The sequence below is a fragment of the Ylistrum balloti genome, unplaced genomic scaffold, assembly GCF_031769215.1.
Source record: "Ylistrum balloti isolate Yb309-2 unplaced genomic scaffold, AGI_CSIRO_Ybal_v1 Utg369972, whole genome shotgun sequence".
Lineage (NCBI taxonomy): Eukaryota > Metazoa > Mollusca > Bivalvia > Pectinida > Pectinidae > Ylistrum > Ylistrum balloti.
The window spans coordinates 1203598-1275686 of NW_026782064.1; the positions used below are offsets into that span (position 1 = coordinate 1203598).

General features: G+C 35.7%; 4 protein-coding genes across 4 annotated transcripts; 3 read left to right on the forward strand and 1 right to left on the reverse strand.

Annotated features, from left to right (window-relative positions):
- The first annotated feature begins 5345 nt into the window (after window positions 1-5345).
- LOC132547698 (uncharacterized) lies at window positions 5346-31615 on the forward strand. The gene is made up of 3 exons (XM_060211499.1): window positions 5346-6164; window positions 18296-18475; window positions 31116-31615. The coding sequence occupies exons 1-3, from the start codon at window positions 6105-6107 to the stop codon at window positions 31284-31286; spliced, it is 411 nt and encodes a 136-aa protein (XP_060067482.1). The 5' UTR covers window positions 5346-6104; the 3' UTR covers window positions 31287-31615.
- An 891-nt stretch (window positions 31616-32506) lies between these two features.
- LOC132547729 (mucin-2-like) lies at window positions 32507-33988 on the forward strand. The gene has a single exon (XM_060211531.1). The coding sequence runs from the start codon at window positions 32507-32509 to the stop codon at window positions 33986-33988; it is 1482 nt and encodes a 493-aa protein (XP_060067514.1).
- A 1586-nt stretch (window positions 33989-35574) lies between these two features.
- LOC132547730 (pre-mRNA-splicing factor 38B-like) lies at window positions 35575-36669 on the forward strand. The gene has a single exon (XM_060211532.1). The coding sequence runs from the start codon at window positions 35575-35577 to the stop codon at window positions 36667-36669; it is 1095 nt and encodes a 364-aa protein (XP_060067515.1).
- Window positions 36670-47571: 10902 nt separating this feature from the next.
- On the reverse strand, window positions 47572-49828 carry LOC132547731 (carbohydrate sulfotransferase 11-like). Its single transcript, XM_060211533.1, has 2 exons — window positions 49631-49828; window positions 47572-48513 (listed from the first exon to the last, which is right to left on the reverse strand). The coding sequence occupies exons 1-2, from the start codon at window positions 49826-49828 to the stop codon at window positions 47572-47574; spliced, it is 1140 nt and encodes a 379-aa protein (XP_060067516.1).
- Between the last annotated feature and the right edge of the window lie 22261 nt (window positions 49829-72089).

Sequence of the window (72089 nt, forward strand, 5' to 3'; positions counted from 1 at the left end):
GTAATGTACGCAATCAAAACACAACACTGACTTGGATGGTTGAGCTGATGAACGTGTACTGACTATAAAAAGTAACTAGGACTGAAGAATGCAGAAAAATTCAGCTGAAACGATGTCGGTGAACAAGTCAGCAGCCTCGTTTAGACCTAATATGTGATACAAACGACCAAGCGTCAACGGTCAAGCAGACTTGGCTGTGATGATATCTACACTGTATATAATTGTTAGTGTACAAATGACAATGGTTGATGTAAAAAAAAAAGTTTCCATCACGGAGCCATGTTTATAGTTGCATCTGTAGACTTCAGTAAGTTATCAATAAACATACTCAACACGATCCCATTAGGATGAAAGAGAGAGACGAACCAGATTAGAAATGCCACAATATTCCACCGGGGTTGTCGCCCTTCCATTCTTTTACAAAATAGCACACATGGAAATCATGTTTCAGTGTAAACGACATCAAGATGGTATTTCGCATATTATGGAAGCAAAAAATATCAATAAAACAGAGAACTGTTTTAGTGAACTGATAAAGAGATCTGGTTCAGAGAATGTTGAATCCTTCATGAAAGGATGACAAAGACATGGTGAAAATCAAATGTTATTTACTTTTACTTTATTAAACATTTAGTTTTTGCGTTCTGTGTTTGATTTTCTGTATAGACAGTTTATAATTCTGGTTACAGTTGAATATGATTTTTTAAGGTGTTACAGAATTTGATACGACATATATAGTTTATATGAAAGTTGAGAGTAAACCAACATTTATATTTCCCCGTAAATATAGCCATAGATGTAGAAACTCTAACAGGGCCAATATTTCATCACCTCAGTTGTACATCTAAGAAATGAGCATTATAATTCAATACTGTCCGAAACTTGCTTCAGTTTAGAGAGTACAGAAATTATCAAAGGATTTAAGCATTTTATTGTTTATTGGAGACATTGGACTGTACTAAAATTTTATTAAACTGACATATAACAACTGATGGGGGACAGAATTTCGGTATGACCTACAAATATTATAGTTTCTGAAATGATCGTCTCTAATTAGTTTCCAGTTGCAGGTGTTTTTGTTTTTGACAGGTCGGATAGTGTGCGAGATGTACCTTTGTTTCTATACCTGACACGTTCATAGAAATCTACTTAGCAGTTCTCATTAGGTGACCTTGTTGTACCCATAGGAAATGGATTTGTCATGGATCAGGTATTAGTTTTTCTTTCAGGGAACTTAACATACACGTATCTCAATAAATTTAAATGTAAACCTGTTTGAAGCTTCACAACGACAATAACGCACTTTCCAATGCTTTTAGAGTAAGTTTAAGAAACCTTGTCGTGCCTGTCTTAGTGAAAGTTCCCGTGCGATCCTATTTCATCTAACGTAATAGTACATCTTATTGAAACGTCGAAAACATGCCATCATGAAACACTTCAACGACACCGCTTTAACTACATAGAGAACAGTATTACCTTTGATAACCATGTTTTCTACCTTGGTTTCAATTCCTTGTGAAGCAACTGTTTCAATCAATACGATAATGAACGTTATCAAGGTCGTGAAAGTCAACGCATTGTCCGCTTTACAGAGATGAAATACTGTTTTATTTTCTGCAAGTGTTTTTGTGAAACTTTGTTATTAGAAGAAATCGCACACACTAAATTGCATTTATAGAAAATCGAAAATAGAATTACTGAGTGATATATTTTAACAGTATATCTGCAAGAGAAATTTTATTTTTATACCATGACAAAGCTGCTCAAACTTTCCTCAAACCTCGTACGACTTACTAGATTAAACAGCCGTCTTTCTGGAGTGAAACCTGCTCGAAAGTATAAAGAGTAATCTGACGTAAAACGAATCGGCCACATTACTGATGGGATCTTAATTAGCACGAGGTGAAGAACAAATAATGGAAGGTTTCTTGAATGAACACACCCAAATAGAACTATATCGTTATATTGCTAATTGCTATTTATCCTTTTATTTTGTAGCTATTGCTAGATGTTTGAAAATAGGTTATCTTGGCATGTTTAAAAGCTGATTACATACTCCAAAATAGAAAGAATTCCTTGGAAAACTCGTCCCGCTTTATGGTACATTTTGTCACCACTGTCACGTTATCTGAAATGACTTAAATCTATACTTGGTTTTCCCAAGCATATTAAAGGCGGGTAATTATATTGAATTTAGCCAATGCTTCAAACAATCAAGCATAGCTTGTCTTTACTGCGTCAATAAAACCAGCGGTTGTTGAAAAAAACAAGTCTTAGTTACGATGGCTTATCAGCCGACTGTTTTGCCAATCTTCTTGATTAAATTTTTGAAATTGAATGCTGAAGAGAAAGCATGCATCAGTCGTTTTTAATTCCGTTTTAAGTCGTTCATGGTCTGCAGAGGTAACATAAAGGGAAGTCCACGCTTGCTTTTGTACAGGGTGTTATTTATCAGCTTAATTATACACAAAATCACCTGTCGTGTCTCTACCGTCAGGTACTCTGCCTTGCACGTAGATTACTTCTGGGGATCTCCTTTTTATGTGGAAGTAAACACACTCTAAAAATAGACTTTAAAATGAATTTATTCAAGTACTTTGAAAGTCGGCTTTGAGACAATCTTTATTGTTCTGTTGTAAATAAAGCGAACTTCCATGCCACTGTTAATCAACATCCACCGCACAATGTTTTCCTGTGACACAACCAACAGGGACAGCTTTTAACTAAAATAGGTATGTTGTTGTAAACTTTCCATCTCTCAATTGTAACCCCAGCTTCCCAAATCTACGCTGTTTACATGTGGCCGTATCTAAGATCTCCAAATGTTTGTTCCCAATATCACGATTTCTTATTACAAAATTCATAGAGACATTTAAGCATTGAACTGCTTTCAACTGGACAAAGGCAAATTTAATGAATGCCAATTGAAAGCAGTTCAGTGCTTATGTTTATCGCTTGTGATTTATGGTCCAATCACACCTAATTTACTTTAAAAAATCAAAATTTCCCGCCATTATTGTGTAGAGATCTGTCAGCAGACTTACCGTGTGCTTCCGCGCAAAAACATAGTGCGCTCGATAAAAGAATACACATCAGAAATATTCACTGTACTAACAAAGTTTGATACACATGAACAAACGGATAAAACATATTTCAATGTTAAATTCAATTGCCATCTACAAAAGGCAATATTACAATCTTTTAATTTTGTCAAATTCGCGGGGAGGCAACCTCAATTCGTTTCCAGTACTGTTAAATTCATACGCCAGTTGGCAGTAATGAAGTGATATTGCGCAACTACAGTTGTTAAGGTTATATAGTGGAAATACCATGGAGTGGTAAATATAGGTTGGAAACAATGACTACAGGAACACTGTATAGTCATTACCGTGACCTCAATGAAAACTACTTTCTTTTCTTGTGCGATGTCTTGAATGGTCGAAAGTGACATACTCACTTGGATAAACCAAGATATAAATGGTGGATGTCGCCAATGAAGCAGAAACCGTTAATTCTTTTGGACCACCTGGTCCTCTTTGGTTGTGCCTTTTCAATTATCAAACTGATGTAAATCACTCCCCTGTCCTTTTGTTCCGTCGTTTCATCGATCTGATTGTGTTGACATGTCTGTATGATGAGAGCGTGTTTTTGAGGTGTAATCTTTGTAAAGACACTGTAAATAGAAATGCTTAGATGGCAATGTACTTTTCGCGAATAGTCACTGACATTCATACGTAAGAGATCTCCATCCTAAGTGCCCCAGAAAGTAGACCATGCAGTATCTTACTTCTGAAAGTACTGTGTCTGCTATTTACCAAGACTTAGTAAATAGTTTCGATCTATTTAGTATAATATCAACTCGGCCGCGATTTGAATAATGAGGCACATCAGTGTCCCCTGATATTTCAAATATATTTCAATAATGATAGATCTTTAGATTGGTGAAACTAAGGCTATGCATCTTTATATAACAGTAGCAGTGGCTTTAAACTGGTAGTACATTACAAATAGTCTTATTTGGCAAACTTCTCTTTGTACGAAATGTGATGTTGAAACAGTCTTTTAAGAACAGTAGATAGATGGTAAAGCCTGTTATTTCTTAATCTATTCTTCAATCCTATATCTATTGTGTGATTTGGTACAAGGAAAAGTAGCCTTTATGGTCAATATTTAATTAGAGTTGTAATGACTGTAGACATATGATCGAAATTTCGACGTTCACTTGTTGAACTACTCGTGTCTGCATGAATCTGTGTGCCTGCAGGTACAGTACATTTATTATATTTTATTGTGTTTTTGATTCTACATCTCCGCTCTTCCGATCGATCAGGTGAAGCACTTACCTCCATTTCCCCCGTATATAGAAGCATTATTTAGAAATCTGTCATGAGACTGGTCTGTAGATTTGGAAGCTTCTCAACGGTAGTGGGGGAAAAACTAGGTTTTCCCTGTATAGTTCATTCCTCGGCGGTGTGTTCGCTTCATCATCACGCCATTTGTTAAAATCATGATAACTTAGCAGTGATTCGGATCATTTTATCTTACTTATATACAGCGTACATGTACGTATCTCTTCCTGTGGTGGTAAATTGTGAGGAATTTGAAAAAGGCACCTTTGCGGTTTTAACGTTTAAGAACATAATTTTTACATTTAACTCTACACAAAATAATGTAATTCGTTTTAAAAATAATTGTTCTCGCAGATCACACAACTACCTTTTACCAGCATATCATAAATATATTGTATGTATGAAAGTCCCCAAACTTCCGTGCAACAAAGCACGAGTAGCACCACAGTTTACTCAATACTGTTATCCATGGGTCACTACAACTATACATGACGTCGAGGTATTTTATCTTGACATCTACTCTCGGTTTTTATCAAAGTGTCGCCGTAACCATATCGTCAAAACAGCACCGGTGTCAGATAAGCATGTTCGATGTGTGATTGGAATTCTGAGCGATAAGTCTAATCGTTACATGACTAATGGTTTGAGATGTTCGCTGTTTTCGGTGTATAATGCTGTCATAGTGAACCTGGTTTTATCTATAGCATGCTGAAATTGCTTCATTAATCATTCGGTAGTTCCCGTAAGCTTGGTACCGTGGGCATGGTGTATACCTACAAAGTAGTAGAATTAATATCGGATCGTTCCCTCTGTATTGCAGCGAGCAGCTAGTATGTTTGTGCGTGTTCATCCCAATCAACGGTTAGCCAGATATTAAATCTGGCCCCGTCACATTTGGTGCCAAGTTCACAAGTATACAGGATGCGTATAAGTGCTCAATATCCCAGGGTATCGGAATCGACTTCTACATTAGCTGCATTCGTTGCCAGAGTTAAGGCGTATTGGGTGTTTCGAGTGTCACAGAGGCATTCGGAGTGACAGTACCTTCCGACTAAGTCTGTGCAGGAATTCATCAGTGCCTGTAAAAGCGGGGTGTCATAAATGTGTCTCACATGGGAAACGTATGAGACGAATCCGTGATATCCGGTACAATTCCTCTTTCGCCTCTGTCGAGTCCAGTATGCGCTCGTCCATTACTGTTCATCTGACCAATGTGCATCTGTGTAAAGACGGACACTCTCACTAATACTAACTCTTCCTGGCCATCGTTCACCATCAGCCGGCGGCTAAAAGCTTTTCTAATTGTTTTTGTGCCACACTGCTTTTGATATTCAATTTGACAATATTGGTTTGTCAATCAGTTCGGGCGCAGAAAGCCTCTATCGTCTGTAGACGCAAATTGAAAATTTAATACCGTTCCAACCATTTACCGAGAAGAAGGAATTATAAATATATCTAATGACTCATTTAGGCTTCATACACATTTGCCGTTTTCTCGCTACTGATTGAAAATCAGAAATCAATATAATGTGTTTTGCTTTACGGTGGATTTTTCTCCGAATTTCATAGCCTGTGACCGTAGGACGAACTGCGAGACTTGCCCTTACTTTCTCCGAACCCTAATCACAGGACCGCCGCACAGATTGCCAATCATACACAAGGCTGATTCCTGATGCCATACTGAGTATAATTCACTTCAACCATAACGCACCGGAAGTGCCAAAGAGTAACCAACGGATGTGAGATGTCCGCAACATGTGGTTTGGGGTATTTGTGATAACCTTGACCTCTCTCGTGGTCACAACATGTTCCGTGGTAAGTCAGACTTGTTTAACTGGGCAGCAGTATAGTTTAGTAGCTGTCATAGATAATTCATCTTTTAAATCTTCCTTTATCTTATAGGGATGACTGAGGATTTTTCACCCTATAATTACATCAACTCACAACTTCCTATAATCAAGTTGATAAGTCGATGATACTTTGTACCGCTACACTTTTAATGGTTATTATTGTTATTGAAAAAAAACCTTGAATGAAAGAAAAGGTGTTTTATTGAATACTCAAGCTAACAAGATCGTCATCTAAGATAAAACGGTTTTATTTTGTTTTTGCTTTTTTTCTCTTTTTTTTTTCTCTCTCCGTTTTTTTTGGGTTTTTTTTCAAGAATAAATCAACATTCACAAGGACTATCTAATTCTCTCCTCGAGTAGCTATTCAGTTTTAATATTGTTGTTTAAAGTGATCGTTGTAATTGCTTAATATCATTGTTTATAGTGATAATGTGTCGTGGTTGTTTACTGATGTTTATAGTGATAATGTGTCATGGTTTTAATACTGATGTTTATAGTGATAATGTGTCGTGGTTGTTTACTGATGTTTATAGTGATAATGTGTCGTGGTTTTTTACTGATGTTTATAGTGATAATGTGTCGTGGTTGTTTACTGATGTTTATAGTGATAATGTGTCGTGGTTTTCATTCTGATGTTTATAGTGATAATGTGTCGTGGTTGTTTACTGATGTTTATAGTGATAATGTGTCATGGTTTTCATACTGATGTTTATAGTGATAATGTGTCGTGGTTTTCATACTGATGTTTATAGTGATAATGTGTCGTGGTTGTTTACTGATGTTTATAGTGATAATGTGTCGTGGTTTTCATACTGATGTTTATAGTGATAATGTGTCGTGGTTGTTTACTGATGTTTATAGTGATAATGTGTCGTGGTTTTTTACTGATGTTTATAGTGATAATGTGTCGTGGTTGTTTACTGATGTTTATAGTGATAATGTGTCGTGGTTTTCATTCTGATGTTTATAGTGATAATGTGTCGTGGTTTTCATTCTGATGTTTATAGTGATAATGTGTCGTGGTTGTTTACTGATGTTTATAGTGATAATGTGTCGTGGTTGTTTACTGATGTTTATAGTGATAATGTGTCGTGGTTGTTTACTGATGTTTATAGTGATAATGTGTCGTGGTTTTCATACTGATGTTTATAGTGATAATGTGTCGTGGTTTTCATACTGATGTTTATAGTGATAATGTGTCGTGGTTGTTTACTGATGTTTATAGTGATAATGTGTCGTGGTCTTCATTCTGATGTTTATAGTGATAATGTGTCGTGGTTTTCATTCTGATGTTTATAGTGATAATGTGTCGTGGTTGTTTACTGATGTTTATAGTGATAATGTGTCGTGGTTGTTTACTGATGTTTATAGTGATAATGTGTCGTGGTTTTCATACTGATGTTTATAGTGATAATGTGTCGTGGTTTTCATACTGATGTTTATAGTGATAATGTGTCGTTTATAGTGATAATGTGTCGTGGTTGTTTACTGATGTTTATAGTGATAATGTGTCGTGGTTGTTTACTGATGTTTATAGTGATAATGTGTCGTGGTTTTCATACTGATGTTTATAGTGATAATGTGTCGTGGTTTTCATACTGATGTTTATAGTGATAATGTGTCGTGGTTTTCATACTGATGTTTATAGTGATAATGTGTCATGGTTTTCATACTGATGTTTATAGTGATAATGTGTCGTGGTTTTCATACTGATGTTTATAGTGATAATGTGTCATGGTTTTCATACTGATGTTTATAGTGATAATGTGTCGTGGTTGTTTACTGATGTTTATAGTGATAATGTGTCGTGGTTGTTTACTGGTGTTTATAGTGATAATGTGTCGTGGTTTTCATACTGATGTTTATAGTGATAATGTGTCGTGGTTGTTTACTGATGTTTATAGTGATAATGTGTCGTGGTTTTCATACTGATGTTTATAGTGATAATGTGTCGTGGTTTTCATACTGATGTTTATAGTGATAATGTGTCGTGGTTGTTTACTGATGTTTATAGTGATAATGTGTCGTGGTTTTCATACTGATGTTTATAGTGATAATGTGTCGTGGTTTTCATACTGATGTTTATAGTGATAATGTGTCGTGGTTTTAATACTGATGTTTATAGTGATAATGTGTCGTGGTTGTTTACTGATGTTTATAGTGATAATGTGTCGTGGTTGTTTACTGATGTTTATAGTGATAATGTGTCGTGGTTGTTTACTGATGTTTATAGTGATAATGTGTCGTGGTTTTAATACTGATGTTTATAGTGATAATGTGTTTTAAACTGATGTTTATAGTGATAATGTGTCGTGGTTGTTTACTGATGTTTATAGTGATAATGTGTCGTGGTTTTCATACTGATGTTTATAGTGATAATGTGTCGTGGTTTTCATACTGATGTTTATAGTGATAATGTGTCGTGGTTGTTTACTGATGTTTATAGTGATAATGTGTCGTGGTTGTTTACTGATGTTTATAGTGATAATGTGTCGTGGTTGATGTTTATAGTGATAATGTGTCGTGGTTGTTTACTGATGTTTATAGTGATAATGTGTCGTGGTTTTCATACTGATGTTTATAGTGATAATGTGTCGTGGTTGTTTACTGATGTTTATAGTGATAATGTGTCATGGTTTTCATACTGATGTTTATAGTGATAATGTGTCGTGGTTTTCATACTGATGTTTATAGTGATAATGTGTCGTGGTTGTTTACTGATGTTTTTTCATACTGATGTTTATAGTGATAATGTGTCATGGTTGTTTACTGATGTTTATAGTGATAATGTGTCATGGTTTTCATACTGATGTTTATAGTGATAATGTGTCATGGTTTTCATACTGATGTTTATAGTGATAATATTTTGTCTAAATGTATTGTAGTTATAGCGACAATGTGTATAGATAATGTGTATAGATCATCACAAAATAACACATAATTATGATAATCTAAATTTATTGTAGTTGATGGTACTTTCTAACAATATTTTGACTCAGAAAGATGTGCTGGTGTTTGTCATTGGTTTAGAAACTGAGGAACATTCGTCACTCTTTTAAAATATTAAAGTTTTGAGGAAGCATCCGTTTTTTATGATTGAATGACGAGTCTAAGGTAGGCGTAGTTATCAACTAATGTCCGTTATTTAAGTGAAACCTTTGTTGATTTAATGATTAAAGTTATATTCATTTAAAGAACGGCTTTCACAATACGTGCGAGTTTGTAACATTCGAAATATCGGTGTACGGTAACAAACTATATGATTGGGTTTTGAATAATATATAATGGTGGATTATACAGTAAAATGTTGCTAAGTGTTTGAATGATATTGAATGGTTTAAAATGGATTGCTAGCTTTCCCTTGAGTGACTTTAGTAGTTACTCATTGTTCGTCCCTGACCGGGACACCACGAGGCCTGCTGTGGCATGTGTAATGGCAGTTTATCCTAATGATGCAATTGGCAAAGACAGGTTTATCGGGTACAACTCAAACTAATACAAATGACAACTCAGAATTGTTGAGCACGATAGATTGAAATCCATCTGTGATTTTTTTTTAATAAAAAGGAGAAAGTTGTCTTTTTATGTTTAAGGAGTAACCATGATTTATCTTGTCGTAGGCTTGCCGTTTTCACTTGGTTCGGCTATTACTCCCGGCCAAAATGTACATTGTCACGCACTGCTAGCCGTCAAAATGACAAACAAGATACATGATGTCCCAAAATAACAGCTCTATATAGCGTCGAAATGTATCGAAGGCAACGCGTGAGGGCTGTCTAAGGTCACAAGGGCAGATAACTCAACTGTTTGCAGCAAAGGGTTTTAAATAATTGAACGTTTGTCACTTACATGAATCATAAATGTCTGTTAAAATGTAGAAACACACAAGTAGCGTCACAATAACCAATATAGACCCATTTACCTTCATCATTTAAATGTATGTTTCATTTTATCTTAATTATTTTCATTCTGAAAGTATTTGCAATAAGTTAATTAATAAATCAGCGTTAACGAGGAAACGGTAATACTTCTATTGCTCCCTCGTCACCACGTTTTCGAGGCGAGAAGGAGAGAAATTGTGTATTAACGGACCAACGTGCCACCCCAGCCCCATACACCAATACATTGGCAGTTATATGTGTTTTAATTTGATATTGAAATGCAATGTTTGTTTTTACGTAGCAAAACTGTTTTGTGTTTTATCACTAATGAGGTGCTACAAGTACAAAGTAGTTTCATTCGATGATTAAATTGTCTCATGAATGCATACATAAACTTTCCATGTAGTCATTACCACACAAGCTAGTGTTAATATTAGCTAAATCTAATCCATGCAATTGATATGGCATGGCCTCAACAGACAGTCTGTATAACGATACAGGGCAGTCTTTATTACGATACAGGGCAGTCTTTATAACGATACAGGCGTAGTCTATATAACGATACAGGCGTAGTCTATATAACGATACAGGTATAATCATTATAACGATACAGACGTAGTCTATATAACGATACAGGCGTGGTCTTTATAACGATACAGGCGTAATCTATATAACGATACAGGCGTAGTCTTCATAACGATCGATCGTAGTCTTTATAACGATACAGGGCAGTCTTTATAGCGATACAGGTATAATCTTTATACCGATACAGACGTAGTCTTTATACCGATACAGGCGTAGTCTTTATAACGATACAGGGTAGTCTATATAACGGTACAGGCGTAGTCTTTATAACGATACAGGCGTAGTCTATATAACGATACAGCCGTAGTCTTTATAACGATACAGGGTAGTCTTTATAGCGATCCAGGTATAATCTTTATAACGATACAGACGTCGTCTGTATAACTAAACAGTCGTTGTCTGTATAACGATACCTAGGTAGTCTTTATAACGATACAGGCGTTGTCTGTATAACAATACAGACGCAGTCTTTACAATGATACAGGCGTTGTCTGTATAACGATACATGGTAGTCTTTATAACGATACAGGCGTAGTCTTTATAACGATACAGGGTAGTTTTTATAACGATACAGGTGTAGTCTGTATAACGATACAGGCATAGTCTGTATAACGATACAGGCGAAGTCTATATAACGATACAGAGTAGTCTTTATAACGATACAGTTGTTGTCTTTATAACGATACAGGCGAAGTCTATATAACGATACAGAGTAGTCTTTATAACGATACAGTTGTTGTCTTTATAACGATACAGGCATTGTGTTTATAACGATACCGGCGTAGTCTATATAACGATACAGACGTAGTATCATAACGATACAGGGCAGTTTTTATAACGATACAGACGCAGTCTTTATAACGATACAGGCGTTGTCTGTATAACAATACAGACGCAGTCTTTATAATGATACAGGCGTTGTCTGTATAACGATACATGGTAGTCTTTATAACGATACAGACGTAGTATCATAACGATACAGGGCAGTCTTTATAGCGATACAGGTATAATCTTTATACCGATACAGACGTAGTCTTTATACCGATACAGGCGTAGTCTTTATACCGATACAGGCGTAGTCTTTATAACGATACAGGGTAGTCTATATAACGGTACAGGCGTAGTCTTTATAACGATACAGGCGTAGTCTATATAACGGTACAGGCGTAGTCTTTATAACGATACAGGCGTAGTCTATATAACGATACAGCCGTAGTCTTTATAACGATACAGGGTAGTCTTTAAAGCGATCCAGGTATAATCTTTATACCGATACAGACGTCGTCTGTATAACTAAACAGTCGTTGTCTGTATAACGATACCTAGGTAGTCTTTATAACGATACGGGCGTTGTCTGTATAACAATACAGACGCAGTCTTTACAATGATACAGGCGTTGTCTGTAGAACGATACATGGTAGTCTTTATAACGATACAGGCGTAGTCTTTATAACGATACAGGGCAGTCTTTATTACGATACAGGGTAGTCTTTATAACGATACAGGGTAGTTTTTATAACGATACAGGTGTAGTCTGTATAACGATACAGGCATAGTCTGTATAACGATACAGGCGAAGTCTATATAACGATACAGAGTAGTCTTTATAACGATACAGTTGTTGTCTTTATAACGATACAGGCGTAGTCTATATAACGATACAGAGTAGTCTTTATAACGATACAGGAGTTGTGTTTATAACGATACCGGCGTAGTCTATATAACGATACAGACGTAGTATCATAACGATACAGGGCAGTTTTTTTTTTAACGATACAGGTGTAGTCTTTATAACGATACAGGCGTTGTCTGTATAACAATACAGACGCAGTCTTTATAATGATACAGGCGTTGTCTGTATAACGATACATGGTAGTCTTTATAACGATACAGGGCAGTCTTTATTACGATACAGGGTAGTCTTTATAACGATATAGGGTAGTTTTTATAACGATACAGTCGTTGTCTGTATAACGATACCTAGGTAGTCTATATAACGATACAGGCGTTGTCTTTATAACGATACAGGTGTTATCTTTATAACGATACAGGGTAGTCATTATAACGATACAGGCGTTGTCTGTATAGCTAAACAGGCGTTGTCTTTATAACGATACAGACGCAGTCTTTATAACGATACAGCCGTAGTCATTATAACGATACAGGCGTTGTCTATATAACGATACAGGTGTAGTCTGTATAACGATACAGGCATAGTCTATATAACGATACAGGCGTAGTCTTTATAACGATACAAGCGTTGTCTTTATAAAGATACAGGTATAGTCTGTATAACGATACATGTGTAGTCTATATAACGATACAGGCGTAGTCTATATAACGATATAGGCATAGTCTGTATAACGATACAGGTATAATCTTTATAACGATACAGGGTAGTTTTTATAACGATACAGGTGTAGTCTTTATAAAGATACAGGCGTTGTCTGTATAACGATACAGGCGTTGTCTGTATAACGATACAGACGCAGTCTTTATAACGATACAACCGTAGTCATTATAACGATACAGGCGTTGTCTATATAACGATACAGGTGTAGTCTGTATAACGATACAGGCGTTGTCTTTATAAAGATACAGGTATAATCTTTATAACGATACGGGAGTTGTGTTTATAACGATACCGGCGTAGTCTATATAACGATACAGACGTAGTATCATAACGATACAGGGCAGTTTTTATAACGATACAGGTGTATTCTTTATAACGATACAGGCGTTGTCTGTATAACAATACAGACGCAGTCTTTATAATGATACAGGCGTTGTCTGTAGAACGATACATGGTAGTCTTTATAACGATACAGGCGTAGTCTTTATAACGATACAGGGCACTCTTTATTACGATACAGGGTAGTCTTTATAACGATACAGGGTAGTTTTTATAACGATACAGGTGTAGTCTGTATAACGATACAGGCATAGTCTGTATAACGATACAGGCGAAGTCTATATAACGATACAGGGTAGTCTTTATAACGATACAGGCGTTGTCTTTATAACGATACAGGCATTGTGTTTATAACGATACCGGCATAGTCTATATAACGATACAGACGTAGTATTATAATGATACAGGGCAGTCTTTATAACGATACATGTGTAGTCTTTATAACGATACAGACCTTGTATTTATAATGATACAGACGCAGTCTTTATAACGATACAGGCGTTGTCTGTATAACGATACATGGTAGTCTTTATAACGATACAGGCGTAGTCTATATAACGATACAGGCGTAGACTTTATAACGATACAGGGTAGTCTTTATAACGATACAGGCGTAGTCTATATAACGATACAGGCGTAGACTTTATAACGATACAGGGTAGTCTTTATAACGATACAGGCGTAGTCTATATAACGATACAGGCGTAGTCTATACAACGATACAGGCGTAGTCTATACAACGATACAGGTGTAGTCTATATGACGATACAGGCGTAGTCTTTATCACGATACAGACTCAATCTCTATAGAGATACGGACTTTGTTTGTTTATGGACTTAATTTATATACCAAGACAGAAAGATACAGGCCCGGCTTGTAGAAAGAAAACAAATTCTTCTTTATGTACGATTAGCAAATTAAATAGATAAATGAAAACAGAAGTCGCAGGTCAGACATTTTAATGATCAGTTCAGGATAATTGTTTGTCGTGATTTAAAATGAAGCTCTCAAAGTGACGCAATCGAAAATGTCTCGACCGATAAAGTCAAAGTTAGTGTTACGATACAGCCTTAGAAAATTATAGGAATTACAGCAAGCACTGGTTTTGTTTTTGTGTCTTGAATGTTGGTTATGTTCTTATTTCAAAACATCACGGCAAACTGAAAAGATGAAGATCAACGTTTTATTTTAATTGAAAAAGTTTATATAAAGCTGAAGAAGGACAAAGACATATCCAATGTAAGCAAGAAAGTTTTACTTTGTAATTTACAGCGGAACTGTTAAATACCTTTCGATCTGTTTTGTTAGTTAGTTAGTTAGTTAGTTAGTTAGTTAGTTAGTAAGTTAGTAAGTAAGTCAGTTAGTTAGTTAGTTAGTTAGTTAGTTATTTAGTTAGTTATTTAGTTAGTTTTAGTTAGTTAAGTTAGTTAAGTTAGTTAGTTAGTTAGTTAGTTAGTTAGTTAGTAAGTTAGTTAGTTAGTTAGTTAGTTAGTTAGTTAGTTAGTTAGTTAGTCAGTCAGTCAGTCAGTCAGTCAGTCAGTCAGTTAGTCAGTTAGTCAGTTAGTTAGTTAGTTAGTTAGTTAGTAAGTTAGTTAGTTAGTTAGTTAGTTAGTTAGTTAGTTAGTTAGTTAGTTAGTTAGTTAGTTAGTTAGTTAGTTAGTTAGTTAGTTAGTTAGTTAGTTAGTTAGCTAGTTTGTTTGTTAATTTGTTTGTTTGCAGATCAATTTCATAAAGAGTAATGAAATAGAGATTAAATGGACAGTGAATTAAAATGGAAACTGTAATTTGGCAAGGGTAATTACGTCATTACCATCAGACGTCAAAGAAAATGACATTGTTTTGTTTTGGTAGACGTCTGCATTTATCTTCTTTAAAACCACAAAGAAAATTTAAGGGAAAAAAAAGAAAGAAAGAATATTGATATATTCTGTCATACGACTGTAGTACATATATACTGAACATGATATTCAGTGGCAAATGCGTTCATTGCACCGGCGGAAGGTATATATCTCAGCCAACAGTATATTCTAGATTTAACATTTAAATGAGGTTTTATTACGGTCCGTAACAGACCCACCGACCGTCAGCTCTTCTGGTCCACTCAAGTACCGGTTACTGATATACAGGGCGTAGCTCACGTCTGTGACTGAGGATCAGGGAGATTAGGCAATGTCTCCTTGGAGGTTCGGTGTCGGAGAGTGATGTATCGAGATACAGTACAACAATCGGTACCAAGGCTTTGCCGGTACATTATATCGTGCCTTCGCATACAAGGCTTGACTCGGAGTTTCTCCTCAAAAGACAAAGAAAAACCTAAATGTATTTTACAGGACGATTTACACAAGGCACTACCAGACACCGGACTGTGAAGGAGTTTCTATACTTACTGTAAGCTGGCTTAGTCGTAATTTCACTCAAATCAGATACCGAAGAGCCAAAACTATAGATTAATTATATTCAGTAAAGTCCAATGACGTTGGTTTCAGTTTAAAAAACATTTTGGATTTAAACGTCTGTAACATTTTGCTGAACCTCAAATAGTTTTGCTATAAGAAAGATTGGATATAAAAACACTAAACTCGTTTTAATAGCGTTGTATGTAGCTTTCAGCATGAATGGTTCTGATATTTTGCACACCACTATTGTTAAATTTCACGAACGAGGTGAGATAACGTCTACCTGTAGTTACGTCATTAGAAGGAAGGGTTTCTTTGTGATCGGATCATTTTTCATAATCAGACATCCCTTTCGTGCGTCGAGCAACCTGTATGCGTTAAGGCTTCACTAATTACTGTAGCTAGTAATCGGTCAAACATACTCTATACGTCAAAGTTCTATGTTCGGACATAATTAAAGTCAGACTGACCCCTGACATTATAAATGATGATATGTTAGAGCAAACAGGGAGGGTATGTACCAGTAATTCCGGTTAAGTGCTTCAAAATTAGTCAAGCTGCTGGCGTTAATGATAATGTTTTAACAGGAGCGCGAAGGCATCATCGTCACCTCTTCGTACCAATTTGCTTTACTCATATGTCAGCAGGAAAGAATACATTGTTCACTAATTTTCCTAATTTCTTTGAAATTTTAATTAAATTTTGTTACTATATCGATATTTCAAAAATGTGTGGCTGTCTTTTATAATTATTTTGAAACTAAATTAGCCATCTAAAGCTTTAAATAGAAGGGAAGAGTTTGCATTCTGCGACGTAATAGCAATGCCACTACTTGTAGTACAAACCCTATTACAGGCTATTCTACCATATCCGCTTCCTCATCACATTTTTATTGAAGTAAGCATAACACATTTTTGGCGATAAGAACGCACCTCAAGTTTAATTTTTATAGATCTTATTAGAAAACTTTGCACTTTAGAGAAAGACAATTATCTGACGAGCATTCAACAAATACATGTGTATATTTATCATGACCCTATAGTTTCACAATAAAAAAAATATCAACGTCAAGCGCGTGCTGTTTTATAATCTATGAAATAAAGTTATTTGTGTACTTGTATCACGTATCCATGTTACATCGGAGTATTAAACAGGACAAATAATGTGTAGGATAACAGATTACACCGACATATCAATAATTACACGTATCTATATTGGAGTATATAACAGGACAAATAATGTGTAGGATAACAGATTACAACGACATATCAATAATTACACGTATCTATATTGGAGTATATAACAAGACTTGTAATTAGTATGATATGATGTAGATGTCACCGATATAGAGAATATACGGTCAGTGTGTTAAAACAAGCTGTGGCGAAGGTGAAGAGAGAGAAGAGGCGGGTCACTTTTGTCTTTCTGTCTCGCGCAAAAAGAACCATGTATTCTAATTATCCTGTAATATTGATTGAAAATCAAACTATCGAAACTTCAGTAGTTTTATTGTTCAAGCTCTGTTATCTGTCGTGACGTTACGCTTAAGTTTGCCTGGTAACGTGCGTCAAAATAATTGCTCCGCGTAGAAATGTGGTTCCAAAGCAGTTTCCGAATACAGCAAAAATACATGTGGCAGGTTGATTCCGACAATGACACTGGCAGTTGCAAGGATAAATATCATTTAGAAGTAATGTATTAAGTTTTGTAATAAACAATATAAAATTATACTTAAATTACAGTATAAATATCTATTAGTTTAATTCACTTTGTGTCAAACGATAGATATCTTTATATCGCGTTCAGTCTATAAAGTATGATATTATTTTATTTCTTTATGTATTAAGTGGCATCACTTCTATTTTGATGACCCGATATTAACAAACTGACACGCTGTGGAGAAGTTTTTTACCAGCACGGCTATAAGCAACAGTTCCTACCATGATTTGTCCTCCGTACTATTCTAGTCTATTGCCAATGTCCTCGCTGATAATACCATTCCGTTAAAATACAAAAAGGCGAACATTCTGAGATCTGAATATATTTGAATTATAACAAAATGACACGAGTAACCTTATAAATCATAATACCACGTACTGTTTCTGAGTGTGGGAGATACCTAAATATATGTTCGAGCTTTAAAAAACCGAGGTCTGTGATACAAATAATGTAAACTAGCCTTTAATTTACCGTAACGGAGAATCATCGTTATGGACATTAAACAAAATACAATCATATCAATTAATGTTCTGAGAAAACAACAAGTTGTTTTAGATTTAAATAAAATATATAATTTCTCTGATGTAGGCGCTGTGTCCTCTACCATTGTAGACCAATATCTTTCCTGCATTAACTACTGGCACGTTCTCATATAGAAGACAATCCTGCTTATTTCGTTCCATTTGTTAACACGAGAGGTAAACCGTTTGTTTGTCATTCAGTGAAGGGTGAAATGTGAACTAAAAACATACTTTGTACAATATTAATTGTAAACTTCTGAAGATAACTAAATAGATTGTTGAACTGTTCCTGTGTATTGCAGTTGTACCGGTACGAACTACGGGGCTTCGTGGAGGAAGACAAGACCTGCTGTAACGGCACGCTGGCGTTCGTCACCAACACGACGCACCTGCCGTGTTCCAATATGAGGTGCTGTGACCGGACTGAGATGGTCGCCGTTGTACCAGTGAACTATGCCCTTGGTTTCGGCTTCCGCTGCTTGGTAGGTATAAATATCAGTAACCAGAAAATTACTATCGTTTTTATAACAATAAGATTTATCATTATAGATTTTGTTAACCATATAACAATTCTTTTCAACAAGGTTTACAGTATAAGGTTTGAAAAAATAGGAAAATTTATTACATTATCTGTGTAAGGACTTATAACAAAACGTTGCTCGCGCACTTTGACCTTTTTATGAATACATATGTTTTCACAACCTAGCGTGTGTAAACGCCCTGCTAAGCACGTGATTAAACAAATCACAAAGCGGTCATTTTTTATTATCAACGATGTTTTTCCGTCCCTAGTTACATCATTCTGGTACCTGACCAGTTCAGAAGGCATTGACTGTTTTAGCTGTCCTCATCTACTCGAATTATAATTTTGACTGAAATGCTCTTTGCCATTTCCAATTCAATATTTGATTTTCATCTTCGGCATTTTAGTATTTCCGGTGAAAGACATTCAAAATAATACGAAAGGTCGAACATACGACTCGACATTTATTTGTTCCACGTAATAATTTGGTTTCCCAAGACTATTTTATTTTTCTGTCTGCTTTGAATTTATATTTTGTCGCGGTAGCTTTTTAAATCCTATTTATGTCTTGGGGATGGGAACCTATGGTCTTCAAAAAATGAAGTTTTCATGCTGTTTTGGAAATTGGTTTTGAAAATAGAATGAAGTTGCCCAGTCAATAAAATTTGCCGCCGAAAGTTTAGCTATTTTTGATGCAATTCCTGGCGTACGTCATTGTTTCTGACCTTTATCATTGTACCTACGTATAATGAATTGGATTTCCAGCGTTTGCAGAAGGTCACAATGACGATAGGGGACTGCATATTTGGTTGGGACTCAGAGTGGCTTATTTGCATAGTAAGCATATTCAACTACACTGTAAATAAAATTATTGATGCAAACGGGCAACTGAAATGACCAATAAGGTTTACCAGCTCTACCTCATTTCGATTCGGATTTGGCACCTCACTCAGTGACCGAGTATCCACGAGATTTATTAGTTATCCTTAAGAAAGCTTTGGATAAAGATTCCTGAAAACTTGTGATGGGTCTTCTGTTCTGTTTTTCTTGTTAATATTCCATTCTAGATATTCCAATGATTTTATTAATTTGTCTAAACATTCAATGATAGTCGTGTCTCTGTTTACAAGACGGGACATTAGATGCGAATACCCTTGTTACTTTCATCCTATTATTTGATATATTATAAAGGTTATCCCAAAATAGTTGATACCATTACAAAGATTTCCTCATCTTCCATGTATAATCTTATACAAATACAAACTAAAGGTGAATAATTTAATTGCTGGAACTGCCGTCATAACAAGCTAGTCATATCAAGTTTCAAGATGGCTCTTTCCAAAGAGCAGACAAAAAGAAAGTTTAAAAACTATATTTTCAAGCACAATCACCTATTACGGTTATCAGATTGATGCAGAAAGAATATATAGATGAGAAGAGGCTGAGTAAATTGCAGATCCTGGGAGTTGTGAAGAGATTTGAGAAAAGTCAACCAGTTCTAGACAATAGACATACCAATGCTGGTAGACTAAGGTCAATAGGACAGGAAGAAACACTAGAGCAGGTGCAGTAGATCGTTAAAGAGACGCCAGAGAGAAATCATCAAGAGGTGTTTAAGTGGTGTTATTTACACTGCTAGCCGCACAAGTGTACACAGAATTGAAAGAATGGATTTCCACTTAAGGCCATATAAAATTTCCGTACTTTAGGATCATAACCAACATGACATTAACATCGGGATGACGTTTGTCCTCAAGACAACGTAGACGTTATTGATAACATTTGGTTTTCTGGCGAATCCAATTTTTCTCCGTGTAATTGCAAGTAAGAGATATTGTCGTTACTTGGGTAAACCAAATTTGTATATGGGAAAGCCCCGTGCATGGAGAAAAGGTGACAGTGTTGGCTGCGATGAGCTTAATTAGGATTATTGGACCTTTTCAAGATAGGAATGTTTACACTGAAATAGCGAGCGATGCCTAAAAACTTTGAAAAAGAAATTCCTGTCATATTTGCATGTAAGAGTTATTCTTGAATGAGATACTTGAGTAATTCCCTCCTGGTTGGATGAAATAAGCTGTTGGTGACAAGCTGAATTCCTTTAAAACAGCTAACGTGTTACCTCATCACTCCCCAAACTTGAGCCCTCTTGAAATGTATTTATGGGGACATTATATATAATACACAGCCAAATTCTTTAGCGGAACTGAAGTTGACAATTAATCGTGATATTCGCTAGATTTCTGTGTAGACATGCGCTGCTGTTGTCAGGCACGTCGACATTTTCATGACGCAAAAAGAACATAATTTGGAACATATCCTATTAATGATCAACAATGAAGCTAAAGAAATTAAATTCCAACAAAGATCTCTTTTTTATTGTTATCTAACATAAAGGAAAAAGTATCAATAATTGAAATGTTTTCAGATATTGTGGAACATCCTGTATGTTATCCTCTCTCGACTATTTCGGGATGAAATCATAAATATGTTTCTTGTTGACCAGAACTTTGTCGAGTTTTGTGGTAAGATCTTCCAACAAATTACAAAGAACTAAATTTATTGAAGAACTTGTCAAAACAGGTCACAAAGACCAAGTCCAATCTGACTTTTATATATACACTGATGGCGTGTTGTTTTTATATAAAAGGAAATTTATTAGCCATTGCCGTCGTATATACCCACCAGAAATGGAAATCAAAGACTTGACAGACTCTTCTACATCAACTGCTAATCTCGATCTTTACCTACAACGAAACAAATATAGACAGCTTTTCACCAGGTCATATCATGAGTGATAGTGAATTTCTATTTCTGGGTAGTAACTTTCCCTCATCCCCCACCAATAGTGTTTACATGCCGCAGTTGATTCGATATTCAAGGGGCTGTTCTATTATCAAGATCTCATACGAAGAGTCATCAACTGACGTAAAACTCGTAACACAGAATTTCAAAAGAGGCAGGTTGATGAAAAACATGCGGAAGTTCTATGGTCGACATAGTGATCTCATTGTGAAATATTATATTTCTTATTGCGATATGAAACTGGACGTGTTTGGTACTCGTTAGTTTGCTTGTTGGTTCAGTTGATGTAAAGCTTAGATTGACTAAGATTTATATGGTGGATGTCGTCGATGAAGCAGAAGACGCTAACTTTTCCTGGACACGTGGTCTCATTCTCCTTGAACTTGTTTTAGTAGTTTCCATATGCATCTTTCTTTTGTTCGTATTTTGTCCTAGTTTTATTGAATTTGTGTTTGGATTATGCTGGTGTTGAAACCTGTTGGTATTTTTTCCTGTATGTAACGCACATGCCATACACAAACTAGGCAAGCACTCTGTGTGAAAGGTGGTTTTGCCTTCTAATTATGAATTCATAGAGAATGCCGCTATACATGTTGACTATTGTGTGAAATGAATTCCTGTTCTTTTTGAATCGCCTTCGTAAATATCTTAATATTTTTTCCCGAGATGTAGACGCGAGTAACCTAATGACGAGGACAGTTTTTCATCTTATGTGGGGAGGAGGATGATTAGGGAAAATCTTTTTAAGTGAGATATGTTTAAACTAAACCCAGGGGTGGACGATGAGGAGGTAAAATGTGGATCATACATATAGAGAAACCTACTAAGACTTCTGAGAACTGTAAATATACTAGCTTAAACGTCTTGATATCTATATATAACAGATACGTTGTTTTTTTTTATATACAAATGATAGATCATAATATTGTAAATGTATTGTCGTTCAGGTAATGTTGTTTGCTTGTTTTTATTTACATAGCTGAACTATTGAATAGATATTTTTATGAAATCGTTCGTATCCATTGTGGACAGTACAACATTCTCGGCACCCATAACGATCATGTGTATTTCTCCGCCAGTCATAATTGATTTTTTTTTGTACTCTGTTAAGCGTCATGTAGTTTCTTTATAGGTTGGAATAACTCATTTTCATTTTTTATATATTTGTTTTGTTGTCACGATTTTAATCGTAAATTGGAACATATATTTCAGTGGTTTATCACTGTTGGTGAGTTGCTAATAGAAATATTTATTGGCCCTCGTATTCAGCAATTCTGTAATCAGAAGTGCAACTGTGTTAGTGTTGTTTTGCATTGTTCATATACAAAGGCAATTTAGCTTCACCAAATTATATTTTGTTCGTACTTTACACTGGATCTCCTTAGAACAAATATGTCATCGTTCTGAAATCACTTTGTCAATTTAGTGGTATGTGATCTCTGACAGAAAAGGCCATCTATTCTATGCCATAGCTAATTTTATTTCGTACATAATCTTCCTCTCTGAAAACAGATGCTTAAAATGCTATAAAAATCTACCTGGTATTACGTTTTCATGAAGTAAATGTTGAACCTTAAATGTCTATATTCGTTTTATCATTTATCCACTAATCAAAAGCCAAACTAACGTTTCCTATATCATATCATGTCTTTGTTTTGAATATATATATATTTATACGTACACATGTCCTTATATTATAAGTGATATTTAGGCTGACTTATATTCTCGTCCCCTCTGTTCAATAGAGAGAAATAGGTTAGAAAATGTCGTTATGTCAAACAAGTTAATAGTGTGACATAAAATAGCACAATCCATTGCTGTTACTTCATTGCTTTAAGGAAATCCGCTAGGAACATCGGGTACATGTGACTACTAAGTTTTCATTAAACCGTCAGTCTGCTTTCAATATGATTTACAATTTAAACAACTGATTTTCCCCCAAACTAATATTCTCCTAATCATTGAGATGTGTACTTTTGGATCAGTATTAATCTAAATGAGATCATGGACACAAAGAAAAACCAATTAACTTCCAAGGACGTCTCATGGCAATTTATCCTGGTGTCGAGAGAATAAACGCTATGGCGTATCATTAATTATTTGTCCAAAGAATATTTGATGGAAAGCAAATGAAAATGTGTAGTTAAAAAGTAGAATTAGCATGTATAACATTGTCATTTAATATAATAACAAACGGGAATCATCAAAATGGTCTCATCCAACCAGAATTCTTCAGTGGTAATAACTGTCAAGGCATGTAAATCTTAAATTATTCATGTTTTTTCGATGGTTGTTATTTCCTTACCTACTGAACTGAATACAACAGTAATAAGTATTCTGCTATACTCTGGCAATGACGGAAAGAGCTGTCAATATATAGATAAAAAAAAGACTGCGACAACATGTATGCTTTTAAATATTAAGTGCACATTATGAGAAAAGGTCTAAAATGTATTTGAAAATTGTTATTGTGATAGGTTAATCAAGATTGAATACAAAATTGCTATTGTAGCATAGGAAGTTGTAAACTACATTCCCCACAGAGCATATGTTATCTGGCCCAGTTCCGAAGTAGGCATTCTGTTGAGGACAAAAGCATGCGAGCTAAAGGCGAACCTTCTATATGCCATTAACACGCGTACAATGGATGTCGGCGGAAAGTCGGAGAACCGCTGGAATACTGTTAAATCTGTATCAAATGTTAACTAGGGATGTACTTCTCGCAGACATTAGGGGAAGGACTGTTTTTCATGGTTGCATTCTTTCGTTGTAAAGAGCGCAGATACAAAATGTAGGACCTCATGGAAATACTTAACTTTATCCTGCGATACACCTTGTCCATTTCACCTAAACCTAAGACACTTAATAACTAAACTCACCTCGGGATATACTAAAATGATTATGTGTAGATTATTAATATAGTCGTAAAATATTACATCAAGTCGTATAGTCGCAATGAAGAAATTAAAGTATCTAGGTCAGAGATATGAAAAATGTACTGCAATGTCGTACATTGTATATTGGCATTATAAGATGTATTTGTTAACAAAATATGGTGAAAATGTATTGGAAACATGTCACAGAGCATTCTTAAGACAAAACTGTCAATCACAATATTTACTATAGGTTGGAAAGCATGGACAGGAAAATGTATTTTATGTAAAAAAAAAAATAAACATATCCTTAATTGCTATCCTTGATGTTAGGATATTGGGTCCCAGAATGAAATGCATTAATCTAATTATGAAAGCAAAGTAATCATGATGGAAAAGAATGGATCACTGAGTACCAACTACCATTAATATAGGTATTTTAATTTTTAGATATGAAGATATTAGGTATTTCCGGCTATGGTTTGCTTTAGGTCTACGTAATCACTACGTAATACTGCATTCATCGGACCATGGCATCAGTGATCCCCAAAACAGCTATTTATAACGTGTTTGTCAGAGAAATATAGGAATTTATCAATTTTATAAAGATTTATATCATCACTGCACTCATGGAATATCTCCCCTAGTTTTGACCAATCAAAACGGTGATTTCTAGTCAGTGCATTGAAATTGGCATTTTTCCTGTCCGGACTCAAATAAAGTGAAGATTGAATACATTAGTTTTCATCAAATCTTTCGCGTGTATATTTACAGATTACTAGATCTGGTTTATGAAAACCGTTTTGTAAGCGACCAGGTAACAACATAAAGCAGAGATCATAACTTAAAACAGCCTATTTAAAATGGCTTCATTTTGTTGTCAAAACGTCAAAAATCCCGATAATATTTCCAATATTTGTTCAACACCGCTGTACTTTTCTGTTTCTACTTTAAACTGTATTTAAGATATTTAATGGTTTCCGCTTCGAAATCATATACATGATTCCAATAAACATGCTCTCTACTTTGTAGGCTTCTTTTCGGTCTATATTTCTAAGTTCATTTCCACATGTACTGTTTACATGTACTTCATTCTTCCTGCTTGTTTTAATTGATTGCATGATAGCGAAAAACATAACTGATTCGATCGTGCTTAATTACAACGAAACTCTTCGTGTTCCATACAATCATTCTGTACCTTTCACACTTGAAGTTTGCAGTGTGGAGCGCAAGCGAACAGACTTGTTATCTTCAGAACACACCATGAACTTTTTCTACTTTCCACAGCTCAGAACTCATAACGCCCAATGACACATTCCATTTTGTTTTGTCAACAGATAAAAACCTCCTGTGATGTTTTAATGAAAATGCTTGCTATTCGAAAAAGGATGTTTCATTATTGTCACACAAAATAACCTTGAGCGACTGAATACTCCATTGTAAGAAATGGGATTTTATAATGTGTGACATAGTTTCAAAAGTCAAACCCTTTCATTTTATTGGGACAATCATGAATTACAAAAAAAAATTATTCTAGATTAATTACCACCAAATCAAAGCCACCAATCATTGCCCATCATCGTTATCCAGTCAAAAACCGTACTTATCAGTAACAACCCTACCACCCCAAAGTTTTATCCTCGTTGATTAACGTTAAAATATTATTTCCACATTGATTGCCCTTAGTTATTCCACTAAATGGTTATCCGGCTATCCCCGAATTTGCATGTCTAATTATCATTAATAATTATTGACCACAGTAATTATCCTGGGCTGTGTGCCGTCAAATCATCGTTAGCAATTATTCTCGGTTTTATACATCAAATTACCATTAAAATTTTTCCTCCACAGTGATTTTTCCTCGGTTTTGAGCGTCAAACTATTTGCAAAAGTTATTTCCCACAGTGAGTATCCTCAGTTTCATACGTCTAATTACAAGTAATATTCATTCCCCAAAGTGAGTGTCCCCAGTTTCGTGTGCCTATTTACCAATCCTAGTTATTCCGTACAATGAGTATCCACGGTGGTGTACTTTTCAAATCTATCCATTATTCCCCACCATGACTGAACAGAGGTGTGTAATTTAGGAACAGTAAGTACTTAATCTCCAATGTGACTGTGCCATCAAAGCCACTGTTGGCATTTCGTTTCCCCGAATGGTAATCTTGTGCTCTGTTTCACCAATTAGTCCCAAGCATGGTAGTCTTGGATTATTTACCGTCAAAGAGTAAAATCATATTATGCTCAACAGTGGTTACCTCAGTTTAAACATGGTGTGGGAAAATGTCTCTATCATATTTCCTTAAAATTAAAACTAAGAAACCAGCAGATTGGGTTATACCAATAGAACAAATTTTCAAGGATGAACAATATTAAATATAAATTCTCTCCAACAGTCTAACAGACATGAAAATAACGTTAAGCAATTAAACAAAACTTAACATTGGGTGTCTAGTGTTAAACATATAATAAAAAATACGTTGTCGTCGATTGTAAGAAACGATTTGCGAATTATTGCATAAAGTACAAACAAGAGAATATCACAAATTTAGAGTTAAGATATTACAGTACCAAACAATGAATTATGCTTCATCTTCAGCTGTTTCGTCCTCCTGGCACTGGTCAGTGATGCTAAAGGCCTACATTTTTAAGTCTAGGTGGCGGCTGAGGACATTCCAAAATGGTAAGGGGAAGGTCAAAATCTATACGTGAAGGTGTACTAGCCCCATGGTTCAATAAATCTGTAATTTTCATATAAAACTTTAGGACAACATTAAGTACACGTATATAATCTGAACCGTGCCACTATTCGGATAAATTTAATCGTGACATGCATGTTATGGCAACCCTCGGCGACTCCAGGTCCACCAGCAGTGTCTGTCATATGCTATTTTAATAGATTATAAACAAGTTTCACAAGTCAACAATGAATTAAACAGCATCAGACCCTTCATAAATGGTGTACACTCAATGTTGATAGCTTGATAATTAATCACTAATAATAATGACGATAGTAAACATATGTTAACACACATAGAATACCCTGACTATGTTGTACCGTTGTCTACAGAACATCTGTACACGTCCGTCATAATGACTAATAGAGATATGTTACTAAGTAATGTAAACTGGTCTCCAGGACAGACTCTCAAAACTCACACAAACGCATTTGAGTGAAATAGCGGACTCTTTTACAAGTGATATGTCAGCGGTTTATCATCTTTTACACGCCATTAAATACGTCCAGAACGTGTCCGAGTACCACGTCACGTGACATATACAGTCTTAGCTACATGTATTTCCTTGGACGTAGATATAACGTTGAGCACTCAGTGTAGATAGAATCATCCATATTAACTGGTGATTTAGTTGGCTCACCTCAGATGTTAAGGAAAGATTAAAAACTGTTCACTGGCACACAGATTTTCTTAAAAATGAAAGGCTGAGAAAATACTTATATGCAGCGCCTATCCATTACGTCACAATAGATTTTATAGCTTCCACTGACTGTACACATCAGTCGTCAGTCTTCAGATCGTATATCTTGGAGATACTTATTAAGCCAAACATGTTTCAAGCACGTGAAAAACCATACATCATACCGTCACGTCGTTGAAACCGCTCACAAGGCCCATTAAATAACCATTTACTCTGAGCTTTTCAAAAAAGAATTTACGTAGGCTGGAAATAGAAAAGATAATGTCGATTTATGTTTTTGATGAATGATTTCAGATCAATGGTTCAGATGCTACATTCAATAAATAAGCAAAAACTGGTCTAGGTGTGATAAAATGGATCAATATTTCACGTTTGGGATTGATGGTGGTGAATTTAAGTTAAGGGAGATGACGTTTTCCTGTTTCTACCATGAGAGCATGCAGGTTCTAGTCGAAATTCAAAAAGTAAAAACAACTAACAGCGGTAAAGGAACCATTTCCCTAATTACATAAAGCATGACGGCGGTAGCAAGGGTGCGGGTGGTCGTATTCTTTCTGCGGATAATAGAAGTTCTGTTAGCCAAATCGAGCTTGCTTCATGTCTCTATTGACGGCGGCGTATGTTAATTGACAGTTCATCCGACTGAAACATGTTGTTAAGGTCCTTTATTTTGTTGATTACTGATACTATATCTTTATTATCTCTGGCATGTTATAGGAATCGACTTGGGTTAGAGAGGAATATACAACATTTATGTAAAAATAGCTAAGCTAACCTGGCTCGGATGGGGAATGTTTCAATAATACACACTGAATGCTATTTACTCAAATAAAGGAAATTGATATGCAATGTAATTCTATTTTCTCCACAAAAATAGCTTAACCTGCTTTCAATTGTTTCCTCCAATTGTTAAACCTAATCCAGTTTTTCAAATTGAAATAAGGATGTATGGTTTTCGCCAACAGCAGGCTCTGAGGGCTGACGTTCGCGAAGTATGCTGGGCGTGATAATGAACGCGCCTCACACCTGTTGTTCAGTGCTAATGAAAACATACACTAACTCTCTTCGGTTGCTCGAGCTTTCGGAAGTGATTACCGTCATGCATGTGCTGATCATACCATCGGCATGTTGAGACATTAAATTTTCAGTCCTTGATAGATGATACTGGATAGCATGCTTCTTCTACGCGACAAAAAAGTCTGCCTTATTTGGGCAATAGCTATTCTACGACATAGTGCCGAAAGAATGTTCTAACTTGAAACAATACCATAGCAACAGGGCTGAGGAAGATACTTTATCCTTGTATATTATATAAACAGAGGATTTTAAATTAACGTTTCAGAGTAACACGTTTGTTAGGTGTTCAACAGGCCAATATGCTATATTTATTACTCTATTGATAATGTTGTTACCTCAAAAACTATAAAGAATTCATTAAACGTGATTTAACACCATATTAGGATGACACCAGGTTCAGTAATAATAATTGATAACTATTCTCATCGACATCATCGATGCAATCTTAATCAATACTCTAGACTATGTAAGAAAATTAAGCTAAAATACCAAACTAGCATACGTATTGGCATTGCTTCACCAGAATTATTTCTACATATTCTTTACTTTTATCCGATAAACAGTCAAAGAGAATAAGTATCGATACATAAATAATAAATAAATATGTATTGATACATAAATGATAAATAAATATGTATTGATACATAAATAATAAATAAATATGTATTGATACATAAATGATAAATAAATATGTATTGACACATAAATAATAAATAAATATGTATTGATACATAAATGATAAATAAATATGTATTGATACATAAATAGTAAATAAATATGTATTGATACATAAATAATAAATAAGAAGTGAGGATGCCTTTTACAAAACCAATATCTGTGAAACAAAGTCTGCAAGGATACATTTCTTTACAGGTTTAAAAAGTGTAAAATAGTCGTTACTTTAAACATGCAATTTTGCAAATTAAATCATGTTCAAAAAGACAATTTGGAGATAGGCGCAAGTAAGAAATGTACTTCAGATATCGTATGTGCTACAAAATGGCCATGTTAGGCTTTTTTCCTTTGTAACACTTTCCTCAATCGGAAGCGCAAAGTAAACCATACCTGATGATATGAGAGGATTGGGACAATGAAGTTGTCAATAAAGATGCGGATAAACGAGTTTTACTGTGGCCTGTACGAACAAGTTTACACTATAACTAGTACCAACAAACAAGACGAATCGGGTCACCAAGGCACGGGTACCTTTCTCCATTGTTCCGGGGCGTTACACCCATTATGTACACATGTTAATTCAAATCTCTTATTTGTTTATGAACATTATAATCTATTCCCTTAAATGAATAGATTCTTAGTCAATGCTCCTATGTAACAATTTTTAAGAGAACTCTGGATAAAAGTTGACTAGTCTTTGAGAAAGTCCGGTCTTGACTGTGCCGCATCAGAAATGGCACGTAGACCCATCATCTTGGTTTAAGTTCCCTATGGGGCTTAATGGCGCTTTTATTTCCAGACTGTAAAACTAAAGTTTCCAATTTAATCCGAAGTTTTTGTCCAATTACTCGGAACAGCCATCAAAAAGCCTTCGTCGTCTCTGCATAAGGTGAATCTCTGCGAAACCACCTTAGAATATAAAGCAGCTTTGGTGAGGTCTGTGTTGTTGTATTTGTTTTTTAAACAACACTCAACGAAGAGAATGACCGGGATATACGGGGAAGCATTAGTGTTACCGAATAATCTGAAGAAATTGAGAAGATTTATTGTTCCACTCTTCAAAACGAACCACAGAACTAATCAGACAAGCCTTAACGTCATTATCATCACCGAACTCTCTTATTGTCGCGTAGTTTGAGAACACCGTGCCATAATGATTTACAAATCGCATGTAACAATCACATCCGATTTTATTGCTCTAATACCTTTCACTCTGGTGCCGATCAGAACACGTATCAATTGACCTAAAGACAGAAAACAGATATCCGACATCAATTTAACGGGATCCACATCTACAGGAAGGATTTATAGCACCAATGTCACTTATTTTTATTTCTGAAGGTGGATGGTTATATGTCTCTCACTAACAACTGATCACATCTGACCATGTCAAGGCATCGTACATGATACAGTTCTTGTCCACAAGTAGAGCTGGGACTCTCAACAATAAACACTCTATTTTACATTATTTTTGTTCGTTGGAAGAGCATTTTCGTACCATGTTCCTTGGTAGTCTTCCAAATTCCCACACTTCAAGCCGCTGGAATCACTGACATGCCTTATGAAAATGATTCCTTTTTCAGAATAATAACATGATATGCCATAGGTTTTTGATACGTATGGTGTGCTGCTCGGCAGAAATATATGGGTCTATGTCTTATTCAGCTAGGGTTGCACGTGTGGAATTCATATATGCATCTGTACTAAAACTATTCTTTGTGTTCATTTCAGCCAAGGACCAAAATAGCTACAAGATGTATCCACCACGGCCAAACGGTAGTGACGTCAAACGAGACTTTTGTGACGTACGAAGCCCGTGTGTGCTGTGAGGGCAGCAAGTTTAACGTATTCATCAACAAAGATGATGTGGCGCTCACGATAAAGTGTATGACACGGAGGTGACATATATGTACACTTCTAAAAGACTTAAAAGAAGACATTTTTCATACAAGATCATGTGATTTGAAAAGGGGACATATTTGTTTGGCACGCGCAGATAATAAAATAGGCGTCTTTAGAGTTGTCAGTCTCTATGATATCATTTCGTATAAATACATCGCTTTCATTTGCTTCTGATCGAAAGACATCTGAAATTCCACGTTCCTTAACAGATGTTATACCCCCCCGCTCTCTCTCTCTCTCTCTCTCTCTCTCTCTCTCTCTCTCTCTCTCTCCTTCACTGTGTCTCGCGCCTGCTTGTATTGTTTTTTCTTCTATTATAAGTAAAACATGTCCGGTTTCATTGCTTCCTGTATTAGGAAACGTTTTTATTTGAAATGCTTTGTTCGATTTCCTAAAAAAGTGTAATTGTAAACTGTCTTGGATTTAATTTGCTTAGCATTGGAGAAGGATTACGTGTCAGGACAGGCAGTGGCACTATGTTGCGTAGCGTTATTGACTGTTATACGGGACTTGAGTATTACGATAAATCCACCACAATCAATTAAGTGTCAGCGGCCCCTATTCGCCGGGCATTCCGACGGGGCGGTCTGGGCCCTTATCGACCATGTGGCAAGGATATATTGGTGTAATTACGCGGCGCAGACACTTGGGGTGACATTCCAAGGCCAGATTTAATTCTCGTCCCCAACAACAGCGACTCATTCAGGGGTCAGTAATGGACAAGCATTGGTCACTTTGACAATATAATTAACCAGCGAGGTGCTACCCTGCCCCATGTGTTTTCTCAGAAATGTAGTTGTTTTACAGACATTTCACAATGCATCAGATGTTGTTGTTTTGTATTTTCGTCCACTGTTCATCACCATGGTGATATTGGCTATGCAGGGTCTATAACATATGGATTTGTTTTTAAAGAAACTTCTCTAGAACCAATCTGTAACAAGAGAGTACACATGTTTACTGGTAAAAGTTTCTACATCAATGACTTTGATATACAATAAAATGTATGATTTATGATCCAACATCTTTCAAACAATGTCTACTTAAAGGAATCCAAGGAGGAGAACGAGGGTAAGGTGAGGTTTATCTAATCAGTCATTAAAACACTACTATCTAATCTGATGACAGTCATTAAGACACTACTATAAAATCTGATGACAGTCATTAAGACACTACTCTCTAATATGATGACAGTCATTAAGACACTACTCTCTAATATGATGACAGTCATTAAGACACTACTCTCTAATCTGATGACAGTCATTAAGACACTACTCTCTAATCTACATACGGCATCAACAGACACACTACATACGACACCAACAGACACACTACATACGACACCAACAGACATACTACATACAACACCAACAGACACACTACATACGACACCAACAGACACACTACATACGACACCAACAGACACACTACATACGACTTCAACAGACATACTACATACGACATCAACAGACACACTACATACGACACCAACAGACACACTACATACGACATCAACAGACACACTACATACGACACCAACAGACACACTACATACGACACCAACAGACACACTACATACGACACCAACAGACACACTACATACGACATCAACAGACATACTACATACGACACCAACAGACACACTACATACGACTTCAACAGACACACTACATACGACTTCAACAGACACACTACATACGACATCAACAGACACACTACATACGACACCAACAGACACACTACATACGACACCAACAGACACACTACATACGACACCAACAGACACACTACATACGACACCAACAGACACACTACATACGACACCAACAGACACACTACATACGACATCAACAGACACACTACATACGACACCAACAGACACACTACATACGACACCAACAGACACACTACATACGACACCAACAGACACACTACATACGACACCAACAGACACACTACATACGACACCAACAGACACACTACATACGACACCAACAGATACACTACATACGACATCAACAGACATACTACATACGACACCAACAGACACACTACATACGACTTCAACAGACACACTACATACAGACACACTACATACGACACCAACAGACACACTACATACGACACCAACAGATACACTACATACGACTTCAACAGACACACTACATACGACACCAACAAACACACTACATACGACACCAACAGACACACTACATACGACACCAACAGACACACTACATACGACACCAACAGACACACTACATACGACACCAACAGACACACTACATACGACACCAACAGACACACTACATACATACGACACACTACATACGACACCAACAGACACACTACATACGACATCAACAGACACACTACATACGACACCAACAGACACACTACATACGACATCAACAGACACACTACATACGACATCAACAGACATACTACATACGACACCAACAGACACACTACATACGACATCAACAGACACACTACATACGACACCAACAGACACACTACATACGACACCAACAGATACACTACATACGACTTCAACAGACACACTACATACGACACCAACAAACACACTACATACGACACCAACAGACACACTACATACGACATCAACAGACACACTACATAAGAAACTAACAGAATTACGTTATAATACACCATCACATGTATTATATAGTGTTAAGTAGAAAGGTATATGGGAAGTTTTATATGAACTTTGTTGTTTTGAAATTGTTGGTTTGTTTGGTACGTGGTGTTTTCATTCAACAAACCTTTATGAGTCAGACTTAAAGCGTTTTCAGATTGCTTTCGTTAAATGCATTCCAAATAAAAATCACATCGATTAATTCAACGTCAAAAAATGTAGTTTTAAGAAAAATCCATTTGAGAAAGGTCTTCACTGTTGGCATTATCTATTAATTCATGTCCGCCTTCACGACAAGACGGAGTCCCTTGTGGTTCTCCAGTGGACACGGATCTCATTATATCCGCGGTGCCTGATGAGGGACACGTTCAAGCGCCTTTGCCAGCAGGGACTACATTTGAATCAGCTGCGTAATAAAGGGTTCTTAGTGAATATCGTTTAAATCTCTACTATAGCTTTAATGTATAATTGTATTGCTTTCGTTGGTTAATGCCATCTCATAAGAAAAATGGTATTGTCTAATTTGATCATTTTAGCTGAAGGCACTTAATATTAAAACAGCTATCGTAACACAAATCCAATCATCGTGTCTAAACAACAATAGATAAGTTTCATATTATACAAAATCCTTTCTACAGATCAAGCCGTACAGTGTCGGAATGCTTTTATTTAGACAGAAAGGAGTATTATTGAATCCGAATTCTAGTTCAATGCGCTTCTAGCTACCTACAAACTAGAAAGTATCAAACATAGTCGATTTAAATCACCAACAGATAGAATCACAATATGTTGTATTATGATTAATTCCTTATATATAAACTGAAGTTCACCATGTGTAGACAGGTCTGTTTACATGGATCGTCAGTCAGTATTAATGAAATTTTAATCATTATTATCTTTTTTAATGTTCGTTTATTGTTTAGATTCCTTGCGTCGACTTTGGTTAAAATATTTTATATGAGTTTTATTTATCTAAATATGACAAACGTAGTTCCATTATGATACTTTCTAGTGACATGCACAGTAGCAAAATATGCTCAACTTTTGATAACGGAATATTCGTTTTCCAGTGTACACCCTTTGAGTTATTCCAATAAATTACGTGTAAGATACCTTAAACTACAATGTACAGTAAAAGCATTTGTTTCGCTCACCGAATCCTGAACTACAGGAAACGGGTAAAACAACAGAATTACGCACAGACAGGAAATGGGAGAGAGAAAAGCACAACGCACTGACAGGAAATAGGAGAGAGAACAGAACATCGCACCGACAGGAAATGGGAGAGAGAACAGCACAACGAACAGACAGGAAATGGGTAAAACAACAGATCATCACACAGACAGGAAACAGATGAAACAACAAATCAATACGTAGGCAGGAAGTCGGAGAAACGGCAGGAAAACGCATAGACAGGAAATGGGAGAAACAGCAGGGAAACGCACAGACAGGAAATGGGAGAAGGAACAGAACAACGCACAGACAGGAAATGGGAGAGAGAACAGCACAACGAACAGACAGGAAATGGGTAAAACAACAGATCATCACACAGACAGGAAACAGATGAAACAACAGATCAATACGTAGGCAGGAAGTCGGAGAAACAGCAGGAAAACGCATAGACAGGAAATGGGAGAAACAGCAGGGAAACGCACAGACAGGAAATGGGAGAAACAGCAGGGAAACGCACAGACAGGAAATGGGAGAAGGAACAGAACAACGCACAGACAGGAAATGGGAGAAAAAGCAGGGAAACGCACAGACAGGAAATGGGAGAAACAGCAGGGAAACGCACAGACAGGAAATGGGAGAAGGAACAGAACAACGCACAGACAGGAAATGGGAGAAGGAACAGAACAACGCACAGACAGGAAATGGGAGAAGGAACAGAACAACGCACAGACAGGAAATGGGAGAAGGAACAGAACAACGCACAGACAGGAAATGGGAGAAAAAGCAGGGAAACGCACAGACAGGAAATGGGAGAAAAAGCAGGGAAACGCACAGACAGGAAATGGGAGAAACAGCAGGGAAACGCACAGACAGGAAATGGGAGAAGGAACAGAAAAACGCACAGACAGGAAATGGGAGAAAAAGCAGGGAAACGCACAGACAGGAAATGGGAGAAAAAATGGGGAAAACGCACAGACAGGAAATGGGAGAAGGAACAGTAAAACGCACAGACAGGAAATGGAAGAAACAGCAGGGAAACGCACAGACAGGAAATGGAAGAAACAGCAGGGAAACGCACAGACAGGAAATGGGAGAAAATGCAGGGAAACGCACAGACAGGAAATGGGAGAAAAAGCAGGGAAACGCACAGACAGGAAATGGGAGAGCAGGGGAACAGAACAGGAAACGCACAGACAGGAAATGGGAGAAAACAGCAGGGACAACGCACAGACAGGAAATGGGAGAAAAAGCAGGGAAACGCACAGACAGGAAATGGAAGAAACAGCAGGGAAACGCACAGACAGGAAATGGGAGAAACAGCAGGGAAACGCACAGACAGGAAATGGGAGAAACAGCAGGGAAACGCACAGACAGGAAATGGGAGAAACAGCAGGGAAAGGCATAGACAGGAAATGGGAGAAAAAGCAGGGAAACGCACAGACAGGAAATGGGAGAAGGAACAGAACAACGCACAGACAGGAAATGGGAGAAAAAGCAGGGAAACGCACAGACAGGAAATGGGAGAAACAACAAAACATCGCACCGACATGAAATAGGAGAAGGAACAGAACACGCATAGACAGGAAATGGGAGAAAAAGCAGGGAAACGCACAGACAGGAAATGGGAGAAACAGCAGGGAAACGCACAGACAGGAAATGGGAAAGAGAACAGCACAACGCACAGACAGGAAATGGGAGAGAGAACAGCACAACGCACAGACAGGAAATGGGAGAAGGAACAGAACAACGCACAGACAGGAAATGGGAGAAACAACAAAACAACGCACAAACAGGAAAAGGCGGAAACAACAACACCGATAGGAAACAGGGAAAAAATATAACAACCCGGAAAAAGGTCAGAAAAGAAATAAAACAAAGCTTTTAGGTTTCTTTATCAGAATTGAAATGAACAAGAATTTTACTTGTTTCTAAAATCCTATAATCTAAACATGTTTAAAAATTATTTCAAGTTGCGTTTTATTTTCAATATCGTTTGTACTAGCGGCGTCGTTAAAACAAACGAGTTGAGATGTCGCGGCCAATTACATAGCCCCCATTTCACCTGATTGGATCGAAAATTATCCGGACTAACGATAATACACAATTACTTGGGCGGATTCTGTAACTTATTTGGAAATATTCTTCTTAAATCGGAACATCCAGCAATCGGTACGTAAGATTACGATGGAAACCGTTTTATCTTGAAGAACTGAAGAGATGTATCAGTAGTTGGTATGGGAAGATTAAAGAATGGTAATTGTAAAAAGGTTTGACTCGAATTCTGTGTTTGTTACCAGAACAGCATTTGTCGTTGTTTACTCTCAATTTACTTGAATATTAATGTGACTACATGATAATCGTACCATGTTAAATCATGCACGAATGTCGCCTCCTGAAATACCGCTTAATATTCATATTCTTATGTTTGGAAAATTGCGAAATCTCTGCTATGTAATACTTTGTAGGAAATATCATAACACTGAAGAAATATGGCTTGAATTAAGTTTGTTTAAGTTAATGTACAAAGATATATTATTTCAAAGTAGGATTTCATAATTTTGTAAAAATTGTCAATACCCCTTAATCTGTATTCGGTAATCCTGACTCTCCCTTTACTTGTGTTCGGTCACGATGACATACCCCTTTTTTGTATTCTGTATTTACGCTCGGTTTGAAAAACTTCCAAGTATTGCAGGATTTCTAAAATATCTCTAATTTTCCCTTCATTTGTAGATCTTTAATATCATTTACCAGTTACCTTGCATTGCGTATTATTTTGAAGAATATCTCTTCCTTTTCATTATGCAATAAATATTTTTACTGTTTCAAAATATGTTCATTTGGGCGCTTTGTTTTAAAGCTTGTCTTTGAGATGTCATCGCTACACATGACATCTAAAATAGCTACTTATGTAAAATCCAGAAGAATCCAGTAGAATTTTTAAATCCGAAGATGTGAGGGCAGGTTGCATTTATCTCTAAAACTTGTCACTATTCTGTCGGATAGCAAAGACAATGTACATCATGTGGAGTTAACAACACCAGTGCGTCGTAAAAGCGTTCATTCCGCAGTTTTTAGAAAATATTCCGTGTTGAGTAAACACTTTAGCACTATCTAAGCCTGATATCATAAAGAGAAGAAAATGAAAAACCTAAACAACATGGAAACCTAGAATATAAAAGACTTGTGACAAAGGAAATAAAAACTTGTTATAGCTACAGAACACCAGGAAGAGAATGGAATACCGTTGCTAATGCTGAACAAAATTACACGATTCCACTAAAGTGCGTATATAGCATGTTAACCCAGCCAGTAATTACACATACATGTGGTTTCAATGTTCGTGCCAAGTATTCTCTAACGACAAGAAACTTCCAAGGTTAAACAGATTCCATAGGCTTCATGATAACACTAGAAAAAATAATACTGACAATTTTATCACCTCCCTCTCATCATATAATAAACAAAATGAAGTATGAATGACATGAACATTATGTAACCCCGTGTTATGAGAAGAACGCCTATTAAACATACCATTTTACATCATTACAACAAAGACCATACCGACAAACAAAATCTTCATTCAACATCCAAATCGATGAAGCTAAGGCAAGATATGAACAAAGGAAATGTTTACTCCTGGTAACTCCCGAAAACGTACACTGAGAATAAGACCAGGATTTCCGGAAGGGTAAGCGTCTTCTGCTTCCTTTCCGACACCCATCATATATATCTTGGTCATTCCAAGTAACAAATGCTTCTTTCCCAAATGAGAACAATGTAAAGAATATCGGAAACATCCAGCACATTAACGAGCACACATCACGTCCAACTTCATATCGCACAAGGACATGAAATGTTTCCCAATTAAATCCTTATAACAGTCATATTCTTCGTCAACCTGCATCTCCATAAAATATCTTGCATATAGAACTTTTTTCTATACAAATATTGTCACAGCTAATGCTTTGGGCCCTTTTCTGTAGTCTCGGTACCATTCAATAGTTGTATTGTGATGCCGAAATGTGTTTTATGAAGCATAACGCAAATATAAGGCGTGCTTGTGTCTGTTTGACGACAAAATCGGCTTTGAAAGGAGATATGTGAGGGAACAAAACAGTTGATATAAAACAATTACATCAAACATTGATTTTTTTTTCTGTGGCTGTTACTTACCGAACATCATGGGCAAATACGCGATTAGAAAATCACACTTACTGAATACAAACACCGAAGACAATTTTACATTTTATCGTGTTGACTTTTACTTGTCAAAGTGCACTTACGTACATATCAGTCAATTAAAGGAGTCAAGAGACATGAAACAGTTAAAACAATTTTTGTTCAATTAATATTTTAAAAAACTGGATTTTGACATATTCGAAACAGTCTCGTGACGCTATCCAACTAACCAGACAGAAAACAATGTGTTGTCATCACACCATTCACACGCATTCTTGACAGCTAAAGAGCACAGACTATAATAATGCATGTCTTTGTCATAAAATGTACATTTCTAGAGTAAATTGATTGTACAAAGACGTCAGTTCTTAGGTAGTCGTGGCCGTATGATATTCTTGGTGATATGTTTCCTCTGGAAAACAGAATTTGTCATATTAAACTAAGTTAAGCACTTCACGTTGGGCAGCCGCCCATAATAAGTTGGTCCTTAAACCACTTCTTTGTCTGGGGCCCAGTCCTTTATTCATTAATTTTGATAGAAGTGAACGCACGTGATTGCACTAAAAGAATCCATTTCCTATACTCGCTTTTGGATATCAACGATAATAAACCACCTTTTTTCGTAAGCAAGCTTCTTTATTCTGTACAATTGTGAAATTCTAGTATGTAATTTCCAGTAAAAACACTGAAAGCCAAATACACTTCAGGCAATTTAGAATTCAACAAGGACGTCTAAATATCCATCTGAATATGGGAATTTTACTACCTTTCTGTCCGAAATATCCTATTTGTGTACGTTCTTTTATTGTCAAGTGCATCATAAAGTTGGACTAACTCAATCTGCCATGAGTGGATGTAAATTGACATGCTGATTTATTCAATCAGTGAGAAATTTGACTGATTTTATGACATAGTATTGTTATTCGATTTCATAAACAGAATGTCAATATCTCGGTCATAACTCGGATAAGTCACAACAAAAGGCTTGAGTAATACAGACGACATCACATTTACGATAAAATGTGGTTTCTTCTGTTGTACTGCTATAAGACGTGATATTATATATATAAATATTTACACAGTGGAATATGTTGTCTCTTCGCCAGTAGCTATCGACAATCAGTGAATATATTTATTACAAATTAATATCAATTACCATCATTAGTTGTTTTAATAATGAAATCATTGTTTGTTATAAACAACTGTCGTAAAATTCCGACGGTCTCGTCATAAAAACAACTCCCAAGTTCACCGATCTCTCATTTAGGACATCACAATCAGAAAATAGCACGTGAGCTTCATTGTTAAAGTAGGTAAGGCACCATGTATAACAACCAGCGAACTCGTCATACTGAGGGAAAATTATCTTCATTAAAAATAATTGAAAATGCCATTCAGCAACCAATAGTGTACATCTCACAATAATTACAGCACCTTCAGCAACCAATGGTGTACATCTCACTATAATTACAGCGCCTTCAGCAACCAATGGTGTACATCTCACTATAATTACAGCGCCTTCAGCAACCAATGGTGTACATCTCACGCTAATTACATCACCTTCAGCAACCAATGGTGTACATCTCACTATAATTACAGCTCCTTCAGCAACCAATGGTGTACATCTCACGATAATTACAGCACCTTCAGCAACCAATGGTGAACATCTCACGCTAATTACATCACCTTCAGCAACCAATGGTGTACATCTCACTATAATTACAGCGCCTTCAGCAACAATGGTGTACATCTCACGATAATTACAGCACCTTCAGCAACCAATGGTGTACATCTTACGATAATTACAACATCTTCAGCAACCAATGGTGTACATATCACAATAATTACAGCACCTTCAGCAACCAATGGTGTACATCTCACGATAATTACAATCAACAACCAATGGTGAACATCTCACGCTAATTACAACACCTTCAGCAACCAATGGTGAACATCTCACTATAATTACAGCACCTTCAGCAACCAATGGTGTACATCTCACTATAATTACAGCACCTTCAGCAACCAATGGTGTGCATCTCACGATAATTACAACATCTTCAACAACCAATGGTGAACATCTCACGCTAATTACAACACCTTCAGCAACCAATGGTGTACATCTCACGATAATTACAGCACCTTCAGCAACCAATGGTGTACATCTCACAATAATTACAACACCTTCAGCCAGCAATGGTGTACATATCACTATAATTACAGCACCTTCACCAACCAATGGTGTACATCTCACAATAATTACAGCACCTTCACCAACCAATGGTGTACATCTCACAATAATTACAGCGCCTTCAGCAACCAATGATGTACATCTCACGATAATTACAGCACCTTCAGCAACCAATGGTGTACATCTCACAATAATTACAGCACCTTCAGCAACCAATGGTGTACATCTCACGATAATTACAACACCTTCAGCAACCAATGGTGTACATCTCACAATAATTACAGCACCTTCAGCAACCAATGGTGTACATCTCACGATAATTACAGCACCTTCAACAACCAATGGTGTACATCTCACGATAATTACATCACCTTCAGCAACCAATGGTGTACATCTTCAACAACCAATGGTGAACATCTCACTATAATTACAGCACCTTCAGCAACCAATGGTGTACATATCACTAAAATTACAGCACCTTCAGCAACCAATGGTGTACATCTCACTATAATTACAACACCTTCAGCAACCGATGGTGTACATCTCACAATAATTACAGCACCTTCAGCAACCAATGGTGTACATATCACTCAGCAACCAATGGTGTACATCTCACGATAATTACAGCACCTTCATCAACCAATGGTGTACATCTCACGATAATTACAACACCTTCAGCAACCAATGGTGTACATCTCACTATAATTACATCACCTTCAGCAACCAATGGTGTACATCTCACAATAATTACAGCACCTTCAGCAACCAATGGTGAACATCTCACTATAATTACAGCACCTTCAGCAACCAATGGTGTACATATCACTAAAATTACAGCACCTTCAGCAACCAATGGTGTACATCTCACTATAATTACAACACCTTCAGCAACCGATGGTGTACATCTCACAATAATTACAGCACCTTCAGCAACCAATGGTGTACATCTCACTATAATTACAACACCTTCAGCAACCAATGGTGAACATCTAACGATAATTACAGCGCCTTCAGCAACCAATGGTGTACATATCACTATAATTACAGCACCTTCAGCAACCAATGGTGTACATCTCACTATAATAACAACACCTTCAGCAACCAACCTTCTCCAGCACCTTCACTAAACAACAACGACGTATCTCTACAATAACCACCGTCTACAGTACCTTCACCAAACACCACTGTAGTTCCGCGAAATGAAAAACCTTCTACAGCTCCTTCACCCAACACCACCGGTGTGCCTCGAAATAAAAAGTCTTCTACAGTACCTTCACCAAACACCACTTGAGTGCCTCGAAATAAAAAGTCTTCTACAAAATAAAATTTTGCTGTCACGTCACCATAATTTGTACTACGTCCGCAATGACTTTACCATCACTGGCAGTTGTATTACAAGATATTAGAGAATTATGCAACAACATGTCAAGTACTGTTCCAAGAATTCCGTAAAGAACCTCTAAAAGTGCGATGTAAGGAATCATCTATTGATTTCCTCATATTTCCTGTACAATACAACTCCATGTTGTTGTTTTTTTGACTCAGCAGAATGATTTAAGGCTAAAATGTTCCAAAACATTAGTATATGTAGAAAATATAAAAATACTGTAAAGAGTATGATTCTGTACATATTTGTTTGGTAACACCTAAAGCGGCACTACAAACTGGTAAATGGGTAGGTTGCTGTGGACAATTATTTAGAAACTAGTTTTTACAAGAAAGGACAGGAAATACCAATGTTGTTTGACCTCATCCGTTGTTGTAAAAAAGTAATCTAAGGTCACGTGTTCGTTGAGTTATTGGGTACAACCTACTACAATCACAACATATATACATATTCAATTTAATTAAATATCTATCTGTTATCCAGAATGCATTCATATTGACAATAAATACAATATGGCCACCGTTCAATGACTGTATAACATCTACTTACAATGTGAACCATTCTCACGAAATCGGGAAATGATTGAACCACCATCTTTGTCTAACCTCTTATATAAAAGTATATCTGCACATTCTGCCGCTTATCTTAAATTATGAAAGCACTTTTTAATCAGATTGGTTTTCATCATTTTTGTGAGATTTTGGAGAAAAACGTTTCCAATAACAAATGTTAGTCGTCCGCATAAACGGCCTGAAATTTTAACACGACTTTGGATATGTTCCTGATATAAAGATCTGTGGTTTTAAGAAAATCATGCTTCAATATTGATTATAGAATGATGAATAACGGAATCGATCTTATCTCTTGAATCCTTCAAATCGAATCCTTCACTTACAACTTTCTACTGTTTCTGTTGGTTTGTTTCATGCATTAAACTGCAGTAGGAAGAAAGATAACTCTATCTTTATTTCAGAGCAAATTATTTCACGTACATAATAACGGTAGATCAACAGTCAGAAATAATGTTCTACAGAACATTAATTTCTTATTTGCTTTTTTAACACTGTTGAACGTCATAACACATCCGGGTTACATCAGTATATGTATTCCTGACAAACAGTAGAGAAACGGCGTATTTTCAGATATTTTCAATTTTTCAACTATCTTAACGTTAGATAGTACTATCATTTTTACTTTTTTTTTATCAACTTTGAGTCTATCGACTTACAGGTTTAAACATGTTCGGCAGCGTGGACATTTGTCACTTGTTCAGTCTACCCACTCCTTAGTAAAAACAAGAACAAAATCAAAACACAAATATAAAATACAGAGGAAAGGAATTGTGTAAACTTGGTTCATAAATTGGAGATACAACAAGGAGAATGTTTTAAAGGATGTTAAAAAAATTCCCTCTGTAAATTGGATAAACATGGCTAAGTGCCACTATAGAAGTGTCACCATAGTAAAATGATATCTGTTGTAGAGAAAACTACAACAGTGGTGAGGTTTGCATAGCAACATGACAATAGCACAAATGTTAACAGAACTGTATTCCAGATTCAAACTCGTTTACATCTCAATAAAGTCCTCTTTCAATTATATATGTTATCGATCGATATCATTTCTTAGGGAGCACCGGAAGGCGTGAATGATATAACATGTTATAGTTTATGACAACATGAATATTTTCTCGTGTAGCATATGGCATCACAACGTGATTAAACAAATTTGACAATCTGGTTATTATGCATATAAAGCAATATCTGTACTCAACGTACACAAGCTAATAAATATAAACTCATTAATATATATGTTCCATGTTTGTATGTATGTGTTTATATTCTGCCCTTAGTTTCTGTTAATTCAAGCTTTGTATACATGTCTGTGTTCTAATATATTGAGGAATATAACTCAGGAGTTATATTCCATCAGAAGAGAAAAATAGGTGTTTACTTGTTAATTGTATAAATGATGTAAACGTATAAAATGCAGATCTTTCTTAAAAGAAATTAGGTTGCCATCGTAACCAGGCCACTATATACTGGTGTTTGTGTTGTAGCCTTTAGCTCAGTCCAGCTGTTAAACAAAACCTTTGTCACTACCGCTCTTAGAACTAGGAAATCTACGTTACATGCTTATTGCAATACTGTTTCCTGCAAGAAGTCAAAAAAGGTCAGACAAACTCGTAACACAGGGTTTCAAATGGTGCAGTTTGATGAAAAATGACAGTGAAGTTTCAGTCAAAAATTGTCAAAGTGATCCCAATGAAAGATATTCTACTTATTTGTGTGATATGAAGCTGTACCATGTTCTAAAATGAGGACGTGACATTACTTACTTGGATTGATCAAGATTTACATAGCAGGTGTCGTCGATGATGCAGAATATGCTTACATCGGAACATGTCTTTAAATAACAAGAAATTTATCGACCACGTCCATCGTACCTACCCACCAGAATTGGAATCAGAGACACGGCAGACTTTTCTACATCAGCCTATCTGCATATCTCGATCTTTTCCCACAACAAAACCTTCACGGACAGCTTTCCATCAAATTTTATAATACGGGAGAGGATTTCAATTTTAATTTCCCTATCGCGAATTTTCCATTTCTTGATAACATTATCCCTGCATCTCCAACCTATGGTATTTACATGTCACAGTAGATTCGATATTCAAGTGCCTGTTCCCAGTATATCGATTTTAATGCAAGAATTGTTGTTCAAATTCGTAAGACAGGAGTTCAAAGATGCAGGCTGATGAAAACTATGGGGAAACTTAAGGGTCGGCATAGTGATTTTGATTGAAAAAAAATATATATTTCTTTGTGTGATATGAAACTGGACGTATTTGATACTTGTTAGTTTTCAGAGCACGACATTACTTACTTGGATTGACCAAAGTTAACATGACGGGTGTTGTCGTTGAAGAAGAAGACGCTTACTCTTCCGTAACACCTGGTTTTATACTCATTGTGCTTTTTCAGTAGTCTCCGTGTAAACCTTTCTTTTGTTCGTATTTTCCCTTGTTTTATTTATTTGAGTTTGGATTATGATTTTGTTGACATAAAGGTATTTTCAGTTGTCTAGACATTCAAATGACCAATCAAGTTTGAATTTACAGTTCATCATGACAACTAAAACACATACAGAGTAAACACAATGAAAAAATATTTTTGATATTTCTACTACACTGAGTTGTGACATCTGAAAATAAATCTTCAATAAAGCTTGTAATTTAGACATACATCTATAACCCAGAACTTACACAATGCGAATAAAATAACTTTTCATGTAATGCTTCCTTAGATGAATTGTTTTTACACAAAACATTAACGGTCTTCAAAAATTCAAATTTAGGTTGCCAAGGCAACTTTAAAAATCCGAAAAGAAAAAAAAACTGTTGCAAAATTACAACAAAGAAGTTCTTCAGTTTTTAATGAAATGTATGTATGTAATGTAATGAAATTAAAGCAGTCTCAAATGAAATTTGCTTATTTCAACAGCAACATATATTCGATAAACGAGCTAGTAACCATGTCAACAGTAAATTTCTGGCATATACGTATTCTTAGGTTCCTAATCCAGTAGTTCACAATACTATGAATTTCGGGTGTATTTTTGTTATTCACTTCTATCGTCAAAAACATTTGTTAATGATAGGAATTTGACATTTTCTTTTCAAATATTTTTTTTTAAATCTGGTTGCTATGGTAACGTCATTATTCGTAAAACATTATTTTTGTCCAAAAATTGGAAACCCTGTATTCCCTTGTTTCTAAATATATGGCGGGGCGGGGGGTGCTTACAAAAAATGTTTACTGGAAAAGGGGTGAAAATTCATGTTAAAGCAAAATGACAATTTTTTCTTAGTGTCATTAAAAAGTCCTGGGAGTTAAGGGGTATGGTAAAACCACAGCAGTCTAGTGAGGTCCATGAAAGTTACCTTACTTTAGCGAAATTCTGTTAACACACAGTATGTAACACCACAGCAAGTGAGGTATGTGAAATTTACCTGAGCGGTGTGTGCTAGGTTACCAACTTAAAGATCGCGGAACACACTGTGTGCAACACTAAATCCTTAAAGTTGGGTACATATTAAAAATGTCACATGACGTAGAGATTCGATTTTCCACGCAGAATCCGGGGTCGGCAAAGCGAAGTAACGGGGGAAAATATCTAGTTTTTTTCATACCTCACTTCGTGACTATGTTGTCTTGCTTTGTACCTCGGAACGTAATGTAAACACACACACAAGCACACACCCTCACACACACACACACACACATTGATAAGCAATGGATATGTACTTAAATACATTATGTAATTGATATAACATTGATATGTATTTAATCATTGATATATCAGCAAAATATTAGCAATCAAGGGCACCTGCACCGCTCACCTAACGAAAATTACAATAAACTGATAACATCTAATTGATTAGAAATATAACATAGGTATTACAAATAAAATCACCTGTCACCAATTCGAACGCAACTCCGAAACACGAATATTTGGGATAGTAGATTTGTCATGCACTTTGGGGATAGATAAGTCACTTAGTGTGTCCATACTATCTTATGTTCCACCTTCGTTCGTTGCTGAAGTACAATGGTTCATTTGAAGACTTACTCAAACAGATGCTTCGTAAAATGCAATATTGTCATTGGAAACAAACGTAAAGCGCTCTCTAATTATCAGTGGCACTGATATCAAAATACTTAGTGTCACTTTGGAATCTATTAATTTTGTCGTACAAGGTAGGTAATGAACAGTCGTATCCAAACACTTCACAGTCAACTCGTAATATGTCAGCTAGTTTCTCCATATCCTTCCTGTCAATTGACCCGAATGCCTCAGCGTATGCTTCTTGACGGTACAGTTTAGAGCGTGCGTTGTCGCGGGCATCCCCTCTAGCATTGGTGACAGCCATAACAAAGTCCTGTTGTTTTATGCTGCCTGCCTGCTCCCGAGTAAATGGAAATTTAGAATGTTTACTTATTACACCCCGTATTTTAAATTTTCTCCACATTATTTTCTGTGCATTGAAAAAACTAATACAAAAGTGTTGTCTATAAGCAAACAATAGGTTAACTTGATCTTTGATAGTATCACTAACAGTATCAACCCTCATTGTTTTATTTAGAGTGTATGCCAAATCCTTAAAACCAAGCGATTTAACGATATACAACGTGTCATCCACAAACGACTCCATCTTGCCAATGACGTCATATTTCACTTGACATGGACGACAGTGATCGTGCATTGGTAAAAAATGTCCGTTTCGATGTGTATTATGTGTTTCAGAATGAATGAAATATTTCACAAACTCTTTAAATGTGACATCATTTCCACAAATGGTTTCATCTTTCCTTTTTTCTTCTCTAAAATTTGTCACGATGTATGTTCCTAGCCCCTTCCAAAAGGATGGGTTCGGTGAAAATAATTTATCGACATATCCCGAGAAAAGCCGGTAAAACGGATGTCTAGTGATGATGAAGCTGCGATAGTTGGATATCATTGTATAGATTTCATCAAAATAGATATTTCGGAACGTTTCCTGGCCACCTCCCAACGCCCCTCCCGCCGGAATGTCGTACGGATTCTGGGCAGAGCTCAAACCAGCCATAATCTGAAATTTTGAAGAGGCCTTATACATTGTCAGTGTTCCTCGATCCTAATGTTACATTAACACTTTAAGATTTACATATCAGGTTTGTTACTGTTCCTGCAGGCGTCAAATACATTAATCCTCGTCTGCAGACATCATTACGATTATATTACAATTATTTAGATTATCTATTAATGGCAAGTATACGGACCTCCCACGTTCATATTGGATTCCTAAACTTCACAAGAATCCATATAAGAAGCGATTTATTTCCAGCTCGTCTAGTTGTTCAACCACACATTTGTCCAAATTTCTTAGAACCATTCTTAACACTATCAAATTAGGGTTACAGTCGTATTTTGATCCCGTTTACTCAAATAATGGAATCAATAGTGTGTGGATTTTGAAGAACACGAGAGAGTTTTGACCAATTCTTCAACGTGCTCTTCTAAATACATTTATTTCTTAAGAGAATTTGATATGTCTACTCGGTACAATACCATACACCTATCATGAATTTGCGTTCCTGCATCCCGAACCAAAAGTGTTTACAAATCGTAATTGATTCGATATTTAAAAGCCTAATCTCAATATTACGATTGTCGTATAAGATAGGACAACTGATAAACAAACTCGCAACACAGGGTTTGGAAAGATGAAGGTTGATAAAAATTACAGAGACTTTCTCGGTCGCCCTATTGATATCATTGAAAAATATCTTATTTTTTAATTTGAAGCTGGCTGTTAGTTTAATAATTGGTTCCATTGTTGTATATCTTGTTCTCAATTGACAGCGTGGCACTGCTTACTTGGATTGACCAAGTTTTACATGGTGGATGTCGTCGATGAAGCAGAAAATGCTTAGTCTACTGGAACCACTTATTCTGATACTCTTTGCAGTTTTTCAGGAGTTTCCGAGTAAATCTTTGTTTTGGTCATATCTAGTTTTATTGAATTCGAGTTTGGATTATAATTCTGTTCGTATTTTCTTGTTGTTATTTCAGATAAACGAAATGAAATTTACATTCAAACTTTTAAAATAGTTAATAATGATAATTAAAAAGCACTAAAATATTTTTAATGAAAGTGATTACCAGTAAATTTTGATTCAATTACACATTTCCATGATGTTATTTACCTGCCAAAGTCGTCTCCAGAATGTGGAACCAACCTTCTCCATGGCACAGTACAGGATACGGTGTTTCCGGTCGACGACAAAATGGTCTTTGATTGAGTTTTGTGAGGAATTCCCTCTAGATGCAAGGTCAATGTCCCGTCTGGAGCATGCTTCTAACATCGTTTTTCGTCGCACGGCATACACCCTGTTCAACTCCATATGTGAAGGATCCGTCCTTAAAATCTGCATGATAATTAAAGAAGGCCTCTTTCATTATAAATAATTTGTTTAGAGCAAATTGATTATGTCCTGAGTAGGTTTACCTAGGCTGACCTGGTTTTGTCATTGGAGGGTGAATGTATGAAAAGCCTTTCAAAACAGATATCATAACCGTTGTGTAGTCTCTCATCTGGATCCTACCAATTGAATCGTATGTCTATGCCCAGCCCAGGGTAGATATTCAATCAATGACAAGCGCTCTTGCTTCAATCCCTTCTACAGGGACACCTTTAAATAATGCTGGTTTATAAATGTAGTAATTGATTTTAATAGTTGATTTAATAGTCTTCTCCAAATCAATTTATCATCAGAAGATAGTGTAACGATACAGATTTACAGTCTACACTTACCGTAACACCGTTATTTTTTGTGGAGTTTCGAGCGTCTGTTCGTCCGACACCATCAAACAAACCTACGTAAGAAAAGTCTGAATGGATATAAATAAACATAAACATTGCAACAATAAGTTAGTTATTACAACGATTACACTGACACAACCCCATCACGAAATCATGAACTACCATTGGTAATTAGCAGAGATTTCTGTAGTTTTATTTATGATTGATGTGTGATGTAGTTTTGCTTTTATCCAGCGGTACTAAATTCGTTTGCTTGCTTACAACGGTATTTCCGTCGTAATCGGTTACTTGAATTGTGTATGTCTTCCGCACGAAACTATAGGCTATTTCATGTGTGTCTGCTGTCGTATCATGTACGTGTATGTCTGTCTTCGTACCATGTACATGTATGTCTTCGTATCATGTACATGTATGTCTTCGTACCATGTACATGTATGTCTTCGTATCATGTACATGTATGTTTCGTACCATGTGCATGTATGTCTTCGTATCATGTACATGTATGTATGTCTTCGTATCATGTACATGTATGTCTGTCTTCGTATCATGTACATGCATGTATGTCTTCGTATCATGTACATGTATGTTTCGTACAATGTACATGTCTGTCTTCGTATCATGTACATGTATGTCTTCGTATCATGTACATGTGTGTCTTCGAATCATGTACATGTATGTTTGTCTTCGTATCATGTACATGTATGTCTGTCTTCGTATCATGTACATGCATGTATGTCTTCGTATCATGTACATGTATGTTTCGTACCATGTACATGTCTGTCTTCGTATCATGTACATGTATGTCTTCGTATCATGTACATGTGTGTCTTCGAATCATGTACATGTATGTTTGTCTTCGTATCATGTACATGTGTGTTTGTCTTCGTATCATGTACATGTATGTCTTCGTATCATGTACATGTGTGTCTTCGTATCATGTACATGTGTGTTTGTCTTCGTATCATGTACAATGTATGTATGTCTTCGTATCATGTACATGTGTGCTTGTCTTCGTATCATGTACATGTATGTATGTTTCGTATCATGCACATGTGTGTTTGTCTTCGTATCATACACATGTATGTCTTCGTATCATGTGCATGTATGTATGTCTTCGTATCATGTACATGTATGTGTGTCTTCGTATCATGTACATGTATGTATGTTTCGTATCATGTACATGTATGTCTTCGTATCATGTACATGTATGTATGTTTCGTATCATGTACATGTATGTCTTCGTATCATGTACATGTATGTGTGTCTTCATATCATGTGCATGTATGTTTGTCTTCGTATCATGTACATGTCTGTCTTCGTATCATGTACATGTATGTGTGTCTTCGTACCATGTACATATTTGTCTGTCTTCGTATCATGTACATGTATGTCTTCGTATCATGTACATGTGTGTCTTTGTATCATGTACATGTATGTATGTTTCGTATCATGTACATGTATGTTTGTCTTCGTATCATGTGCATGTATGTCTTCGTATCATGTACATGTATGTTTGTCTTCGTATCATGTACATGTTTGTCTTCGTATCATGTACATGTATGTGTGTCTTCGTACCATGTACATGTGTCTGTCTTCGTATCATGTGCATGTATGTATGTCTTCGTATCATGTACATGTATGTATGTTTCGTATCATGTACATGTATGTCTTCGTATCATGTACATGTATGTATGTTTCGTATCATGTACATGTATGTCTTCGTATCATGTACATGTTTGTCTGTCTTCGTATCATGTACATGTATGTCTTCGTATCATGTACATGTGTGTCTTCGTATCATGTACATGTATGTTTGTCTTCGTATCATGTACATGTGTGTTTGTCTTCGTATCATGTACATGTATGTATGTCTTCGTATCATGTACATGTGTGTTTGTCTTCGTATCATGTACATGTATGTATGTTTCATATCATGTACATGTGTGTTTGTCTTCGTATCATGTACATGTATGTCTTCGTATAATGTACATGTATGTGTGTCTTCGTATCATGTACATGTATGTGTGTCTTCGTATCATGTACAGGTATGTTTGTCTTCGTATCATTTACATGTCTGTCTTCGTATCATGTACATGTATGTGTGTCTTCGTACCATGTACATGTGTCTGTCTTCGTATCATGTACATGTATGTTTGTCTTCGTATCATGTACATGTATGTTTGTCTTCGTATCATGTACATGTATGTTTGTCTTCGTATCATGTACATGTGTGTCTTCGTATCATGTAAATGTGTGTCTTCGTATCATGTACACGTATGTTTCGCATCATGTAAATGTGTGTCTCCGTATCATGTACACGTATGTTTCGTATCATGTAAATGTGTGTCTTCGTATCATACATTATTGTAAGAAAAATGTACTGAAGAAGCCATAGTTAACTAGGTTTTTAAACCAAATACCCTATTTCAAACTGACATTCGACACACTTAAACAAACTAAAGTAGCTCTACCCATGATGTAGATTTTCGAATACAGTGCAGAAAAATGTGTCAAATAATTCGTCAATTTTCTTGATATATTTGTTATTACATTTGTGTAAAGCAACTCTGATTGGATTTTGTTACGCTGAAAAAGTTTCCCTTCATATTGTAAAAGGTTTTCGTAAAATAGATTGCATTCAAGCTCCGCCTTATCTGACTCATGATGTATGCCCAAACTAATACGGGATATATGAAACAAACGTTTTGGCTGCAAAGATTTGATGTTCCGCATTTCTGCTCAAATGGGAAAATTTCAATTGAAAATTACATTCAATTAGTAACAGCACGGTTCATGGGAACAATAGAATTGCAAAATACTTCCAATACATACTTGCGCTATAGGTTTCCTGGTGAGGCGAGTTGTCCAGACAGACATGACCATTCCGAAGTAAAACGATCAGGCCCAAAGCACCACCGACGACATAGAGGACGTATCGACAGAGTTTTCTTTTGGAAAGCATACTTCTGGTTTGTCGAATGCTGCTATCAGGAAATGGTTTTAGGATGTTTACCACGTGTATTAGTTTCGTATCATCTTTAGGAATTAATTGTTTAAAATTAATTAACTACGATATGGTACACCCGTAGTTAGTTAATAATTAATAAATAACGTTAATGGTTTCTAGAGAGAATGTATTTGTACACTGACTATGACAAATATTAGGAAAATTACTCTATACCTAACATCATAATATCAGCTCACAGGAAATCGAAAATCAATAGGCAAACCACAACAGGTACAGTGTTTGTTCTATACTTTACCTGTGCTGTACAGTATTATGTACGAAAAAAACTGAGGATACACAATCACGGTGTTAATGAGATTTGCATTATTATGTTTAAAAAACATTAATTATTCTGGCTAATTCATGTGTCCAGGTAGATTATTGAATATACCGTCTCGTATCACTATCTTCTCGGAAAGCATTTATTTCTACACCAGAGTCATTCCAAACAGATAAATAAGGTGTGTTGTGGAATATGAACCCCAGTCACATCTGTTGAGTTGATCATTCTGTGTAAATCTTTTCTATAAAACATGTTTATTGCATTTTCTATAGCAACGGGAAAAACAAACACATACAGAGCCATTTTTCTTTAATTATAGCTATATAACTGAGCAGAATATAAAATGGCAGATTCATTCTTTTCATCCTTGAAAATATTCGTTTATTTTGTACAGCCTGCGAGTGAACGAACTTTAACATATATAGAAAACTTGTCTAATCAAAAGGTACATAGTTTTTACTTATAAGAGAGAGAGAATTATATATTGTAGAAAGTTATTCTTTGTTCATCATAATTCTTCAACGTTTGAAAAGGCATGGTAACGGCTTTGATAGGTTGATACAGTGTGCCTAATATCTGAGGACAATCGATCTCACTGTCTTATTGCAGAGGGGGAAAACGGATAAGGTAAGATGATTCGAGTATGTTATTAGGCAAGTTTCTGCATTAAGTAGAATGCGATGAGAAATAACAGCGAGAGGAAGAGACGTCGGATGTTAGGTCATAAACATCTTATAAAGCTGTACAGACATATATCTGTAAACTATACTAAAAAAAATCAAAGAAGAAATATACGGACGACAAAATAATAAAAAAACGGCATTTTCCTGCAACATGAAAAAACTTTCCACCAAGCTGTATGATAAGAGTGATGATTTCAATTCCCTTTGTGAATTTCCATTTCTTGATAGCAAATTCCTGCCTCCCCAATTTATGGTAATAAAATGTCGGAGTTGATCCGATACTCAAGGACCTACTCCTAATATCAAGATTTTTGTAATGTCGTCAGCTGAAATACAAACTCATAACACTGGGAAGATACCAATTGATGAAAATTATGGAGAAGATTATAGTTACCTCATAGCGAAATATTCTATTTAATGGAGCGATATGAAGCTGGATGTGTGTGATGATGGCCAGTTTGTCTTTCGGTCCGTTGATGTATGTTTTGTTGTCGTTGAAGAAGCAGAATTTGCTTGATATTCCGGAACTAGTCTTATTCTCCCTGTACTTTTTCATGATATCTTCGTGTAAATCTTTCCTTTGTATATATTTAGCCTTAGGTAAATTTGACTATGTGCACATTTCTTGTATTTACTTTCGGGGTGGAGGGGCACCTTTGGGAGCACAACTCACTTGACACCCACAGTAAAGATTATAACAGCACACGGAGCGGGCAAGTAGAATATCACAACGACGCCCAGATGACGTTGGATATGGCTTCTGACACGATGCGAGGTTTGAGGCTTTAAAACTGCTTGTACTGGAAGAAACATGGAAGGAACATGGATTATGAATTCCTAGAAAGATATTGTCGCCATATTTGATCCTCGAGGTCTTAATTACAGGAAACTGCGGATTCTCGAGGTCTTACTTACAGGAAACTACGAGATGCTCAAGGCCTGGATGTTAATTAGCCCGAATTATCCCCCCTCCCCCATTTTAAAAGTAATCGGGGATACTTTTTGCCCATCAGAAAAGTATCCCCCTATAGTATTTGTATCCCCCTATAGTATTTGTATCCCCCTATAGTATTTGTATCCCCCTATAGTATTTGTATCCCCGCTATAGTATTTGTATCCCCCTATAGTATTTGTATCCCCCCTATAGTATTTGTATCCCCCCTATAGTATTTGTATTCCCCCTATGGTATTTGTATCCCCCTATAGTATTTGTATCCCCCCTATAGTATTTGTATCCCCCCTATAGTATTTGTATCCCCCTTGATATCGCTGATATTGATGGAGGCCATGTGAGGAACTCTACCGATCGCTCCGCATTATTCGTCCTTTATGGTGGATTCTGCATCATAATTAACACCCAAAGTATGTAAGGATATAGAGAAAGGACAGCTTGATAAGTATTTCGTCGGTATTTTGAGTTACATGGATATATATTGTATAATTCTGCATGTTTTGAAATGCATCGTTACCGATAGAGTACAGTGTTATCGGGTGTCGATGTTGTACTGTGCTTAGTAAGCCGTGTCCAGATATTGAACAGTGCCTTTTGTCGAAATTTTGTCACGCTCTACTGCTCCCATAGGTGATGGATGTCTGAGCCCGTTTACAAGAACGTTTTGACTTGTCGAGTGTCATCTGCTTTATCTTAGGCAAGGAACGTTATCTTTTAAGATACGGACATCATGTCTTCTAAAGCCTATTCTAATGTTCCCCCTACAACCAATGAGATCATTAACTTCATGCATGCCAGTGACACTCGGATGAAGGCGACTGAATCGCAGGTGAGGAAGATTGACGACATCAAATCTGCTCTGTTGTCGTTGTCTGTGAGTTCAGGAGGTCAAGGTCTGTGACGTAACTAAGGTTACGCAGAAGCTGAAAGACAGTACATCAGTGATATGTACGATGATGTTCATGCTATGGTTAGGAAAACAAGAGCGATATTGCGAAGGTCGAGGCTAAGTGCATGTCAAACTTTGATGATTCTGCCGGTTCTACAGAGAAAATACGTTTTGAAACCAATGGACTCAGAGAAGCAATCACAGACATCCAAGGCAGGTCAATGAAATGCAACCTAGCATTTACCGGCTTAAAAGAGAACAGAGGGGAAACTTGATTCGACACTTCATCTGCAACGAGCTCTGGATCAACGAAGAATTAGAATTTAGAAATGTTCAAATGTTCTGCAACAAACCTCGCTCAATCGTTGCCAGATTTTTGTACCAGCGCCAGCACGACGAAGTGTTAAGATATGCCTTCCGTTTGAGAGATTAGCCATTTAGGATCAATAAACAATTCCCTCCTGTGATCATAGAGGTCAGGAAAAAACTTAACCGATTATGAAAGGAAAATGGATAGATGGAAGGAAGGTCAATCTCGTACGTGACCAAATGTTCGTTGATGGGGTGTTATACACCGGTCATGCTGATTCGGACAGCACGAACAATCACAGGCAAGATTTGCGAGGTAATTCTGCTGCTCCTGACAACTCGAAGAGATCGCAAGAGCCTTTGACACCTGATGGAAGACGTTCGTCGCCTTCCAGCCAGTAAGTTTCACGGCGTCCTCGTCTCGCTGGTTACCATGACAGAGCTCTTGATTCTTCTGTTTTCGATAAGGTTCAGACATTCGCAAAAGATGTGTCCGAATAGGGTTTACAGGAGAACATTTCTAATATCAAGATATGCTCCTGGAATGTGCACGGAGATCTCTGTAATGAAGTTGTAGAGAATGATTTTATAGAAGCTTTTCAGAATTCTGATATCGTATTTCTTAGTGAATGTTGGAAAAACGAGGAGTTTTCAGTTAAGTACTTTGAGTTTTGTCCGCCTTTCAAAAGGACCAAATGTAAAGGGGTTGATATGGTCTGTTTATTTAAATCATGGATGAAAGAATATATTTCGTTAATTGCATTTGAAGCCGATAGTGTTGTTTGGTTGAAATTAGATGGTAGTCTCTTTAAAGATAAAATTGATTCCTGTGTTTGTTTTGTATATATTCCACCAGAAAGTGCGATATTCTATAACAGGTATAATGTTGACATTTGTGATATTTTGGAATCTAGCATTGCCAAATATGGTAATATGGGGGCATGTCTTTATTGCTGGTGATTTTAATCACAAAACTGCTAGAGATGCTGACTTTATTACATTTGATGTTCCTCATAATAAATTAAACCAGATTGTGGATGGTGTTATTACACATGGAAAAGAAAACTGTAATGTCATTCGTAATTCTCAGGATTCTTGTGTGAATCAATTTGGGTGTCGTCTTTTTCAACTGTGTAAAGTTACTGTTTTACAAATTTTGAATGGTCGGACTCCAGGCGATATTGACGGTAGACTTGCATTTTTAATGCTTTAGGAACAAACACTTTAGACTATGTTCTTGTCCATTCAGATCATATTCACTTTGTTGAACCTTGCAGAGTAATTTTAATTAATTTTCTGACCATGCACCATTGTATTTTAACTTGTATGCCGCTACAAGTCGTTGTAAATGTTGTGACAAACCAGATAACTGTTGTACAATCAAATCTGGCAATTGGACAGACGACTAGATTCTAAATGTCTGAATGAAAGTACAGAATTAATTGCTAGTTCATCAGATGGCTTAGAGAAAACCGAAGTTAGTATTGATTCTTGTCTTGAAGTGTTTCTAACTAACATCCATTTTTTTGATAGGTTTTGTTCCAAAGATAAAGTTGGAATTACATGGTGTTTTTCATGTCGTAAATGGTCTAAAGATCCCGATAGGCTATGGTTCGACCATGAATGTAAGCGTCTTCATAAATTGTATAGGAATGCTTTGTTTATTTTCAATAGACGTAGATCTCCAGGCAATAGGGAAATTTTAGTTCGCCAAAAGAAAATATACAAGATGTATGAATCAAGGGTGAAACATAATTATCTCCAGATGAAAGGTGACATGTTCAGCAATATAAAGAGGAATTACCCAAAATCATTTGATATGCATTTTTCGAGGCGTAGGACGTGGGGAATTTATCTTTAGAACAGTTTTACAATTACTTTAGAGCATTTTCTTATAAGGATGTTGAATACTCTGGGAATACTAACCAAAAAGTGACAGATAATGAATGTGTTTACCCCGAGTAAGACAGTGATTTTAATCGTGATGAGCTGAAGATTTCAATTAAAGGATTATCAAGAGGTAAGTCACCAGGGCTTGACGGGATGCTTAATAACTATTTTTTTTTATTAAATATAGGGATGTGTTTGCACCGATTCTATTAAAGTTGTTTAATACCATATTACACGTAGGTTATTGTTCATAAGCGTGGTCGCAAGGTGTCATCATACTACTAGATAACAATGGAGATAACAATGATGTTGATAATTATAGGGGTATTACCTTAATTAGTCACATTGCTAAGGTATTTACGTCTCTTTTGAATAATCGTCTGCTTAAATGGAGTGAGAGCGAAAATGTTATATCGGATGCTCAGTTTAAACCTGGTAGTGGTACTAGATATGCAATGTTCGTACTGAATTCTTTAATTGCAAAATCCTTACAAAGTAACAAAAGACTTTACCGTGTATTTGTTGATAACAAGAAAGCGTTTGATAGTATTTTACATAATAAGTTATGGTTTGTGTTGTAGACATCTGGTTTCAGGGGACGTTTGCTGAATGTGAATTATCTTTTACATATGCTGTTCGAGATATTTTTTTCAGCAATTGAGTGTTTCTTAATTGATATATACATTTTCATTTGTCAAAGTAACAATTCCGAGTACTGTGCTTCAGAATACCGCTTTGTTTAGAATTTGCTTGATATCTATGCATACTTAAGAGTTTATTAACGTATGTCTTTATCGTATTGGTTATGGCTAATGTTCGCCGCCATCTTGTGTAAAATACTATTATTTGCATGTTTATAATCTCAATCTTACATGCTGTTGCATACGGAATGAAATGAAATTGACTTTAATTGAGATCAATACTATAACTATAACCAGGGTTTCCTGTACAGGTATCCAATTAACTGATTAAACCAGGTCAGGTGATACGTAACACCTGTAGGCAGTACTCAGGTGGGGCATTACCTGATTGTCTTTATATAGCCATTATAGGCAGGCAATGAATGCTTGTTTACCTGTAGTGTAGGTAATTACTTACCCGTACCATAATGTACAAGGCTATTTTAATATACCTTTACTAGATATGCTTGCAGAGACAGGGATGGGAATGTTAGATGACTGATCTAGAATATCAATGAATCTTGCTGTTTGACAGGTGTTCAGAGTATTGATATATAGAACAACCAGAAAAGTATTATCCTGTGATTCTAGAAGAAAGTTTATTGCAAAAAGTAGTAGTTAGATAGTAAATAGGTATAAAAGTAATCCTCAGATATATTAGGGGGTACATGTATGATGGCTATCATAATAGTATCTAGGGGACAATTATCTGATATATTAGGGGGTACATGTATGATGGTCATCAGAATAGCATCTAGGGGACACTATGTTATGATATATTAAGGGGGTACATGTATGATGGGCATCAGAATAGTATGTAGGGGACAATTATCTTATATATTAGGGGGGATACATTTATGCTGGCTATCAGAATAGTATCTAGGGTGTAATTTTCTAGATTATTAGAGGGATATAATAATCCTATACTGTATGTTCTTTTGCTTTAAAATGTTCTGCATCTTTCATTGAAGTCAAATTCGGCTTGCCCATACCTTGTGCCACACATGTACCTCCCTTTACACTTGATGTAAAATGTCAAAAACCAGCTAGTTCCCCTCTGATAGATAACTACTCAGAAATGAAACTGATCAGGATCCATCATCCTTATGGATTTCTTGAATCCTTTCATTCTTGTACAGTTTAACTACAGGTAGTTTACTGATAACAATTAAATTAATCATCTTCTCTACCTGTAATGAACCGTTTAATTATATACCCTACCTGTAATGAACCGTTTAATTCTCTACCATACCTGTAATGAACCGTTTAATTCTATATCCTACCTGTAATGAACCGTTTGATTCTCTACCTTTCCTGTAATGAACAGTTTAATTCTATACCCTACCTATAATGAACCGTTTAATTCTCTACCCTACCTGTATCCTACCTGTAATGAACCGTTTGATTCTATAACCTACCTGTATTAAATCGTATTTTATACCCTGTCTGTGATTACCTGAATGTTATTTTTTCTACCGTACCTGCGTGGAACCGTTTGGTAAGTTCTTTACCCAATCTGTGTTGACTTGTTTGTTCATCTCGATACCCTGCCTGATTGAACCTTTTGATTCTATTCCCTACCTATCTTGAAACATATGTTGTATGAAAGCTACAATGAAACCATTTTTGCCGTAACACAGTCATATCATCCAAACATCTGTTGTATATCCTTTCAATCAATTCGATTGGGCATCGAATATCTTTTTTAATTTTTTCAATAGGTCCTCGTTATTCAGAACCAGAATAGAATGAATTCAACATGTTTATATTGATCAAAACGGTCAGTAATCAATATCAAAGCGGCAAGCGTGCCGTGATTCTACAGTACCATATATAACTTTCATAAATTACTTACCTGAAAAACCACACGGTAGTTCCTCTGTTAAACTTTTAAGTATAAAGAATATTGAGGAACATGGAAGAGATGTGATCATCTACACGTCCACACGCTAATGCTAGTGCTCGGTAAATTCATACCGTAAGCATGAAACTATAAAATAGAAGTCGAATAGTTTTGTGCTGCTTTATTTATAAAAAAAATATCACCAAACTAGATATTCTGGATCATATTAATAAAAAAAACTATGTGTGTTTGAGAACAGATTCTCTAATATTGACAAGTTTACTGGGGACATTAAAAGGGAGCTGGCGATTCACTTGCAAAGCTTGAGAGCGGGGTTTCCATCAAACTCTACTCGAAGGCAGATTGAGCGATGTTGAAGGTGAAAATGACGTGATGAGAAAGGACTATTTTGATCAAAATGAACGAAAGCTCAGACTAGATCCATGAAGGACAATTTAATTTTAGGAGAAAGTACTGATTCAAACTATCCGAACGAGGACGCTGAACAATGTCTTCAAAACGAGCTCGACATAGGGTAAGAAATACAATTTTGGGTCGTCTATAGGCTTAGGCGATGGAATAACGGCAGGCTACGCTCAATAGTCGCAAAGTTCGTTAACAGAAGATACCGTGACAGGGTCTTGAAAGCAGTCCCCGAGAAAGTTTCCAGTAAACCACAGTTTAGTGTCAGTGTTCAATACCCTCAAGGAATAAATTAATGACGCCGACATCTTCTCTCTATCTGTAAAGAGGCACAAAGGACAGATCAAAATTCTAGGTTTAATGGGGACAAGCTTTCCATAAATGGGGCGCGCCAATATCCCTACCCACTGCAGCATTTTCCTCCGCAGCATGTACCTACGCCACAGTATAGACCGTAGCCTCCGCTAAACAACCATCCTCCCATGCAGCCCAGAGCAATGTTCACTGACACCCCTCATCAGTACAGAAATACCCCGTCCCTCCACACCTAGGGGCATGTTACGAGAGGTTCTCAATTCACTGACAATTTCAAAATATCAGTGCTTAATGTATGTGATGTAAAATCCAAATTGATTCTTACAGAATTTATTGACGAAATTAAATCCAATTACTTTCTTGTATTTGTTGAAAGTAAAACAGATTATTTTTTTGATATATTGGAAGTACATGAGGATTATATGTAACATGCTAAGCAAAGGTTAATATGTAGAAAAAATATTGTGATATTGTAATAATATGCAAAGACATATCTAAATCTTTATTTAAATTTAATAATTCCGAGTCTGAATGTATTCCATTGTTAACACTGAAGAAAACATTACTTCTATCAATTGGTGCTATATATATATACTCCCAGAAAACTAAAAAAAATGCTAATGTGGATTTTTTTATCAAATTAAAAATGATATGATTCAAATGGAGTAGGGTGACACTAGAGTCGCCTTAAAGGGTGACTTCAATGCTAAGACTAAATTACTATGTTTGATTTTGAAAACCTCTCAACACTTAAATCCACCAGAAAGACACAGGGGGGAATTAGTCTAAACCAAATTACTCCAGATACAAATCAATTTAACTTTGTAAAAAGTTCAATTTTTATAATACCGATGGCTGAGTTGGCGAAGACAAATATGTTTGTAGTGATACAAGCTTAATTGACTATGTCATTTTGTCAGCAGATGTGTTTTCAATCATCAATAACCTTTGTGTTGCTGATTTTGAATTGATTTATGTATTAAATATCAAAAGACATGTACTTAGTACCCATCCAAAGTACTATCCACACTGATGATACTAAGGTAACTGCTTAAACATGTTAAATAGAGATGTGATCTTAAAGACTTACAAATTTTATTATTGAAAAATCTCTTGAAATTAACTTACTAACTGAAAAGTTGAATCAGTTTCGTGATTCTCAACACCATCAGTGCACAAAATGAAATGGATGAAAACCATACTTTTTTGCAAAGATGCAAGTATTAACTCTGTGCTACACTGGAGGAATGAATGGAAGCCGAAATTAAGAACACTTCAATGTCTGATACAAAGGCATTTTGGAAGATTATAAATAAAATTGGTGGAAATCAGAAAAAAGATAAATTACCATCATTTAATACTGTTTTGGATACAGGTGTTGTTTCTGAATCCCAAACGATGGGAGATATAAAGCCAATTTATAGAAACAAAGGTGGCACATAATTTTGACAATTAAAGAGTTATTACATCAAATTCTCGGCAAAGTCATTACATCTATATTTAATGACAGAGTAAACAAACTATCAGATAATATTAATCTGATTCATTGTAATCAGGTTGGTTTAGGAAAGGTTATTCCATGAAGGAAAATATATATATTACATTCTCTTCTATCAATATGTTTCTCTCTTAATACAAATTTATATTGCAGCTTTATTGATTTCTTTTGATAATGTTTGGAAAATGGGACTTTGGAAGAAATTAAAAAAAAACTATAACAGGAAAAATATTCAGTGTTATCTGCAATTTATATTATGATGCAAAATCTTGTGTTAAAAACTCTCAAGACAAATAAGATTTCTTTGTGAGTAAGATCGTGGTCCGCCAAGGGGGAAATTTATCCCTATTTCTCTTCTCTATTTTTCTAAATGACCTCGAAGATTATTTTGTTGAACATGAAGTGAGTTGTTTTCAAGAAGTAAATGGTTTATTCTCAGAAAATATTGTTGCATTTTTGAAAATATGTATTCGTATGTACGCAGATGACACTGTAATAATATCGGAATCTGCTAAAGGGTTACAAACAGCTCTAAATATTTTAATGATTTTTGTGAAATCTGGCAGTTAAATGTTAATTTACAAAAAACGTAAATTATGATATTCACGAAAAGGAAAAGTGAGAATAAAGCTAGATTTACATTTTCTGATGAACAACTTGAAATTGTTGACTCATATTCATACACATTCAATATCATTTAACTACAATGGTAACTTCTGTAAGGAAAGAAAAAAGTTATCAGAACAAGCACAAAAATCCTTTTTGTTTGTTATACGAAAATTAGAAATATTAGTCTACCAGTTCATTTATAAGTGAAATTATTTGATACTTTGAAATCACCTACATTACTGTACTTATCAGAAATTTGGAGATTCGAAAACTGTACTATGGTCGAAAAAATCAACGTACAGTTCTGTAAAACAAAATCTTAACCTAACCTGAGGAAAAGTACTCCTGATTTCATGATTTATGGCGAGACTGGATGTTTTCTTTCAGAAGTGCAAATAAAATTAAGAATGGTGCTTTTCTGGCAAACACTGATAACACAAAATAATAATAACTATCTACATGTATGTAGGAGTTATTGTTTCTGTTACAGGAAAAGGTTTAAGTGACGTTTAAAATGGTCAGTTATGTAAAGCAAATACCTCATTATACTGGTTTAAATTGTTATTCGGGCCTATCAGAATGTAACAGCGATGAATAAAAACCGCTTGAAGCATTTACTACAACAGAGACTTCAAGACCATTTTTTAAATGGTATGATTATATTTAAAATAGTAGCCTTGATCAAGCGTACTCCATTTTGAAAGTTAATTTTGGAATTGAAAAGTATCTATTTAAACTTAACCATAAAAACAGAAACATTATGTGTAAATTTCGCTCAACCAATTTTCATTTACCAATAGAAACAGGTAGGTGGACAAGAATTCAGCGAGAAAATAGATTTTGCAATCTTATTTCGGAATACTGCTTTAAATACCCCAAATTTACATGAAATAATGAAGGGTATGTTTACATGGTGTAATGTTAAAATAGCTAAATTACTGCAAGGCCATCATGTAATCTAGTTGTTTTTTCTTGTATTATATACATTTTAGCTGCAGTGCCACTACCAAAGTATATTTGATATCTATTATCGACGAGACAATCTGTGTTGTAGTTTCTTTAAATATACATATATATACAATGTAACTGCATTCTTACTATCAATGTATATCTATTACTTGTATAGATGTATTGATTCGACAATCCTGTAATGTCTAGATTACCTTTGTAGCACATGTATATTTGCCTGAGTGAAATGAAGAAACTTGAACACATTTTAAATTCGTAAGTAGCCCGCTTGTTCTAAATGACACGACTGACTCTAAAGGATTATAAACGTATGCCACCATTCAATTACGCATGATGCATGGAAACAATTTAAAGCTCCAAATCAAGAGATTGCCACAGACATGGTATTAGATATTGAACCAAGAACAAAACTTTACAACAAATTATAAATGGTTTCTTTTGGTACCGTAATAACCCGCACGTAAAGTGAACAATTTATCTTGAAAAAATAAAGGTCCAAAGTAAGGAGTGCGCCATAATTCCTTTTCTCATTTATTCTTTTTATTTATTTATTTATTTTTCGGTGAAAAAAGATTTTGCGATGACTGTCGGGATTATCTGGTACACAAACATGTATGGGCAGCAAAAATGAATGAAATTATCATTGTACATATAAGTGCAAACTGAGTCGAGTGTTTGAAAACTTGATAGCAACTAACAGGACAGGAAATTACCGATCGGTACAGACATTGGCCTGTGTGGAACATTGAAAAAATATGTCGATTATATATTTATATTTAACCACTTACATTTTCTATTGTTAAGAAATTACAGCATTCATTTTATTCTTATTAACGTTGGATATTTGTCTGCGTGTGAATTGACGGACGTTAGTGTTGACATATTAGTATGTGGATTCTGCATTGGTCTTATGGCAACGAATGTTAATTATTGAAATCGGCATTAGTGGTGTTTACGAAACATATCTGTGCTAGTCTTACGATAACATAACGATTACTGATACGTCATAATAAGGATAGTATTCGCGCAATTATCCTATGAAAATGTGTAGTGAAAGTCCGTTACTCTTTGATAAAAAAAACCACTTACCTACATTCCGTGCTCTGGGTACCGATCGTTTGCTGGCGCGCGCAGGTTGTGACAGCGGGACATGAAAGAAAATTACAATCACGGATCTCGGTATTATATGGCTTGTACATGATATGTTGTAACGAGAAATACAAAGTCAAAGACGTTTATGTGTTATACATATGTCTCTTATAAGTCATAAACTATTATGGCATGGATTCTCTCTTGCTATTGATTTTATTCCCTATTAAATCAACTCTCTCTCTCTCTCTCTCTCTCTCTCTCTCTCTCTCTCTCTCTCTCTCTCTCTCTCTCTCTCTCTCTCTCTCTCTCTCTCTCTCTTACATTATGTATTTTGTCAAACTTTATAGGAAAGTGCTTGATATAAGTTAGAAAACTTGTGCCCAATCCTACCTGTATAATTGATACCAATAAAAATATGTTTAAATCAAATGAATATTCTGAATACGAAAAGCGTCACGTCGATACTCTGTTTATCTGCTAAGACACTAGGTCACGCTTATATTCATTTACAAACATTCAAATCGTTTTAAAGCGAAACTTATACTGTATTGTTTACATAATTAAGTATGACAGCTAAAAATAAAGTGATTTTTTTTTCTTTTTTTAAAATTTATTTTGAAAGAGATGTTTGAGAACCAGACACGTCTTTATTCAGTCACGTGAACGATTTTGTCCGAAGTGACTCATATCCTATTTATAAAGATAACAGTCATTGCTTGATACTTTTAACTTTTTTTTCATGTCTTTAAATTTGGTGATAGCAAATGCCATAAAAATGCCACGATTGACTGTTATATAAAGTACATTACTGTGTCGCGGCATTCCACATGTCGATATACACATAATAACAACATCTTGGAAGCAAACTTAAAAAAACCAATAAATAACATCAGAAATATTGAGAAAAATAAGCAAATTAGGTCATATTTCAATATATATTCTCATGAACGATTAAGTGACACATTTTAAGACGAAATCAAACTGATTCACAATGTAACAAAACGGAACGTGTTCGGGCACCACTTTTTCTACTTGTGGGCACACTGCCCACACTACGTGTATCTATACATGTAAATCAGCCATTTACCTTGCCTCGGATTTATTTCATAATTATAAATTATGTATTAAAGTCATTTCTTGTACTCTGGAAAGTTATTTTTATTTAAGCACTAAGAGGGTTTCAGTTTCGAAATGAGATTTCTCAGCAATATTGAAAAGAACATGTAAATTGATATGATGTTATAGAACACATTCATGAAAAGTTTATATATACCTTGATATTCTTGTGTTGTTTTTGTGACTTGTTAAAAGCTTTTTACAAAGTCTGGCATGAAAGTCTTTTGTTCAAACTTCGTCAGTATGAGAAACAGGAAAAAACTACTCTATTCGATGGGAGACTATTTTATGAACAGACAACAATCTGTAATGTATGGAAATAAAGCTTGTTCTTTTAAACGTGTCACAACAGGGGTTTTCAGGGTTCTTAACTTGGGCTCTTACTGTTCCTGTTTCATTATCAACGACTCAGCTGATCCCATGCAAACATTTTTTTTCAGACTATTTGCTGACAATTTAAATGAAATCGAACAAACATTGAATCAGGATTTGCACCGTCTTCAAACTTGACCTGGTCAATAGCTTAAGCAGTCAAATCCCGCAAAGACTGATGCAGTTATCTTCTCATCAAAAATATTCAAGTTAAGCCAAATTTGGTATGCAATGTTGAGGAGATTGAATTCAACGGCTTCACCACCCACGAGACACTTACTACAACAGACAATGAGAAATGTCGACCGGTATGTACATAGGATTATAGTATAGGCGACCGTAATGTACATGGGATTGTTGTACAGCCGACCTTTATGTACATGGGATTGTTGTACAACCGACCTTTATGTACATAGGATTACAGTAGGGATTCAGACGCAAATACGTCCCAGGGAATAGTATGATCCTCCGAGTGATACACTATATAATGCTCTAGTGTTGCAGGGGTTATCAGATTACGAAGTAGGTTTACTGAATTTTATGGAGTTAAGCACATTATTGAACCATAATCAAATCAGAATTCAGTAAGCTTACGAAAAGTGCATGGAGAATAAGACCAGGTGTCACGGAAGAGTAGGCGGCTTTTACTTCATCCACGACACCCGCCATGTAAATCTTGATCTATCCAAATAAGTGATGTTACATTTCAAAGTGAGAAAAATGTAAACAACAACAAAACCAATACGTCCAAAGATGAAATAAAATTTCTTCCAGGAAAAACAATGTTTACAACAGAGACTGCTCATGCTTGGTAAAAAATCCAACCATGTAACTTTGATTTAATAATATCAAGAAAATGATTATAAGAAACTTTGATAAAGGTTAAGTAGAGAACTAGACGAGCCACCAATAATAATTTGTTAGTATATGGGAAGTTTACGAAACAAACATAAAAATTTATTAAAAAGTGTTCATGAAATCGAATGAGGTAGAACACAACTCCTCTCCCCCCGCTCATGTGTTCATCTCGATACCCTACCTGACTGAACCTTTTAAATCTATTTCCTACCTATCTTGAAACATTTGCTGTACGAAAGCTACAATGAAGTCATTTTTTCTGTTACACAGTTATATCATCCAAACATCTGTTGTATATCATTTAAATAAATTCGATTGTGCATCGAATCTATTTTTTAAATATTTCAATAAGTCCTCATTATGCAGATCCATGATACCAGTATATCAATAGAATGAATTCAGTTGGTTTATATTGATCAAAACGATCACTATCAAAGCGGGAGGCGTGCCGTGATTCTACAGTACCATATATAACTATCAAAAATTACTATTTACTACCACACGGTAGTCCCTCTATTAAACGTTTAAGTATAAGGAATTCACAGCCGCGGTCATCTGTTATAGAAATGTATAATGGTCATATCGGTCGTATACATGTAGATCATGCTCAGTTACAATGTCTAACGTTGATTTCTGCATCAGAATATACTGCTAATGTCAATCTAAATTATGCAAAACCCACAAATCATTGCATATCGACTTCCTGTAAATAATCTTCCTAGTTTCAGTTCAGACCGGGTTTTGTTCCAATATTTCTACACTGTAAAAGGATTTTAATCGACACCTATTCCTGCTTCGATCTATGACGTAAGCAATTCTGAATAGATAGGATATGACTTTCGGTACTTGACACATCAACACGCTTATGCCGGTGCTCTGTAAATTTGTACAGTAATCGTGAAACTATATAATCGAAGTCGAATATTTTGGTGCTGAAGGGAAAGGTATGGTGAGGCTGAGGTCTGTATGGACTGAAATGTGTTAATACCTTGTGTATGGGAAGACGTAGTAAAAAACGAAAACGAGACAAGTTAACACCTGTTCAGTCTGGTCAGTCAACCTTGACATTGTGAATAGTGTGCGCGTACCAACTCAACCTAGTCAAGTGCTCGGTTACACCAGAATGGTCATACGGAATACTCATTAAGAGGTTTATGGTCCTCCTGTCAAGCCATAACATGGGTTTAATCATTCTATCCCTCACCATCTCCTGACATATTCATATGTGTCTCCCAAGCGAATGATCAGGTACTGCACCCCTAATCTGGTGAGTAACCACCCGCCCCCCGGAAGTACATGAGGATTATATGTAACATGCTGAGCATAGGTCAATATGTAGAATAAATGTTGTGATATTGTACTAACATGCAAAGAAAAATCCAAATCATTATTGAAATTTCATAAATCTGAACGTATCCATGGTTAACACTGAAGAAAAAATTACATCTATTAATTAGTGTTGTATATATACCCCCAGAAAACTAAAAAAATTATAATGTGGATATTTTTTATCAAATTAAAAACGAAATGATTCAAATGGAGAAGGGTGACACTAGAGTTGCCTTAAAGGGTGACTTCAATGCTAAGACTAAATTACTATGTTTGATTTTGAAAACCTCTCAACACTTAAATCCACCAGAAAGACACAGGGGGGAATTAGTCTAAACCAAATTACTTCAGATACAAATCAATTTAACTTTGTAAAAAGTTCAATTTTTATAATACCGATGGCTGAGTTGGCGAAGATAAATATGTTTGTAGTGATACAAGCTTAATTGACTATGTCATTTTGTCAGCAGATGTGTTTTCAATCATCAATAACCTTTGTGTTGCTGATTTTGAATTGATTTATGTATTAAATATCAAAAGACATGTACTTAGTACCCATCCAAAGTACTATCCATACTGATAATACTAAGGTAACTGCTTAAACATGTTAAATAGAGATGTGGTCTTAAACAAGTCTTTACAAATTTTATTATTAATAAATCTCTTAAATTAACTTACTAACTGAAAAGTTGAATCACTTAGGTGATTCCCAACACCGACAAAATGAAATGGATGAAAACCACACTTTTTTTTGCAATGTTGTCAGTATTAGCTATGTTATACACTGGAGGAATGAATGGAAGCCGAAATTAAGAACACATCAATGTCTGATACAAAGGCATTTTGGAAGATTATAAATAAAATTGGTGGAAATCAGAAAAAAGATAAACAAAGGTGGCACATAATCTTGACAATTAAAGAGCTATTACATCAAATTCTCGGCAAAGTCATTACATCTATATTTAATGACAGAGTAAACAAACTATCAGGTGATTTTACTCTGATTCATTGTAATCAAGCTGGATTTAGGAAAAGTTTTTCCATGAGAGAAAATATATATATTACATTCTCTTCTTTCAATCTATTTCTCCCTTAATACAAATCTATATTGCAGTTTTATTGATTTCAAAACAGCTTTTGATAATGTTAGGAGAATGGGACTTTGGAAGAAATTTAAAAAAAAAAACTATAACAGGAAAAATATTCAGTGTTATCTGCAATTTATATTATGATGCAAAATCATGTGTTAAAAACTCTCAAGACAAATAAGATTTCTTTGTGAGTAAGATCGTGGTCCGCCAAGGGGGACATTTATCCCTATTTCTCTATTTTTCTAAATGACCTCGAAGATTATTTTGTTGAACATGAAGTGAGTTGTTTTCAAGAAGTAAATGGTTTATTCTCAGAAAATATTGTTGCAAGTGAAATTATTTGATACTCTGATATCACCTACATTACTGTACTTATCAGAAATTTGGAGATTTGAAAATTGTACTTTGGTTGAAAAAATCTACGTACAGTTCTGTAAAACAAAATCTTGACCTAACCTGAGGAAAAGTACTCCTGATTTCATGATTTATGGCGAGACTGGATGTTTTCTTTCAGAAGTGCAAATAAAATTGAGAATGGTGCTTTTCTGGCAAACACTGATAACACAAGATAATAATTAACTATCTACATGTATGTCGGAGTTATTGTTTCAGGTACAGAAAAGTGTTAAGTGACGTTTAAATGGGTCAGTTATGTAAAACAAATGCCTCATGATACTGGTTTAAATTAAACAGCGATGAATAAAAACCGCTTGAAGCATTTACTACAACAGAGACTTCAAGACCATTTTTTTAAATGGTATGATTATATTTAAAATAGTAGCCTTGATCAAGCGTACTCCATTTTGAAAGTTAATTTTGGAATTGAAAAGTATCTATATAAACTTAACCATAAGAACAGAAACATTATGTGTAAATTTCGCTCAACCAATTTTCATTTACCAGTAGAAACAGGTAGGTGGACAAGAATTCAGCGAGAAGATAGATTTTGCAATCTTATTCCGGAATACTGCTTTAAATACCCCAAATTTACATGAAATAATGAAGGGTATGTTTACATGGTGTAATGTTAAAATAGCTAAATTACTGCAAGACCATCATGTAATCTAGTTTTTTATTATTATTATTTTTTTTTATTATATACATTGTAGCTGCAGTGCCACTACCAAAGTATATTTGATATCAAGTATTGTTTGGAAAATCTTAACTGTAGTTTCTGAAATGATATATATATATATATGCAATGTAACTGCATTGTTTCTACCAACATGTATTAAGTAGAAATTACTGATTATACAATCTGTATGGTAGTTTCTCAAGTGATACATATTTATACAATGTAAGTGCATTGCTACTACCAAGGTGTATTTAATATCTATTATCGACGAGACAATCTGTGTTGTAGTTTCTTTAATAAATACATATATATACAATGTAACTGCATTCTTACTATCAATGTATATCTATTACTTGTTTAGATGTATTGATTCGACAATCCTGTAATGTGTAGATTACCTTTTGTAGCACATGTATATTTGCCTGAGTGAAATGAAGAAACTTGAACACATTTTAAATTCATATGTAGCCCGCTTGTTCTAAATGACACGACTGACTCTAAAGGATTATAAACGTATATCACCATTCAATTACGCATGATGCATGGAAACAATTTAAAG

Excerpts from the sequence above, each read along its gene's own strand:
- LOC132547698 (XM_060211499.1), top strand. The coding sequence starts at position 6,105 with ATGTGGTTTGGGGTATTTGTGATAACCTTGACCTCTCTCGTGGTCACA. Across the intron at positions 6,165-18,295 it reads TGGTCACAACATGTTCCGTG|TTGTACCGGTACGAACTACG; the intron begins GTAAGTCAGACT and ends TGTGTATTGCAG. Across the intron at positions 18,476-31,115 it reads GTTTCGGCTTCCGCTGCTTG|CCAAGGACCAAAATAGCTAC; the intron begins GTAGGTATAAAT and ends TGTTCATTTCAG.
- LOC132547729 (XM_060211531.1), top strand. The coding sequence starts at position 32,507 with ATGACAGTCATTAAGACACTACTCTCTAATCTGATGACAGTCATTAAG.
- LOC132547730 (XM_060211532.1), top strand. The coding sequence starts at position 35,575 with ATGGGAGAAACAGCAGGGAAACGCACAGACAGGAAATGGGAGAAACAG.
- LOC132547731 (XM_060211533.1), bottom strand. The coding sequence starts at position 49,828 with ATGGAGTTGAACAGGGTGTATGCCGTGCGACGAAAAACGATGTTAGAA. Across the intron at positions 48,514-49,630 it reads TCTGGAGACGACTTTGGCAG|ATTATGGCTGGTTTGAGCTC; the intron begins GTAAATAACATC and ends TCAAAATTTCAG.